Raw genomic sequence first — 62243 nt, 5'->3', positions numbered from 1 at the left:
TTCTTGTGATATCAACGTCAGTTCAAATTGTTTGGTATTATTAACTTTATTATTTAAACAATAATGTAATCTTATTCAACCGACTTGATACTCATTTTTGTAATCGACCAACACTTTTTAATTGCGTAATGGATGATCAAACAATTGCAAATAATCTTGTTCAACCGATTCGATTCGCATATATTTAGGGATTCTGATGACATACCTTATTTTTTGTGTTTATCACTTCTGATCATTTTTGAATTTTTCCCACTTCATGCAATTAGTTTTCTTAAAGGAATTTATCATAGATGGTTTTATGAATTTTCTCACACATATAGCATTTTTATAATTTGTTTTTTTAATAGAGTTTGAATCAATTGATTGATTCTATACGTGCATGAATATTGTTTTCGATTTGCAATTTAGTTTTTTTATATAAATTATAGATAACTATTGATACAAGCTAATTGAAAAAAAAATTAAGTTTAAAAAATTAGTGCATTTAAATTTCAGTTTATTTTAATGGTTTGTAGATTTTAAAAACAAACAATATTTTTTTTTTATAAATTACATACATTTTGTTTCATTTTTTTTACATATATATTCAGTTCGTAGAATGCAAAATTTTTATCTCCTAAAAAATACAGAGCAACTAAATCTCAAGTGATACTATATTGAAATCGGTTAGGCTACGGGCATGTTTGGCACGGAGTTTTTGGAAACGTTTAGGAGCTTCTAGCTTCTAGCTTTTAATAAAATGCTCTACTTTAAACAAAAAGCTTCATTTGACAGTAGGAGCGTTTAGCTTTTAGTTTTAACAAAACGTTCCAAATCTAAAAGCTACTTTATGTAGCGTTTAACAAAACGCTCCTGAGCTTTTGAAATCAATTTCCATAATTACCCTTAAAAATATATTTATATATTTATTTATTTTTAATCAATTGTCCTTTTATGTAATTTTATATATTTCAAAAGCTTTCAACTATTTTTGCCAAACATACATATAAAAAATAAAAGCTACAGCTTCCCACTACCAACTACCTGCTACACGCTACCAGCTAACTGCTACCCGCTTCTAGCTAACAGCTACTTTTACCAAACACACCCTACTTTATTTTGATATCGAACAGTTTTGTTAAGTTAAGATCAAATAATAAATTTAAAAGCAACTGCAAAATGGACCAATGTCCTTCTATTTTCGCGGGTAAACTTCCTTCAACCTTTCTTAAAATTTCAAATGGGATTCGCATTTTATAGACTATTCATCAACATTATAGACTAGTTGTTGGATCCTTAAATCAACTACACGTGACATTGATTAAAAAAGATGAACAGCTACCAAATTATTTGCTCTCTTAACTGAATACTTAATCAAAGCATTAAATTATTATCAACTTGGATTAATGTTGAAGTCACAAGTTAGCGATAATATTAAATAGATATGATCATTGTTCTAAAAGGCTCGTTACAGGCTTTTTTACTTTGCTGTCTTATGGTTATATTATTTGTACGAGCTAGCATAAGAGTTATGAGTACACATGTTCTCGTCAACACCTACACTACAAAAAAAAAATAACATGATGGGCCTTTTAAAACCAAAATTAACAGATAGTTGGATTATCGACTATTAAATGTTGGGGTCCATGTGATTGGATTGTTTATAAATATTGTTGTATAGTTTAAAATGCATTTTTTTAAATCTCAATTGAAGACGGCGACTAAATCGAAGATATGTATGTAGAAGAGAAGATTCGTCATGACATTCCAGCTCAAGAAGATGGTGATAATAATAGAGTCACAGAAATTGGAAGATTGTTGCACAAAGAACAGAAAAATCTTATGTCAAAAATCTTGAATTTTATACTTTACTTGATATGGGTGAAATATTTAAGTGATTTTGTTATAAAATAATACCTATACTTTTAAATTTTTAGAAAAACAAACGTTTAAAAATATATATATATATTTTAAACCTATCTTTTGTTGATTAAAAAATGTGAGTTTATATAAAAACTAAAAGGTGAAACTTTTATTGTTAAAATCAAGAGTGCTCTTTTGAGGGATTGTTTATTTTCTTATGATATATTAACATCAAACCATGTTTATATATATATATATATATATATATATATATATATATATATATATATATATATATATATATATAATGTTATTGACGAAGATCGATAATTGATTAACACTGGATGATGATTTAATTGAAGAAATCTGGATGATTGTTGAATGTTGGAGGAGAAATTTGAATGATGAACGATCGATTAGAAATGGGTTTGAACTGTTATATATTTCTATACAAACTGCTAATTATAGAAGTTGAGTTCACAAGTTATAAATCATATTAAAATATAGAGAAAATTTCACTATCACACAATAAAGTCTTAATATTTATTCGATTTAGCGATTAATGTTTTTTTTGTTGCAATAAGCCATTAAAGTATTATTTTACCTGTCAAATATAAGAAAATTCAAATTCATTTCAATTTCACCGGTTTTATTTAGTTTATATGGTTTTATTCTTATTATTTTTGATACGCGGGTTTCCCTTTTTTTAAAACCCTAAACTAAAGTTTAAAATAAAAAAAAAAACTCACCCCTTCAACAATATGAAGACTAAGAGTGTGTTTGGAAGTTTATTTAAAACCAATTTATTGATTTATTGGCTTTTTAAAAAGTCAATAAATCAAAAAATAAATCTTTGACAATATGAATATAATTTCTAAAATAATTTTTCATCAAACATTAAAAAGAAGATTTCAATACTTTTTAACTTTTTTGGCTGTAAAAGCTAAAATACTCCTCTCTCTCTCTCTCTCTCTCTCTATATATATATATATATATATATATATATATATATATATATATATATATATATATATAAGTTAAAGACAAACATTTTTTATGTAACGTCCTGATTTTCATAGCAATTTTTTTATTAAGTTAAATCAAAGTATATTTAAATTATGCGAAAAACATGATGTCAATGCGCATATGTACAGTCAAGCATTGTCCTTCTCACATGTAACGACCCAATTTTTCAAAGATATTTTTCGTTTTTAATCAATCAAACACATTTTCATAAATCATGAAATTCCACAACAATTATTTTCAAATTCATACTCATTACAACTTTATTTTCAAATATCAGAGTGTCCCATAAAAACGCATGGGAGAGAGTGCACGTCGTGCCATCAAGCTTTGCCCTTGCCCTTGAGCTCAGATGTACCTAAAACAAATCCACAAACTGTAAGCTAACGCTTAGTGAGTTTCCCATATCATACCCCACACACAAGCCACATAGGACACATCATAACAGCTATGAAGACTACCTCTACCACATATTTCATGACGTTTTAGCTATAAAGTTATCTCTACCATTAGCTATAAAGACTATCTCTACCGTTAGCTATAAGAGCTATCTCTACCATTAGCCACAAAGGCTATCTCTACAGTTAGCTATAAAGCTAACTCTACCATAGCCATAGAGGTTATCTCTACGGCATTTCTCAACAAAATTATGTCACACACTTCTACACAACGAGTATACCAACTATCATAAAATAGGTCGGCCCTGGTGCCTTAGACCCATCGATATGGTGAGAAGACTTACCTCTCGAATGCTGAACTGGTAAGCTGAAGTCATATATGTCCCACGCTACTTCTTCTCGACTGCCTATAACCATCATGTGATTTACTTAATCACAAACTCATAATACCCTCATAGTCAAACCTGGACAAGGTCAAAGCCCATAGCCAAGGTCAATAGTCCATGTTGACCTCAACTCATCGAGTATAACCAACCACTCGTCGAGTTCCTTGCATAACTCGTCGACTCGCCGAGTAACTAGAGTGACTCGTCGAGTCCCCTCCAAACTCTCAACCGTAAACACCTGGCCGAGAACCCTATGGTCGTAAACTCCTTGGTCGTACACACTTAGCCATAAACTCTTAGTCGTAAACCCGACTCGCCGAGCTCATAAAACGACTCGAAGAATTCCCTTAGTCCATTTCGTTTTCGGTCCTTTACAGTGGAATCCGAAGTCACAAACTTCATATCCAACCTTCCCTATCACGGATGTCACGTAAAGTTGTAAACTTTACGTGCATGCAAGACCTCACAATGCAAGAAGGTCAATAATATGCTTTCAACAAGGTTTGTGTGCATGGGAAGGGTTAAGCTTCATAAATTTTAACAATCCAAAAACAAATGCAAATAGCAACTACATCATTTGCATTTTTAGTAGGACTATAGAGAATATTTTTAGCACTTTGTGTTGGCAACTTCCAAATACACCAAAGAATATCATAAATATTGGCTAGGAATATTTATTATTATTATTATTATTATTATTATTATTATTATAATGTCCCCAGCAAACAACAAAGTTGATAATCTCCTCCATATTTGAGAAAACTTGTAGATGAATGTCACACCACTTGAAAATCCATTTCAGTAACTCTTGAGAAAACGGGCATTCAACGAAAAGATGGGCCGATGTTTCTAGCAAACTTGCACAAAGGGAACACTCCATAGAAGAAATATTTTCCACTATGCCGGAGAGCCGATTTAGTGGGGAGATGCTCTTGTCGGGCTCTTCACACAAAAAAGAGAGTTTTAATGGTATATAGTATATGCTAAAAAACCTAAAGAAATTTAATTTCAAAAAAATAACATAAAATTATCAATAAGGCTGAGGGGAGTGGTGTCGACTGCATCGAGCTCCACCTCAGCTCCAGCTAAGGAAAAAAAGGAAGGGAGAAGATAGGAGGGAGTGGGTGACGAGTAGAGAAAAAAAGATGGAGAAGAGAAGGTGGAGAGAGACTCAGTAAGCACTTGTTGAGTTGGGTCGTTGAACTCGACATGCCGAGTTTGTGGTGCAGTGTTTACCAAGTCCATCTTGAATTCGTCGAGCCTCACCGAGCTCCACTACACATAACCTAATCGTTGCATCTATTTATCCTAATTTATCTAGGTGGAATTAGGAATAAAAATTAAATATCCTTCTACTTTTCTTCCCAATTTTCTTCATATCCATTTGTAATGATGACAAGTATCCTGAAATATCATTAGTTTTATCTAAATATGACACTTGTCACAATTTCATGTGGGTGGGAAGATAAGTATGAAGAAAATGTATGAGTATATTTAATTTCTCAATTAGGAATAATGATTGTATTTGTTTTCTTTTAAAAATAGTTTATAAAAAATTCCATTTTTTGTCCTTATAGTATGTATTTTTCTCTGGATTTGGTCATATTTTTGAAAAATTGAAACCAAACATCCTCATGGTTTTCAGATCTATCATATATGATCCTTAAATCCTATTTCATAAATTCATGTAAAATAACAAGATTTTATATGACCCTTAACTCCTATTTCATAACTTCATGTAAAATAAAAGGATTTCCATGGTTTTGTTATTTTTTATTTTATTGTTCTTATAACCGAATAAATAATCCCCACCACCACCATCCCTAATCACCATTGTCCATAACCTAAAACTAAAACCAAATTGAAATCATAACTTACAAATCAAATCAAAATTAACAATAGAAATGACAAACCTAATCAAAATGGGAAGGAAATAAACCTAAGCAAAATGAAAACAAAAAATCGGAAGGTCAAACTAAATAAAAATCAAAATCATAAGTCTTAAGAACAAAATTTGATGTCGACGCTAGCCAAGGAAGGGAGGTGGCGTTTGAGTTGCTTATCACCAACAATAGAGGAGAGGGGGTTCTAGTGTTGGCTACCCACAACAGCAAGTTACAACAGGTGAGAAAGAGAAAGTGGTGATTTTAGTGTCGGCATCGACCACATATGACAGGTGGCGTTGGTGAAAGAGTTGTCGACGGCGGGTGTTTCCCCGTAGATCAAGGTGGCATTGTCGGCTGAATTGGAGGCAGGCAAGGAGAGAGGTGAGTGTTGTGAACATTGGGCTATAGACCTAGGAATTTATTTGAGTTTCCTTTTGTCAATTTTGGTGTGAGGGTAATCTTATCATTTATTGGAATGAGAGTAAGGGTAATTGTCTTAAGCACCATATATGATGGATTTGCCGATGTTAATTTTCCAAAAATAAAACCAAACCTGTAAAAAGATGTATACAATAGGGGCCAAAATTGTAATTTACTCATAAGAATATCCCAGTATAAGTGGGTGTTCTAAAAAAATCTTCAGGGCTGGGATCCCCGTGAACTTACCTGCAAAAATATAAAAAGTTGTGTGATTCAAAGATTCCAATCACCATCATCATTCACTGCACTCTCTTATAATCTTCTTCCTTCGTAAAAAGGTAAAAACAGAAGGAGATGGGAACAATTATTATTTATACAGTGAAGATTCCAACAAGGACAATGCCATCCAAAATACACCAGCAACTGTATATAGGGTAGACCCCTGCAATCTTATTAACTCACTTTCCTTTTTTCCATATTTTTTTTGTAAATTGTAATGCACCAAAATCAAATAAAGTATTCAATGAATGATTGAAGCCGTTCCACCAGACGCAAAGGAAGCCTAACATTTCAGCATTAGACGAGAGATAGGCGTAGGGACCGATGGCCAATGAGCACGACCTACACGATCTCGTTGGCCCATTAGGAATAGGATTGGACCTACCTACTTGTCAATGATTATTAATTTGACATGGAAAATCAACAACCAAATCAGAGATTTTATAGCAAAGGGTTTTTAGCCTAACGATATTTGGTGATGCCTTTTATTTTTAAGATTGAGGGTTCAAGTCCCGTTGTGGACATAGATAGATTTAAAAAGTCGTTTAGGAGTAGATTAGATTTTCCGTTTCAAAAAAAAAATCAATGACTTTAGAAATAAAAGCGCAGCGTTATATCAAAACTAATTAATTAAGGGGATGATCGTAATCTTACCAATCTCATTTAATGTTTAGTTTTTTATGTTATCGGAAATATTAATAGAAACATCTAGAAAACTACATAATAAATCAAATTTTCGGATTTTTAAAAAAATAATATTTTTCAACTTTTTTTAAAAAAGTACAGTTTTTTTAATTTTTTATAGAAAACATGAATTTTTGAAAAAAAATTTGATTTTTTTTATTTAAAAAACTACAATTTTTTTAAAACCATTTAAAAATCAATAAAAAATTAGAATATTTAAAAAAAATACTATAATTTTAAAAAAAAATGCATTTTTTTTCAAAAAAAACTGCAATTAAAAAAAACAGCATATTTTTCAAAAAAAAAAAAAACTGCAATTTTTTTTAAAGAAAACTATATTTTTTCAAAAAAAAACTGCAATTTTTTTAAAAACTACATTTAAAATAAAAACTACAATTTTTTTTTTAAATATACATTTGTTTTAAAAAAAATAAATTTTTAAAAATCAATAAAAATACTATAATACTCGTAAGTAAATTATAAAAATCTCATTTTTATTAATTAATCTATAAACATAATAGTACAAGTATTTTATTCGATACAAAATAAAATATAAAAAATAAAAAATGCTACAAATGCCAAAGCATTTTCATGTCTTCATTTCAATATTTCTTTATTTTCTTGAATTTATCATTTTTTATCTCTTCAATATTCACCACAGTTTATTCCAAATCTACAAGAAAATTAAAGAAGAAATGATTATTGCAAAAAACACTCACAAAAATACATATGTGATTTTCATGTGATTAACATATTAACGTGTGCATAAATACGTAATTCATATGTAATTCATTTATGATTTACATATGAATCACATATTATTCATATATAATTTACATGTGAATCACATTTGATTTACATGTGAATCACATTTGATTTACATGTGAATCACATGTAATTCACATGTAAATATACGAATCACATCCAAATTAATACAATGGATATTATATATGGCAAAAAAGATAATGATTAAGACTACACACCTAAAATCCAAATTAATATGAGGGGATCCAAAGACAATTCATAGAGCAATTGTAGGAGAACATAAAACGTGTTCATAAAAATCATTAAAAAAAAACTACGAAATTTGAAATTAATTGAGACTACACACCTGGAATCCAAATTAATGAAGCATTGCATTGACATCGGGCTTTTTTAGCATTTCCAGGATATCAAGAATAGCCTCCAAACGACTGATATGAATAAGGCTTCAAATAATTATCAACGAGAGAATCAATTATAATGAGCTGCTTTGTGTAAATATGGAGATATAAAAGAAATAAAGATTCAATGAATGATGTACAATTGTTTGTAGAATCATAAAACAAAATGAAGGCATAGAAGACAAAGATGAAGCTAAACTTTGCCTAATTATGACAAAGAAGTTGGCAGTGAAATTTCTTTTTTTTTCATGTTATAAAAATGCTACACCTCCCAGTAGAGAACAAAAGTTATTTATTTATTTTTTTAAAAAAAGTGGCAACTGAAATAATATGTATGTATCCATAAAGCAATCTTGCACATAAAAGATACTCAGTTAGAGCATATACATAGCAAAAGTTGAGCTTCTGAGAGTTTAATTACTAGCAATAAAAACTCTTTATACAAGAACAATTGCTTTGAAGAACACCTCAATAAAGACAAGTGATTAATTACTATGATAACCAAAAGATGATCAAGAGAAAACATTAAATTAAGCATATTGAAGTTAAGAGAGCATACCATTTCTATAACGTCCGTAGATCCGGGCTAGTCAATTTAGAGAGAATAGGGGTCGAAAACGAATTTTCGACAAAATATTATTTAGAATAAATAATCTTAACCAAGTTGTAGAATATGTCTCAAGGGTTCCGTAGAAATAAAGAACGCCGAAATCCGAGTTATAACGAAGAATTTATGACCCGTCGAAGTTTCGCGACGAAACCGACACGGCACCGGGAAGCGTAAATAGTGAATTTACGATAGAGCGACTTTTAGCCTTAGCGATCTAAACAAAATTCTTAGAAAATGTTAAAACGAGAGTGTCCATAAAAAAAACGCCCAAATATGACTTCGTATGATGAAGTTATGATTTTTCTAAGATTTGACATAGCAGTGCACGACCCGAAATCTGAATTTTAGATCGGTCGATTTTTAGCCAAAATAATCTAAACAAGAAATGAAGATATTGTTAATAGGAATTAAACAATAAAAAGATAGTCGAAAATGGAGCTCGTATGCGAAAGATATGGACGTAGCTTAGTCCCTACTCTTCGAGCGCGGCAAATTCGATACAGTTTTGTAAATCTGAGATAGAGTGAGAATTAGCCAACAGGATCTAAATGAAAGTTGTAGTACTCGTAAACACCAACGCGTGGATATAAATATCGACAAAAACGGAGATCGTATGCGAAAGTTATGGACGAAGCTTTGTCTCTACTTTTCGAGCGCGGCGAATTTGATACAATTTTTGTAAATATGAGATAGAAGGAGAATTAGCCGACGGGGTCTAAATGAAAGTTGTAGTACTCATAAATAGCAATGCGTGTATATAAAGAACGTAGAAAACAGAGCTCGTACGCGAAAGATACGGACGAAGCTTAGAGGCTACTTTATTATAAAATTCATATAAATAAGAGATGAACCTTTCATTATTTCTTCACGCCATAAGCATTTCTTTCTCTCTCTAACTTCTCTCTAACCTCCCTAAACCCCTCCCAAGTCTAGGGAACCTCCCTAGCACGAGAAGGAAGCCCCGGAGCGCCCGACAGCTCCGGGAAGAAAAGCTTTCGGCTCGGAAACGCTGCTCCAGCGAAGCCCGGTTTTTAATAAAAACCCGCTGTAAATGAGCTACGCCTATACTATATTTAATATAGCTTTTATTTAATTATATTAACATTGTTAGGACCTTAAAATAATTATTTGGGCTATTATTATGAGTTATATTGAGTGTTATTTAACGCTTATATAATAGTAATAATAGCTAGATTATTAATTAGTCTCGGCGAATAATAGACTAAACTCGACTTGTAATAATACTAGGTTTCGTCGAAGAAAAATATTTTTTAAGAAGCGAAGCGCTGTCTGAGTTCGGAATCACCACATTTTCAAGTGAGTGCATGGTCGCTTTCATCTTACACATAGATATGAAGTATTTTATATAAACTATGTGCTATGTGTGAATATTATCTGTATAATTGCTATCTATGCTGAATGAACGATTTTATACATGTTTTAAATGATTTAAACTATATATGTATTTTATATCTACGATAATGTTGGGGTAAAACATGGGTAGATGTAATAGATGGAGTATGAGTTGGATGATGAGTTGAGATGTGAAATAGACCATGAGGTAAGGGTGAGAGGTGTACGATGTGAGAAGCCTTTTTCCTAAATGATGGCCCCGTCATTCAGCAAAGTATGGATGACAACCACAGACTATTCTAGACAGTCCAGTGGAACACTAGCAAGCTCGCAGCCTGTAGGTGTTGTGAACGATGTGTTCACCGGTGTACTCTAAAAACCCATTGACATGTATTGCGAGTGGATACTATCGATAAACGAAATAGCGCTGGAAGCTATGGATTTAATGCCTTTTGAGAAAACCTTGGCAACTATGGATTTAGTGCCCGTTGAGTAAACCCTGACAACGATGGATATCGTGCCGATTCCTTAGGATGATCCTTAGGAATGAATTAACGAGGAGTAGCTGATTCTTAGGGTAGACCCTTAAGAGTAAAGAATATAATGGGGATGGGTAATTGGGTTAACTATTTGACGATTAAACATAATAATTATATTATTGTGGGTTGAAAACCCTATGTACTCACCAAGTTTCCCAACCTGACCCACTCAGTTTATTTATATCACAGGTGTTGATATGAAGTCACAATTACACTGAGAGATTAAGGAGATATAGATCACTAGTGATAATGAATGTAAGTTTTGTTTATGCTTATGTTTCTGTATTGACAATGATATCCCAAATGTTTTAAAATGAATAAAAATATTTTTCTTCGGAAATGCTTTGATAACTTATTTATCATGTTTTACTGGGAACAAATTCCGCAACGTTTTTATTGAAAGAGATACTCTGATTTTTTATAAAGCATAAACAAAAAAAAACCGGTCTTTTCTGGCTGTGAAAATGGGGACGTCACAATTTCTTAAAATTGACGTCATACTCAATCTGACCATCTTCATGATCATCATCAGAGTCTGAATCAGTTTATGTGTCAGTTTCAGTCGGAGGGCAAATATGTCTTCCTTTTGTTTGGATCACCTGATCACAATTGAAATAATCAAAATGTTGCCCATCCAACTGCACCAGTTTTACTTTTAGTTGATCCAGGAAGATTCTTCTGCAACGATCATAAGTATATCGTAACAGAACCTTTAAAAACCATTAATAGCATGCACTTTATATATAACTTAGATATGGTGAGAAAGCAATTTGTATGTATCTTCATGCCAACTTAAACAAATAACATCTCAATCGACTTAAAACTGTCACAAATAAAGGTTTGTTTGATCATTGCACCATTATAGAATAAAATTGAATTCCAAATTGTGATCAGATTCACGAAATGATTACCACCATTTTACAGATTATTGCATACACAGAATTGGTTACATGACAATCAATTTGTATATCCAGCTTACAAGATTAGAAAGGAAAGAAATCAGTCGACATTCAATCATACAACATCATTGACAATCCAATGAAAACAATAATTTCAAAAACTAATCAAATTTGAGAATAAATTTCAGATAAAAAGATTAACATCAAGGGTAAACAATTGATAAAAACATATAGAGATATTAACGAGAGAAATCACTCGAGAATCATACATCAAATTGAAGTGACATCATTGACAATCCGATGAAAATAAATAATTATTCTAATTAAAATGGATGAATTTATAGAAATATATATTTTAAACAACTGATTCAGGAATTTTTGATTCATCTTACTCTTTTGCAATTCATACCAGATTCTGTTTCAAATAAAAATTCATACCGGATTACCAATTTACAAATCATGATAAGCGAAGAGATTAAATATAATTAAATTAGAAGACCGGATTGATCGAATCAAAAGAATAAGAACATCAAAGAGTTCTAAAGAATACCAGGTTTGAAATCATCTAACACCATGAGGGAAGAAATCGATTGTAGAAACTGGTGGCCAGTAGAAATCGGCTTGAAAACGATTGTAGAAATTGATTGCGTGATGATCGAAAATTAGTAAATCGACTTGAAAATCAGTTCTATTCACTGTGTGTTCTCCGATGATGAAGCTTGAATATTGACAATTTCTTTCTTAATTGTCATCCATGATTAAAGAGGTGGTAGCCTTCAATCAACGACATCAATTAAAGGATTGCTCAGATGATGAAGCTTGATGACAGAGGAAAGCGATGCAGATTTGCTAGGTGTGATCGTATGAACCAAAGGCGGAATGAAAATCAAAGGGAGGCGGGATGAAGAGAGTGAGAGAGATAGGGTAGAGGCTGACGTGATTCGATCTGATTTATGAATTATGTTATTCTTTTTTCCATTCCTAAAATGCCCTGATTCCTTTTCAAAAAACATACCTCCGTACCTTTTCTTTCCCATGTATTTACAAAAATGCAACAAAGCATCCTAAGCATCGTTTATTTTGATCCATCGATCATCGTTTGATTCTCAAGTTCTCGGGAATATATGAGTTCTCAAATGATCCTTCCTCTTTCTCTCTCTCTCTCTCTCTATCTATCTATCTATCTATCTATCTATCTATCTATCTATCTATCTATCTATCTATCTATCTATCTATATATATATATATATATATATATATATATATATATATATATATATATAAGAAATAAAAACGGTTGAAAATGAAGGAATCATTCTCAGTCAATCATTTATTTTTGCCGTAAAAACCTCTAACGTACCAGTAGAAATGGAAATGAATACACATGTGTTCTCCAACAAAAACATGATTCCTTAAATTATATTAATCATTATTTTAATATATACACATAAACATAGTTTTTTTTGTTTTTTAACTTTTAAGAAGCTATTTTTATCGAAAAATTATTTAAAATACACCAAAGTTCATAATTTTTTTATTCTCTATAAATAGACATCCATATTGATATAGTTTTACAATAAAATAATTTTTTTTATAGTGTCAACTCTTCTTGTTCATAAGTGAATAAGAATGTATCAGATTTTTACAGCTACAGTACATTCGTTATTCAGTTATGAATAAAAATTATGATTAATTCTTTTTAGAGTTTAAATATCATTCATATATAAAATATAACATATATAAATTCTTTACAGTTTACATCAGCTCTTGTCACATTTTATAATCACATATGAATAAAACGTGTATTAATCTTCATCACAAGTTATATCCATATATGAAAAACACATTTATCATAATTTTCTTACAGTTCATTTTGTTATTCATATATGAATAAGTAGTTCATAATTTTAAAACATATCGTCTTTTATTAACAAACTCTTATTCATATTTGAATAACAAATTAACTATAACAAAAATCTGATAAATTATTTATATATGGATATAACATATGAGAATCATTAATACACATTCTATTCATATATAAATATAACGTGTAACGAAAGATGATTTAAAAAATATATTTTAGGTAAAAAAAAGTTTTATTACATGTTATATTTATATATGAATGATAATTAAACAATAAAAAGTTAAGCATACGTTTTATTCATAAATGAATAACGAATATACTGTAATAAAACTTTGATCGATTTTTATTCACTTATGAATAACGAGAGCTGAAACTCAAAAAAAAAAAATTATCTTAAAACTATATCAATATGGATGTCGATTTATAGAGAATAAAAAATTATGAATTTTGATATATTTAAAATAATTTTTTTTGATAAAATTAACTTTCTAAAAATAAAAAAAAAACATATATATATATATATATATATATATATATATATATATATATATATATATATATATATATGTATGTGTGTATGTATATGTATATTAGGATAATGATTAACATAGTTTAAATAACATGTTTGGTTGAAAAATACATGTGTATCCGTTATCCATTTCCGCCGGTACCCCTAAATGTTTTGCAGCAAAACAAATGTGTGGCTGAAAATAATTCCCTCATTCTCAATTTTTTTTTCTCAATTGAATCATCCTCATATATATATATATATATATATATATATATATATATATATATATATATATATATATATATATATATATATATATATATATATATATATATAAAAGTGAATATCTAAAACAATTTTAATAAGGTAATACATTTGTAAAATGGCAATATATTTTCATTAACCTGCTAATTTTAACATACTACTTTTATGGTTTGTTATTTAATGAACGTAATAAAATTTAATAACACATGAAAAATAAATACATGAATCAGTACTTTCATTTATTTATCTCTTAAAACATGGTAATTTACTTCATTTATTTAAAAAATTAAAGCTTGTATTGATGCTTTCTTACATTTTGTTATTCTCTTAGACATAAAAATATATTTTTAAAGTAGAATTCCTAAATGGAACCTTACCCAAGTGAGGGAAGAAAATGATGTATGAGCATCATATACCAACCAACGTTGCAAAACATTGAAAATGAATACATTCGTAAGAAAATAAAAAATGTAACTATCATCACTACTTATTATAACATCGTATTGACATCAATTTACTTTTTAAGGCATTGTACCTTCAACATCTGATTTATTAGTTGTAATGGCAAATCTAAATCCAAAGAAAATATGTTTTCCTCTCCACTTGTAAAATCCTCTAAATAGGTTGAGATAAAAACATGCGTTGTTTGAAGTACAAATCAAAATAAATATGATATGATCTTGGTCGGTATATATATATATATATATATATATATATATATATATATATATATATTAATAAAAGAAAAGTTTTTTTTGTTATGTGTCACCATGTTAGACATTGTAATTAATATCATGACACTTGTCAATCTAATAATTCTCCATTTCAAATTTCAAATTTCAAAATTTAAATCACATTTTAATTACATTAAATTAATAATATTAGAATAAAAATAAAATAAAATTTATACCAATTATAATAAAATATAATTTATACAAATTATAAGATAATATATTTTACGTATTTATTTGAATCAACGATTATAATTTTATATATAACTAAAAAAATATCTTTTAATTAATAAGTTATTTAAAATTATTAATTAATAGTATTGAGTTTTTACTTAGAAAGTTTAATTAATTTTTTAACCATGGTTTCCACGGGTTATATATATATATATATATATATATATATATATATATATATATATATATATATATATATATATATATATATATATATATAGAGAGAGAGAGAGAGAGAGAGAGTTAGGTTCAAATGTTTTCAACAAGTATTATGTGCCTAAATGCACCAATCACAATTTAGCAAATTATTAATTAATTTTTTTAATCCATGAGGGTAATTATGTAATCTTTCATTTTAATTCCTTATTTATTCTGAATCTTATCCCTTTATATTAGGCAATGTTTTATGATTGATTTAGTTATCTTTAATGTAATTTTCTCTATATAATCGATTTTAACGTCCGATCCACAAACACAGATCACAATTGTCGAATACATAAGTTGCCGATCAATTTGTGTTACTCATTCGATGGATGTTCATACTGGAAATCGAAACCAGGTATTGCTACATATTTACAAGCATCTGTCAACGATAATCCTGATATTGTTTCAAACGTCCCCCCCACACCCTTTTATTGTTTTTATATATACAGATGTATTAAATATGATAATCTTCCAGGAAAACGATGATCAAAATCCCGGGAAGGATTTGGGTAATGTCAATGATCCCAAGAATCCGATGAATCAAGTTGTGAAGAAAATAAGAAGATGTAAAACATGCTTTGGAGTTGGTCATGATAGCAAGAATTGTCCTTTTGGATTGAAGAAATCATAGAACTACAAGAACTTCATCAAATTGGTCGTTTTTAGATATTATTTAGTTTGATTTCAGTAAAATAAAAGTAATTTTTGATGAATTATATGGTATTATCAAGTTTCAGTTCAATGTAATAAAGTGGTCGTTTGATGAATTCTATGTGTCTTTCTTTAAGTATTATGGTTAAAATTAATAAGATGTTCGTGTTCTCTGCTATATTTATGTGTTATATGATCATACAGGTTATCATTCCAACAGAATATCAAAGCAGATTCGAGTTAACAAAAATTACTAATGTGTGCATTGATTCGAGTTAACAAAAATTGATATGTTTTATAAGTCATATTTGCTATAGTATTCTGATAGAATTATTTCATTCCGATAACATGCAGATTTTTTTAATGCATATTTATATAACATTCTAATAGAATAATTTCGTCAATAAAATATTCTGCAATTTTTCTTTAAAAAAATACATAATAATATTGTTAAGTAGTTAATATAATGTACTGTTGGAATTTTTTATATTTGGAATGTGAATATAGTACCGTATGAATGTTTTTTCCTTTATCATGTTTTAAAAAAAAATCAAATCGGAATCATTTATTTTTATCAATGATCCCTAATATCAAGGCTTTTAATTTGCATAGAATCTGTTTTCATCCCTATCTAGCTTGTATGACATTTTTAAATATTTTAATTTTTCAACTAACGAAGCATATACAAACACTCTCAGAATTTCTTAGCAATGGGCGATCAAGAACCGGATGTCAATAATCATATTTATGAGGAACATTATTTGGCTAGTGATGATGACAATGGAATTGAAGATTTCGATTTTCCTGATAATGATACACTATATAATGACGGATTTCAAACAGGAGAAAGCAGTAATCCTAATTTAGGTTAGTTTTTTGATATTTTGTTTAATTTTTCATTCTATTTTCAGATTCTATATTGTAACAAACATGTTTAATGTTAAATGTTAATATTTTAATTGCTGAACATATAGAGGACGCAAATAATGATGAAGACGAAAATCACTTCGTTGATGAAGATATAGAGGTTAATATTGATTACAGTGAAGGTACTAAAGTAAATTCAATTCAGGATACTGAAGTTGTTACAGAAAAAAGTTAATGCTTTCAGAATAATATTTATATAATTCTTTCAGAATGATTATGTATTTACTATTTTAAACAGGACAACCACATGTTACTCATGAAGATTCAGAGTTTAATATTGATTTCAGTAAATGTACTAAATTCAATTCAATATATTTTAATTTTTACAGAAAAAATAAAATTGTGTCAGAATAAAATTTATATAATTCTTTCAGAATAATTTTGTATTTGCTATGTTTAAGCAGGACAACCACATGTTACTCATGATTATGTTTCTCCTGGTGGCACCTTGTATTGGACTCCGATTGTTTTAGACGACATTAAACCAAAAGTTTCATCAAAATTTAATTCATATGGTGAAGCAGAAACAATGTATAGAAAATATGCATTAGAATCTGGTTTTGATGTCAGACTTGGAAGAGTCCAAAAAATGAAAAATGGGATTATTACAAATAGACATCTTGTGTGCATTCGGGAAGGTAATCCGAATACTAGTAAACTAGATACTCTAGATATTCAGCAAAAAAAGACTCAAAGAAGGAAAGATTTATTTAGGAGGAATTCTAAAGCGAAAGTTGTTTTAGAAATAATTCCCGGTACTCTTACATATGTCGTGAGTGATTTTGTAGAGCGACATAATCATGAGTTGTTTAGCAAAGGCAATATGCACTTATCTCGTTCAAAAAGAAAACTTGATTATTCCCAAGAAATTTTCATTCATAATTTGTCAAAACAAAACATTGGTCCTGTAAAAGCACATAGCCTGTATAGTGCTCTTCAGGTTGGTCCTTCGGTTCGAGGTGGATTGGTTACTGATTTCAAGAATGCGAGGAGGAATCTTAATTGTTACATAGGTGGGAGGGACGCGAAATTCCTTGTTGACAAGATGAATGACAGGAAGAAAAATGTCTCATCATTTACTTTTGAGTATAAAGTGTCGAACAAGAGATTGAATTCTATATTCTGGGCTGACCAAACAGCAAAGTATAATTACAATTCATTCGGAGACGTTGTATCACTCGATGCCACATTCAGCATGAATAAGTATTTATAACCTTTAATACTTTTCAATAAGAATTTCATTATTTTCAGTTATGTAAACTAATATTTTATTTTTTAAATAGGTATGATATGGTTTTTGTTCCGTTTACTGGCATCGATAATCACAAAAAAATGTGTAACATTTGGTGTTGGTCTTTTAAGTAAAGAAGATAGAGTTTCTTATGAATGGTTGCTTAGAGCTTTTTTGAAAGCTTTTAGAAAACAACCTCAATTGGTTTTATCTGATCAAGATCCAGCTTTAAAAAAAGCTATAGATAAGGTTTTCCCATTGGCACATCATAGGTTATGTATGTGGCATATAACGAAGAAGTTGCCAAATAAGGTATGCATAAAACGAATATTATTATTATTTTTTTGGTATGATTCTACAATTATTTTCTCATATTCTACCAGAATGTTTTGTTTTAAACATACTCAATTGCATTAACTCTTAATTTTTCTTATCATTCTTCAATGATTTTTTAAAATTCTGCATTCATTATCTCATATTCTACCATAATCAATTCATTCTAACAAAATCAGTGTCTTTAACTCTTACTTTTTGTTATGATTCTACAATTATCTCATATTCTGACAGAATCAATTAGTTTAACTCTTACTTTTGTATGGTTCTACAATTATTTTTTCATATTCTACCTTCATGATATCATATTCTAACGGAATGAATTTATACAAATTTTATCAATTGAAGATGCAACAACCAATCAAAAATTTCGAAAGCGTTTTCACTCTATAATTTGGAATTCTAAGCTGGAACCACATGAATTCGAGAATGTGAGGCGTCAGATGTTGGAGGAGTTTAAAATTACTGATAACACTTGGATGAATACAATGTATGGATTGCAAAAATCTTGGATCCCCGCATTTTTCAAGCACATTCCAATGTCTGGTCTTATGCGAACTACATCGCTGTCTGAAAGTCAGAATTGGTCATTTCAAACCACGACATTAACCGGATCTTATCTTGTCATGTTTATGATGACATTTGAATCAGTTATGGAACGACAACGACATAACCAAATTCTCAATGATTTTAATACTGTCACCACTTTTCCTAAATTCATTACCCGTACTCCGTATGAACCTCATGCTTCAAATGTATATACACGAAATATTTTTTATCAGGTTCAGAAGGAGATATCAAGATCCGAAGATAATTGTTTCCAAAAGAATATGATATCTTCCAACGGTGTTGACACGATTATTGTTATGGAGAAAACAAAGAACATAATTATTAGGCAAACAAATGATGTCGATGTTGATGACAAAGATGAGGAATACAATTATGATTGTCTTATAAGGGATACTGAATACACGGTATATTTTTTTTCACATTAATTGTCATTTTATCATTTGCATTTAAACACTAAAAATTTACAACTTAAACATTCTCACTAATCATCATATATTTTACAGGTCACACACTCAACCAAAGATGGTTCGTTGAAATGTACTTGTATGCATTTTGAACATGTAGGTATCTTATGCATACACATATTCTGTGTGTTTAATTTTTATGGCATCGAACAAATTCCTGAAAAGTACATTTTGAAACGTTGGCGTAGAGATGTTATTCCAACAGAATTACTGAAAAGACGCTTCAATAATTCTTTTGACGATTCTAATTCCGACATGACTGCTATTGATATTTTTTCAACTATTGACCGTTGTGTGTCTTTTTTGAGCCATGATGCAGCAAAGTTAAAGTTATACCTCGACGAACAGAATAAGTTGAAAAAAAAAATCGTGGACGATTGTCCAAATCATGATCTACCGACCAGAGCATATCATTTCAAGAAGCTTTTAGGCGTGGTTGGTCCAGATGTAGAATCTGATGTTAATGACATTCAGAATCCTACAGATATTCGTAACAAAGGCTGCGGTAGTCGTGGGAAAAGATTAAAATCTACAAAAGAGATGATTGAGAAGGAAATCTCGAAACCTAAGAGAAAATGTGCTACATGTGAACAGATGGTTCATCATGACAAAAGAAATTGTCCTCTAAAGAACACCCAGAAATAAGTTCCTTGTTTTTTTTTGGTTTTATTAGAATGACATTTCATTTAATTCTGTCGATTCACATTCATTGTTATCTTTTATGTCGTTCAATAAAGTATTCACTTTGATTACTATTGACGATGACATTGTCAATCAACATAACAATATTTATCTTTTCTTATTACTTAAAAATAATCATAAAACGTAATACAAAAATTCATTACATCGACTGTATAAATTCATTATTTTCAAAAATGTTAATACAAAATTTCCATCGATTGTATAATTTACAGCAACATATACAACTTCTTTCAATCATTCTAAGATTGATTTTAATGTTAACAAAAATGTTATATTGTTTAGTGTAGTATACAAACGATATCTGCAATTTGTATACAAGAATTCATTATATTTATATTCTATTTCAAAATGACTATATATTACATAAACATATTCATTCCAATAGAATTTTATATATACACATACATTTACACACACATACTAACTTTTAAACAGGGTACATTTTAATGAAAAAAGATACTTACTTTTAAACAAGGTACAATTTAATGAAAAAAGATCCAATCGTCATCCACATCCAATTAACATAAAATTAAATCAATATAACATATTCTACCAGAATCATAACAAATACTACTTTGCATCATCATCATATAATCTGTAAAAAAACATTCTAGTCACAATAGTCACAAAACATTATTAACCACAACATTGAATTATATTAACAAGATTATTAGAAACAAAAATACATCAACACATGCATTAGTAATGTTAATTTGCATTATATGAAAACTACATTACTAACAAGAACCTTTGATTTTCACAATGCACAACATCATCATCCCAGAATTTAAACAACGCATCAACACACCCTTTATACGAAAATTAACATTCCATTATAAGATATAAGCTTAAATACTGATAACATTACTTCATAACTTCTGATAGACAAACTACTTTTTCAAACATCTAACATCAGGCAGAGTCATGTTTCAACACCAAAAAAAACAAGTTCAGCTCATGACATATCAAAGTTTATCTTACAACTTATTAAATACCACTCCTACCTACGACCCTTTTGTTTTTCTCTTTTTCTTCCTGTTTTCAGCTGACTCTCTTAGAAGCATATCTTGTTCCAAAATATCAAGCTTACGAAGCGCTTCAAAATCTTTAACTATCATAGTCTTGAACTTATTGAAATCAGATGTCAACAATCTTGCCATGTATTTCGTCCTTAACTTAATTGTAGCACTCACATTAGCAGGCATTTTACCTGTAAGACCATACTCCCAACGCCCTTCATTTTCCCCCATGTAAGTTTCCATATGCCACATGAGGTATATTCCACATTCTGTTCCAGCTTTTTCGACTAGCCAAGATATGTTCATCACACGTCCCGCTTTAAAAGTTAACGTTTTTGCCATTGGATGATGTTGTGATGTCAAGTAGTTGCAAAACACTTTTTTCTGTCATTAATTACAACAGATACATCAAACATACTCTTATAATATTCCTTAGAATGGAAAACTATTGATCAGAAATTTATTGATTATCTTACCACCAGGTTTGGTATCATGCCATACTTTCTTTCCAAAGTTCATGTTCTCTTCACATGATCTACTATATAGTACAAACTTGATCTCAGATCAAAGATGAGTAAGTAATACTTTCCATCATCAACTATTGGGAAGAAAACCTTGTACACATTAAAAGAAGAGGTTAAGTTAATATTAATTGATGTCACAAATATTATATTGATAAAATAAACTTACAAGTGCAACATCTCTAAAACTTGGCTTCACATCAAATTTCTTAGTGTAGATTCGCAATAAAGTAGCAAAAAGCCTACATTTCATATCTTCCGACTTTAGCTCATTCAATATATGTTCTGTCTGAAAAACCCCACCTCAACATCAATATTAATTCTACAAAAATAAATTTGAATTAAAAATTATTTTACAAAATAAATTCATACCACAATAGTTGTATCGAAGAAAAATATCGAAAGCGATGATTCATCCTTGTAGTTCTCCATTTTATTTAAAAACGCAGCCCAACAATCAATTATTTTAGAATGCAAAAACATTCCATGATTGAATTGATATGCAAAACCCTGGTGCAGCAAATGGCCTGTTCCAATGTCCCAAATCTCATCCCTGTGACAAAAATTATGTATAAAATCAATCTGAATACATTCATTTTAAAATTATAGAAATATAATAGGTGACACATATATAAACATATATATAAATACGGACCCATCATCTCTTTTAGATGCAAAAACTGAATTGCATATCCATGTTTCATCCTTAGTCAGTTTTTCCCCAACCTTAACAATTCTTTCAATATAGGGCGAATGAAATACTTTTGCCTTATTAGGAATACGTTTTTCCCTTTTCTCATTATCATCATATCCTGCAGCATTATCAACAACTTCTCCTATATTTCTTCCTACCAGATTATCCCCACTGATTACTGACATTCGCTTTTTCTTTCTATACACCTGTAACTCAGTTTCATCCAACAAATTAATCATTTCCTCATTCACTCCTGGAAGTCGATGAAACTGAGTCATTGTTAAAGAAGTCGTATCAACAGTTGTGGTATAATTGACTTCTTTTTCTGTATTAACTTCAGTAAGTATCAATCCTCCAACAGGTGAACTATTTCCTTCACCGCCATCACCTATATCATTCATATTTACCTCATTAAAGCAAGCAGGCTCATGCACTTTTTTGTTACCTGCCCCTTCAAACACTCCCTTGAAAAGTTCATTCATTTTCTCCATCCACTCATTCAACACCACACTATGAGGGAATTTTTCCAAACCATCCTTCAATGCAACCTCCATAGTACTTTTCTCTGTTAGAATTACCCTATAACTATGCTCTATAACAGCAGCGTACGCCTGCAACACATATAATTAACAAATAATAACATTACAAGAATATGTACTATATATTCTATTAGAATATATCATTAACTATTAGTTTCAGAATATGTACTTCATATTCTACCATAATATTACCTCCTCATCTCCAAAATCCCTCTTAAAGCTTAGGATTTGCTGTTCTTCAGCTCCTGTTTCATCGCCCATATCGACATCATCATGCTCATCCCGAACCTGCCTCCCGAACCCTCCCAAACTGATTTCCAATCGTTGAACCTCTAACAATTTAGCACCGTTTATATGCCCAATAAAAGGAAGCCTTTTGTCTATCTTGATAGAATACTTCATGTTATACATGTACACCAACTGAAAAAAAAACATTAACTTAATCAATACATCAATAATAAATCGATACGAAATATATATTTTCATATAAAACTATTTCAAACTTACAATCAGAAGTGTAATAGGACCACTGTAGTAGCTTGATTTGTTATCCCTTTTCCATAGTTTTTTTCTAGATCCCAAACAATCAAGCATATATTTACACCAATTTAACTTTGAAAAGTCTTCTACCAACACCAACTTCCTTACCACTTTTATTTGATTTGTTCCCATCAACATTGACTCTATGAAGTTGTTAACAAATAGGGTCAAAAAATTCAGCCTAAACATCAAATTATCCTTTGTTGTAGCCTGAATCCTTCTTAAATACTCCTCACCATTGAACTTATCACCACTATATTGTCCCCTCCATTCTTCTAGAATTTGATTTCCCTTATCACACAATGGTAACTCATTGATGTCTTCTCCACCAAATGGCAACCCCATCATATCATGCACTGTTTGTTCTGTTATCTCAATAACAGAGTTTTGTAGGACAAGTCTTTTACTATCTGCATCATAAACATCTAAAAGATAGTAGCTTAGTTGTCCCGGATAACTTGTAATATTCACCTGCAGAATTAATCCAAAACCCATTCTCAAGATTGTTTGTTTCTGTTCTGGCGACATTCCCATAACAGTTGCAGTGATGTTATCACATTTCATTCTGGTTGGAAGGTATCTTAAACCAGGTGGGTATTCCTTATTTGTTTTTCTAACATTATCTTCTTTTTCCTCTTTGACAGATTCAACAATTCCCTTATTTTTTAAATGTTTTACAATTGGAACTCTATCAAATTGCATCTTCGACCTTATCTCTCTTTCCAAAAGTAGTGCATTTAAAGGTTTAGGAGTTGTCTTTTTTTCAATTGATTTATCAAGTTTTTTCTTTGACCTTCTTTCTCGGTTCACATGTTCTTCTTCCTGAATTTGTTCTGATACAACACACGATAGATAGCATAATGTTTAGTATTAGATAATTTGGGATTAATGTTTTATAATATAAGATATTCCTTATATTATAACAGATTAAAAATTTATTTTTATAACAAAACCATCATACACACAAAATACCGATTCAAACAGAATAAAACATTAACATCACACAAATATATTATAATATAATAAATTCTAACAGAATATAAAAATAAATTATTCTACAACAATCAAATACTGTTTATTCAGAATTATACCATAATCATATTCACACTCATATGCAACATTACATTCTTTTAGAATATTACACACGTAATCTTTTCCAATATATAAGATTTTGATTGTTTCAGTTTAATTCATTAATCATCTAAAAAATTTGATTCAGTTACAATTTAACATTTTTATGCTATGCTAATTAACTACTTACATGGATAAATTTTCATTACAGAGTTAACTAATAAAACAAGTAGGCTAATTCAACAAGAATCAAATACATTAAATTTAGAATTCTATCAGATTCATACAATCGAATTTCACACTCATATATAATATTACATTCTATTAGAAGTGTTAAATAGTGAAACAAGTAGACTTATGCTAGCAGAATATCAACCATTTTCAGGTTCATATACACAGAACATTCTATTAGAATATGAAACATGTAAACTTATTCCACATACAATAACTATGATTTTTTTCAGTTGAAGTCATTAATCATCTACAAACTGTGATTCCATTACAATTAAAAATCTATATAAAATGCTAATTAACTACTTCAATATAGAAATTTAGCGTACAATGTTAACTAGTAAAACAACTAGACTTATGCTAGCAGAATATCAGCCATGTTCATGTTCGTATACACATAAAATTCTATTAGAATATGAAACATGTAACCTTATTCCACATACAGGAACTATCAATTTTTCAGTTTCAGTTAGGACTGTTCATTATTTGGATAAAACCGAATTGTCCAATTGGACAAATTGGATTGGACTATTTGGTTCGGATATTTGGATATTTGGATTGGTTTTCAACAAAACCGAATTACTATTTTGGATTTCAGATTGGTTTTGGTTTATAAAATATGAACCGAATAATCCAAAAAAACCGAATAACAATTTATTATTTATTTATTTTTAATATAACTATAACTATTTATTAATTTTATAATTTATTTTTTCAAATAAGTTCAAAAAGTTTCATCTAATAAAAAACATTAATATGCATTTTCTCTTAAAAGTTCTTTAGCTATTAAATATTAAACTATAATATACATTCTAAGTAGTTTATAAAATTTAAATTACAATTAAATAATTTTTTGCTTCTTCTATAAAAATTAGATAATATTATAATTATATGTCATTTTAAAATGTTTTACTTTCTGAAAACCGAATCATAAAAACCGATCCAACCGAATTGTAATTGGATCGGATCGGATCGGATTTGAATTTAGTTTGGATTATTCGGATTCATATTTTGAAAACCGAAATCAATTTGGATTTATTTAATTGGATCGGATCGAACCGATCCATCCAAACGAACACCCCTAGTTTCAGTCATTAATCATCTACAAACTGTGATTCCATTAGAATTAAAATTTTGTATAAAATGCTAATTAACTACTTCAGTATAGAAATTTAGCTTACAATGTTAACTAGTAAAACAAGTACACTTATGCTATCAGAATATCAACCATGTTCAGGTTCTTATACACATTACATTCTAATAGAATATGAAACATGTATACTTATTCCACATACAAGAACTATGAATTTTTCAGTTTAAAATGCTAATTAACTACTTAAAAATAGAAATTTAGATTACAATTCTACCAGAATATGAAACATGTAACCTTATTCCACATACAGGAACTATCAATTTTTCAGTTTTAGTCATTAATCATCTACAAACTGTGATTCCATTAGAATTAAAATTATATATAAAATGCTAATTAACTACTTCAGTATAGAAATTTAGCTTACAATGTTAACTAGTAAAACAAGTACACTTATGCTATCAGAATATCAACCATGTTCAGGTTCTTATACACATTACATTCTAATAGAATATGAAACATGTATACTTATTCCACATACAAGAACTATGAATTTTTCAGTTTAAAATGTTAATTAACTACTTAAATATAGAAATTTAGATTACAATTCTACCAGAATATCAACAATGTTTAGGTTCATATACACAGAACATTCTATTAGAATATGAAACATATAACCTTATTCAACATACAATCACTACGATTTTTTCACTTTTAGGTAATAAATCATATACAAACTGTGATTCCATTAGAATTTAAAACCTATAAAAAAAGCTAACTAACAACTTAAATATAGTAATTTAGTTTACAATTTTAACCAATAAAACAAGTATACTTATTCTAGCAGAATAACAACCATGGTCACGTTCATATAAACATAACATTCTGGCGGAATAACATACACAGTAACGATTCTTAATAAAATACGAAAAAATGACACATTTTTCTTCCAGACCACAAATCATACATGCATATAAAAGATTTCAAAAACACTTCCTAAATTCTACTACATTTTTTGAACTAAATAAACATTAAATACCACAAAAAAATTGTTACCTTCAGGTTCAGCAACGAAATCATCATTGTCGTCTTCAAGATTCAACGTCGTTTCTACTGTGTTCTTGAACTTTGACTTAAATGAACTGGATCATGTACTCCTCATGGTTGCAGAATACCGTTAATATAAGCCCCCAAATGTCGATTCCGTCTTCTAGGGATAAATGTCGATATTTATAAGAAAAACCTTCAAATGATCTTCCGATTTTTGAAGACTGATTACAATAAATCAGAATGTTTTTCAACCTCCTAAGGATTTGGGTTCTTGATTATGAGAGTAAGCGAGATATTTGGGATTATCGGTTGATCATTCCATATTATCCACCGTTTCCTAATTAAATGACGGGGCAAAATACCATTCTACCCTTGTTTGACCGGTCAACTGATTAAAGCCCATTTATTTGATTTTTTTCTATTTAATTTAAAAAGAAAATCACTTTCTTAAATTACCACAAATGATTGGCCTACAATCATTTACATGGGCACACAATACTTAACAAAAACAAAATAACCTAACCTATATATATATATATATATATATATATATATATATATATATATATATATATATGGGGATATGAAATATACATTGCAACCCCACCTAAGCTTAGATACTAAACCTCTAAATTATGGAGTTTCATCTTTGTAAATATAACAGGTTCAGTTTTCGCTTAGTAAATATACAATTCTCTATTGCATTTCTTTCCTCTGTTATCGTTTGGCCATTCATGTTTTTTTTCCTCCATGATCGTTTATTACTTTACGTTAGTGAAAATTAATGTTTCCCACCACCACGAAGGTCAATGATAATTAACATATTTGCTTCACTATCAAAATTATTGCTTCAATATTGAATCTACCACATCAAGTGTTAATTATGAATCCTTAATTGTAATCTTTAGCTAATAAAACAACGTAGTTTAATGAGGTTTTGTACCTAAACTTAGGTAGGGCTGTAATATATATTTATTTTTCCCATATATATATATATATATATATATATATATATATATATATATATATATATATATATATATCAATTATTTTCAAAGTTCACACAAGTGGTTTGATAAGTTTAGTTACGAATGACTTATTATAATTTAGTAAATATTATTATAAAATACTCATAATCTTATATTTAATATAAAGATATCTAAAAGAATTAAAAGCATTTAAATACAATTAGAAGAAGTTCCCTAGTTTATTCATGCATTTGTTTATATTGATATGATACCACAAGGGCAAATATTAAAAGTTAGAAGCACTTAAAGAAGATTTGTAGTTGCCATTAAACTTAAAAGCACTTGTTAGTTTACCACCATTAAAAGGGATGGAGGAACTCGTAGGAAAGCTCTGAATTCTGGATGTATTGTTGCATAAGTGGTGGGGATATGTTTGGAGCATTTAGAACAATAGGCAAAATGACTGAACTTTGTCTTCCATGAAGGATCTTTCTACTACATACTATTTTATTATGAGTATTTTTCTTTTGAAAAGTATTTATGGAAATTCCTTAACCGAAATAAACAAATAATGAGAGGATGTTGGTCCCTTGAGCTTCATTAACTTTTGTAACCGGTAGTGTGGTGTTGATTAGTTTTAAATGTAGATCAACTAACCTACAATTGCAAAACAACCTCAAAAGTTAACACTTATTTTAATCATAATAGCTACATATTTATAATTTTTTACCGATAATATCAATATATAACTTCAAACTTGTAAAATGGCATACAAGTATCATTTTGCATATATTGCTATAACAGGGGAAAAGAATGCAAGTATGTTTTACTACGTTTAAGTAATTGGAAGTAGGTTGTTATTAGGTGTAAAGATATTTAATTAGGTTGCTAATATAAGTTTGTTTATACATTGTTATTATTAATAAATAATACAAGTATGTTGTGATTACATAACTCATAACCCATGTGCACTTCACCTGGATAGAAATTACATGAAATGATCTTTTGGGTGTTGTTTGTTTTTCCTGAGACAAAATGTCTGCAGTTTACGGACCATATCTGCAAACCTTTGCAGTAGAAGAGGTGAACCAAACGTTTGCAGTCTAAAAGAAAAAGATTGTTTGTTTTTTAACATTTGCAGGGTGTTAGAATAAATTAAAATCTTAAACTGATTTTTTTTTTTAAACTTAAAAGATTTTTTTTTTTACAATTTTATGACTTTATTATAGATAATTAAAAATCTAGATTAACTTTTATGTATTATTGTATAAAAAGTGAAAATAAAATGGTAAGAATTATTTTATAAATTTGATAGAAACCAACAAACTTTGGTCGTAAAGTTATATCTAAACATTGTAATTAGGGATAAAAGAATTTAACATATAACATGAATGAAAATAAACTTTGATTTAAAATGAAAATTTTCAAAGTTTTTATTTTACCTTTTCAATTAAATCAATTAAAAACTGACCATATATATTTTTTCCAAGAAATAAACGATGTTGCATTAAATAATGTTTTATAAAATTTGGCACAAAAAATATAAGACAATATTATGATTTTCTTTTTCATATCTATATAAACAGCTCCACAAATTATTATTGTAATTAAATATTTATTTATAAATTTGTCACAAAGGCCATGATTATGTTATCAAACCTTTTTTTTCTTTAAGTATTGTATCTTTTTTCCAATTTATTTATCATAGATAAAGTCTGAATAAATCTAAGTTTAAAAAAAACAAAAAAAAAAAAAAAAACAGAATTATGTGTTTTTTTATTTAGAAGATGTTTGAAGAGGTTTGAAAACTCTGGTCCACATCTGCGCCAAGAAAAGGATGCTCTGACCTTTTTAGGTCAGCAGTCTTCAAAAAGACAAACAATTTGCGAAGCCTCATGTCTATGCGTGGTCTGTGCGGCGCGGATAGAAGAGGCCAAAAAGATCTGCAGACAAAAAACAAACAACACCTTAATTATAAAAAAGCAATGACTAACCTCTAGTTCTTCAAGATTCATATAAGACCCTGGCCAAGTTTGCTCCTCATAATGCCAAAACCCATAGGTAATTCTATAATTTCATGGTAATCAACCAGCTATATGTAAAATTCCCCATATCAGTGGGTAATTCTAAATAAAAAACCATATATTTTCTAAACAAAGTACCGTATCAAGATCAAGTGGCTCATGGAATACTGTGAGAGTGTCTTGCATGTAGATAAATTAGACATACACAAAGAGATATATTAAGGGGGTGTTTGGCTTAGCTTCTGAGGGGGCAAAAGTCATTTTAGGAAAAGTTGCAAAAAGTCAGGTTTACCTGACTTTTCCAAAAAAATAATTTTCCTTATATCCAAAAGTAGCTTTAACAAGAGTTGTTGCTTTTACCAAACATCTTTTAACTTTTTATCTTTTCCTAAAAGCTAAAAGATGTTTTAAAAGATAAAACAAACACCCCCTAATTGATAAACGGTATGATAATAAAAGTCATGTAGTATTAGCAAGCAATATAAGGGCTAGATGCCAACTACCTGTGAAATGAAATAATAACAAATAATGGTAACCATTAAATTTGATCATGGGTTATACAAAGAGGTAGGAATAAAAAAGATACCGACAGTAGGTCCACATTCCAACACTAATGATAGAAGTCGTTCGAATTTGAGTCCCTTGTCAAATGCCAAGGGACAATTGGTGCTCCCCAGGGTGAACTGCTCGGTCTGATAAACCACTAGCCCAATTGCTCCTGAAGCTAAGAGGAGAATTCATGCATATCTGGTGGTGCTAATCGGTATGGCTCCTTAGCAATCGGCGTTGCACTAGGGGATTAGATTGATCCTGAACTCCACTTGCCTCGCGGGATAAGGATCAAATCGTTTAGGTAAGACACCTAGAAAATCTCCAAAGTACAATCCTGAAAAATGCTTAATGTGGAAACATTGTGTTCTTTGGTGATGGAAATCCACAACGGACACTCCAACTCTCTAAGAGACATATCAAAACTCCTACTGAAGGACCGAGACACAAAGGACCGACTTGCACCTAAGTCAAAAAGCACAAGAGCAGGAAAGGAATTCAATAAGAAGGTACCTAGCATAATTATTATAATAAGCATACAATAAAATAACTTGACAAAATCATAAATGAAAAGATACCAGTAATGACGTCCAGCGCCGCCCTAGCCTCCTCAATCGTAGGCTTAAAGGAATGAACCATGGCCTTTGGGGCTGTAACATCCCAAAAATTTCAACAAATTTAAACTTTTCAAAACAACCCCCTTTAATAATAAAAGTGTTTACAAAACCATTGTTTCCAAAACATGATTGAAAATTAGAGTCTCTCAAGATCTAATCAGTAGTAAAACCAATAATGTGTACGGTCACGTCTTCACCTCGCCCCGGTCCTATAAAGAACCTGAACCCATAACCTAAAACTAAAAGAACGAAGCTTAGTGAGTTCCCCCAAACTACCAACACAAACAGATAACATATACAAATAACATGTCGGGTCCAATCAACCATCGGGTTGGAATACCCCAGGCCCAGTCACCCTCCGGGTCGAGTCATCCTCGGGATGGAATGCCTTAGGTGGAATGCCAATATATTATGGGTCCAATCAACCAACGGTTAAAATACCCCAAGGCCCAATCAACCATCGGGTTGGAATCTCAATATACTGTGGGTCTAATCAACCATTAGGTTGAAATACCCTAAGCCCACTCAACCTCCGAGTCCAATCATCATCGGGATGGAATACCCCAGGTTGGAATGCCAATATACAATGGGGCCTGTCATCTTCGGGATGGAATACCCTCGGGCCCAATCAACCATCGGGTTGAAATGCCCCCAGTCTGTTGGCTCACGTACATAGTAGTAAAGCCTCAACCACCAACCAAACATATGCACATATAACATATAAACATATAATCAGTCAACAGAAAATCATGCAGATCTACAGACCACTAAACATAACATCATCCTATATACCATGATACAGGTCTAACAAATCACTACAACACGATAACATACTATCACATAACATGACATCTAATCCAATAGGCCGACCTTGGTGCCATCGACCCGCAAGTACAGTGAGGAAAAATCATCTCTCAATCTGATCAATAGTTGATGAGATCTTATTCCGAATCTCAGCTCTGACCGACACCTATCCATCTGTCTAAAATACCAAATTCTCAAACACCATCCAAAAGACCAATTTTCAAAAACTAACCAAAATACCCCATTAGTCAAACTTGGCCAAAACCAAAGTTAAACCGGTCAAAATCCATAAGTCAACTAAGTCAACCCAGCCGAGTCGACACAGTGCACGTAAGCGGGGCGTACTCCAGCGTTGACCGCCATTGATGGGCTTGACCACGTACGCACTGCATACTCAAATTACACAGGGCGTACACCCAAGTTTCCAAAAATCTCTTTAAGAGCTTATTGCATTAAGCTCTTTCGTCCAATCTTCAGATCCACGGTCAAAATACCCCTTAGAGTCATAAAGTTTCAAACTTTATGAATTTTCATGTCAATTAAGTGCTTAATCCATAAAAACCCAACATCTTAATGCCTTAAGACATTCCACACCATGCATGGAGCAAAACCAACCCATAATACTACATTTTTATAGCTTAAGACCCCTCCTAAGGTCTGAAAGGATGACTTAATGGGTCAAGAACATGCCATGCTCAAGACTAATCAACTTGGGACCAAAAGGACATTAAATCAACACATATACAAGATCTAACAAACTAGCCATCAAGGTATGAACTTTATACCTTCTAATGATGGGGAATAATGCAGAACTTCTAGTCCAAGCTTGGTTCTAGCTTCCAAGCTTCACCACCACATTCTTCTTCCTTTGAAACACACAAAAATCTCACACTCAAACTTCCAAATGCTTAATGGGTATTCAATCCTCTAGTTCATGACACACCCACTCCTTCAAAGAGTTCCTTGACTCCTCATGTTCTTGAGTTTGTCCCTTTGACTACTGAGATTGAAGACCCACCTTCACCACCCCTTAAGAGGTCTACTTGTCCTATCAAGTCCACCAAACTTCCAGATTTTTCTTACTCTACATACTCATGATCATTTACTTCATTTATAGCCAACATTCATCAGTTGTCTGAACATGAATCGTATAAAGAGGTTATATTAGGTCCTCTTTGGCAAAATGTTATGGCTGAGGAACTTATTGCTCTTTATCAGACTCATACATGGGATTTGGTTTCACTTCCTCCTGGTAAACATAGGATTAGTTATCATTAGGTGTACAAGATAAAAACAAAGTATGATGGGTATGTTGAGAGATACAAGGCCAGGATTGTGGCAAAAGGGTATTTATAACAATACAATTTTGACTATGAGGAGACCTTTGCCCTAGTGGCAAAGATGACGACCTTTGCCCTAGTGGCAAAGCAGGGTCGAATCCACGGGGACACATCCTATATTCTATGCCTCTCTTGCATAAGGCACACATTAATTTAACATAAATTAAAATGGGGGGATTTTATGATTATTAAAACTAATTTAAACAAAAAATTATAAAAGAAAACACAACTTAAATACTTGATAAAAATTCAGAAGGTAAAAGCAATTTCAGTTTCGTGGTGACTCTCCTAATCATGCGAATAACTTTCGACATGATTAATGAATTGTGTACTATTTAAACGGGTATTGAAAATCATTAATAAGCTCTAACAATTTTCTTCTACTAAAATGGTTAACCAAAACAATCACTTTGAATTAAACCTTACTTTTTACTGAATTAACTAAAATAAGCTCTTAATTAATTAAGAAAAATAACATTAGACACAGTGTAAAATTCTCAGTAAAGTCTAATACTTCTCATGAGCTCGGAAGCATAAAGACTTGTCTGATCGGTTTATATTAGAGTTAATTATAACATCGAACAAATATAATATTTGTTATTTTTACTAATTAGTAAAGACAATTCCAGATCTAGATAATTAGATAACTGGAATGACTCATTAACAATTAAAGTGGCCAACAAAAACGAATTTCAAATCAGACGTTCAATTAAGCATAAAACTAATCAAACTAAACAATAAACACAATAAAAAATCGTGCCTAATGATTTCTCGCACGAAGAGTCGAGTCTTTTGTGAAACTAAAATCTAGGGTTTTTTTAGCCTGACGTGGCTAAAAACGAATTACAAAAGATGAAATTAAGTTCTAACTGATAAATTTTACTAAATTGATAATACATATTGTATCGGGTTCTTCCAATCTTTGTTTGGCACTTGGAATCTTCAAAAGTTTATCTCTCTGCCATTTGGAATCGCTATTAGCCTTGACTGAAGAGTTATGGGGCTTTATTTATAGGCATAGTAGAAATTCAAAACATTTTACGATCGCATATATAGGAAATGCGATCGCATTTTTCACGAAAACGCATCCTGAACCTTTTTAATGAAGTACAATGCCATTTATGAATTTTTTAAAACTTCGAGATAAATATGTGATCGCATTTTTTTCTTCAGATTGATTTTTCGAGCCAATTGGAACTTCAATCAATATATGCGATTACATTTATGGAACTCTGCGATTACATTTCTTCTTTTTCACTGTGGTTTGGTTGTGACCTTCCTTTTAAGCAGTCCAAGTTGTTCCTAAACATCCTTCTTCAGCTCCAACTCCCATTTGGCTCCAATGCTCCATCCACCGCATCCTTAAAGTGTCGAATTCCTGTTGTGCTCCAATTTGTCCTGAAAAATCATAACAAAAGTGAGTAGTATAGGTATTCTATAAATAAAATTAGAAATACGCAAATTATATCAATGCAAAGAAGATAATAGCTTTTTGTAGGAAAATATCGAGAAAAACATGTTAAAAGATGCATATAAAATGCATCTAGCATGGACTATCGTGGAAAGTTTCGTTTATCTCATAGTTACTTGTCCAAATATAGCTCATTCTATTCATGTTGTCAGTCAGTTTGTTACTGCTCCTATCCCTGTTCATTGGGGAGTTGCATTCCATATTCTGAGAAATCTTCGTGGCACTCAATGTCAAACCCTCTTGTTTCCCTTGACGTCATCTCTTGAGTTACGTGTCTATAGTGATGCTGATTGGGATGGCACCTTCTCTCTTTCAATATGAATATGTTCTATTATTAGTTTTATGTATGTAATAGGATTGTTTTTAATTAATGGTGTATTTAACGTATTTCAAAATTTTGATTCGTGAAATAATCTATTATTTTCTAATTTTGGAGATTCAAAGGGATAATAATGGTTCAAATAATTTATCAATATGAATTTTATCTTTTGTTTTAAAAATAATACTACGATGAGAGTTTGTTAGAACATAATTTATTTGGTATGTTATACTGAAATGGTGATTGCGTTTTATCTTAAAACTTTATCTTAATAATCTATATCTTACTATAATACTATTACTTACATTTTTATCTTTTAAACTTAGTCATAACTGAATATTTATATTAAACTTTATTTTTCCTTTTATAAGGTTTCATTTTCCTTTGACAATAATACTTTTTTGATCATTAACTATTCGATCATCTCTAATTTCTAATTTTATGGGTGAATTTAAGTCGCTAAAATTGTTTTTTAAAATTACTTGATTTGTAGGTATATGAATATATGTTATTTTTAACCGGTCTAATTCTTTAATATGTTATATTCTATTTCTTAGTAGTTGTTTGTTTATTATAGGAATAATAATATTTGATTGAGTTGATTCTATAAGGAACGACTCTTCACCTGCTATCTTTCCTTAATAAATGACATTTTTCTAAAAAATAAATTACTAAACATATTATATTTAAAATTATGTTTTTTATAGTGTAAAATTTGTTTTTCTTATAGCATTTTTATTTATTTTACTATCTTTACCAACTAGTGCATCTAGTATATATCTTGATTCATTTTCTTCATTACTAATGATTATAGATTCATTTATATTTTCATTAGATATAGACATCATAATCTAGCTTTGATATCCAAATATAAACTTTCAAAATAATAATATAACAATATTTAAAAATAAAAATTATAAAGTCTTAAAAATGATAAATAAGAGGGTACCTGATCGTGATCTTATGACATTCTTCTCCTTATCAAATTCTTGTATGATATTTTTATGGTATCTTTAGGGTAGGTGATCTTGAGAAGTTAGAAACTTCAACCAATAAATTTAATAGTAAATTCATTTCATAAATTTTCGTTCTGTCTATTTCATATGATCAATGATCATTATATAGTCAGTATTTTACAAACAACAACCAACGAAATAACTTTTGTTAGTCAATTACCTATACTAGACATATACCTAATTTTATATTATTTTATATAGGACATGTATTTGATATTACTATACATTAAATTAAAGTAGATGTCATACATAATACACAAATACTATTACACTACATATTACATATAAAAACAACAATATCTTATGATTATTATATTTTTGGGAGACAATACTAATTATATTGTATTTGAAATAGTAGTTTTGTGTTAGTTCTTATCTCAACTATACTATTACATATTTTTACACTACATATTACATATAAAAACAACAATATCTTATGATTATTATATTTTTGGGAGACAATACTAATTATATTGTATTTGAAATAGTAGTTTTGTGTTTGTTCTTATCTCAACTAGGTGAAAAAAGTTTTTTGAAATGTTGTGATGGGTAGTACCCAAAGCATAAAGGATATAAAATTATCAAATATATTTAGAAATAGTGATAATTTTTAAAATAGTAGTATTAAAGAATTAGTAGAAATACATGAGGAAAACTCTGTCCATCTCTCTATTTCACACAAACGCACTGGATTACCGGGTACGGTCAAAGTTGTTGTTTTCCCACACGCCACAACCTTATTATCAATCGCATACAAACACAACAACTCTTCTTATTATATATATTTACACCCTTGTGACCCTCCACCCGCTCTTTCTCACTGACACACACATTCACACACACCTGTTCCTCCTTGTACCCCATTTACATCGGCCTTCAATCCATTGTACTACTGGCTTCTAAGTAGAATGCCGACCTCAGAATCATCGTTTCTAAGGCAACTCAGTGAAAAAGAAGGCTGGAAATCAACATCCAAGCGATGGGGTGGATACAGTACTTACAATAAAAAAGCTAGCAGCAGCTACAGGGAGTCGCATTTGATGCAGATGGAAGGTGTTGGGATGTACGGAAGTAACGCTGGACGCTCGGGATCTGGTACTACTGGGATGATGGAGAAGAGGAAGAGAGTCATGGTTGTAGTGGATCAATCGTTGCATTCCAAGCATGCTATGTTGTGGGCGCTTACACATGTCGCTAATAAAGGGGATATGCTTACTCTTCTTCAGATTAGCCCTAATTTGAACAAGGAAAGTCAAGGTGGTTCTTCTTCTTCGGCTCCTACAAATCTTTTGGTTACCTCGCTTGGTACCCTCTGCAAGGCCTGTAAACCTGAGGTAAAAATGCTTACGGATCTGCATTATTCTAGATCTTAAACATTTCTGTCACATTGATTTTGGGGATAGTTTTATCTGCGTTACACCAGTTTGGTTGACGGCGACAGATCCTCATTTTTATTTCCCCATTTTGTTTGTGAGCAATATGAGATCTGGACTGAAATCTATGGCGTTTCTGAACATGGTGACTGAATTTGTCCACAGGTGGAAGTGGAAGCATTAGTGATTGAAGGTCCAAAGCTGGCAACAGTTGTGAGCCAAGTGAAGAAGCTAGAGGTGTCGGTGCTTGTTTTGGGTCAAAAGAGTTCTTCATTCCTTCAATGGTTTGTCTCTTCATCTCTCTTTCATCTTCCTCCTACTACATAGTTTTTGTGAGGGTGAATCTATTCCATCCCATCACTGATTTTTGGTGGAAATTATTTATAAAAACAATAATTCATTTGAAATATATTGCACTATATTTTACATCAAAACAAAATATTCTAAAGTATATTCCCTGTTAATGTTTGATTATATACATTTACTTCACAGTATCCCCACATATTAGTATTTTTCAAGTGATTTGATAAATTATATTACTATATCATTTTAACAAAACTAAAATTTCTTATTATCCAAAAGAAATATATCATTAAATAACAAAAAAAAGTTACATTTTCAGCACATTTACTAAAATATCAAAACTAATTTTAATGTAGTAATTAATACAACCAGTATACATTTAAATAAAGTTAAAGTAAATAAGTTATCAAAATTGAGGGACCATTTTGTAGATATGAATGCTTTACACTAGAAAAAGGTTAAATTTGTGAACGATGATGCTCTATTGGTCTATTATTTGATTTATTTCTAACACTTAAATGACGGTGCATTTATTGGAAAGACTTTAATGCAAAAAAAAAAAGTGTAAAATAGTGAAACTGGTAAATTAAAATAATGCATTGATTGAAGTTAATTGAAAAAGAATCGATTTCAATGCAAACTATGATTGTATTTTATTGTTGGAAAGAAATTGGTAAACTATTTATTTAAAAAATAAACCGGGTCAAATCCAATACTTTACAACCTTTTATCTTTATTTTATTAAAAAAAAAAATAGCATCACTTTTTTTAATAAGACTGTCGATATCAAGGAACATCGGTATGTACCTGGTTAATGAGTTTGATTAAAAGTCGAGTTGTATAAATCAACATAAAGAAAAGAAGACATAACTATTTATGAAAAAGCTGACTGAATCTTTTGTCTTGTTAATAATTTCAAAAAAGCGGGAATATACACAGAAGAACATCATTTTGGCGTGTCCTTTATATTGAAAATTTGAATAATAAGTATGCTACTATTTCAAGTAAAAGTAAAGTATATTAGGTATATTGATTGATTATAAAAAAGGTAAAGTTTAAAAGATAATGAAAGTATTTTGGTATTTGTTGTAGCTTGGGAGGGATGAGTAGCACAGAGAGGTTTGTGGAGCAATGTATCAACACGGTGGAATGTTTGACAATAGGAGTCAGGAAGCAGAGCAAAGGGATCGGTGGGTACCTGATTAGCACAAGATGGCGTAAGGATTTTTGGTTATTGGCTTAATTACTTGATTAATTAAGGTCTAATTAATTAAAAGTGTCATAGGTGTAATATGAATGTATGTGTATGTGTATGATGCAGATGTTGATGAACTAATGTAGTGTTAGTACCCAACAAATAAAACTCATGTCATTCCATAAACCGCTAACTATTCTAATTCTATTGTATAATAATTTCAGCCCACAACTGTAATTGTTTTTTTTTTTTTTTTTCTGCTTTTTCAATGCATTTTTTTTCCTAATAACAATGATATGAAACCTGTGGTGTGATTGGCGAGATTTTGTTTTTCTTGTGTTCAAAAATGATTTTCTTTTACTTTTTGGCAACGCCTTTAGGATCAACACTTATTGCTTTTTTTAAAATAAAAAATGAAAACCCACCTCATGCTCCATAGATACCTAACATTGGTTCAAATAAGAGTTTTTACGAGTTATATTTGTACGAAACTATTATGTCTTACAGTGCACGTACACGATTGTTCTAATAAGCGCTTGCTTTAAAAAATAATTCATTAAAAATAATTTTCTCCCTCAACTTATTGAAAACCAATTTTATATTTTTGGAAATAAAGTTTGATAAAAGAAATTACGTACAAAAATATCGTAGTTTCTTAATATTAAGATGACAATGATCTATGCTATTACATGTTTCTTACCATATAAATCATAACCCCTTCAATTCAAATAAATATGTCAAAGACCCGTATCTTGAACAAACCATCAAATATTTAAAGCATGAATTATAACAGATATACCAAAAAACACACATAAAAAACCAATTAAATTAAAAACTCATAAAATATTAGGTCAAATCCATTAACGATGTCAATCCATTTGTTTAATAAAACCACGTACCACAAATGATCCTAATACAAAACAAACAACTCACTAAACTATATATAAACACAGCACCCAAAACCAATATAAATCACGCTCCAACACCAATACTGTTTTTTCGAGCACAAACTCACCTCATACACTACATAACTTGTCGTTAGTATATTTAGAAACAATTCCTCATATATTTCTTTCATGCATGCTTATGTACAATGTACATGTGTGTTTAAGTGTATGTGTATAGGCTACATGTATTTATAAGGGTATATTTGTTTGCTTGTGTATCAGTATATGTTTGTATATACAGTGCTATGTATGTGGGTGGGTATATCATATATGCATATGTTTAGTAGTATGTTTATATGTACACATTTTAAAATCTTTAAAATAGTTATATCCTCATACAATACAATATTGCCACTCACCTTATAACCTCATAAGTCATAACCATACCATGAAGAAGCTTTTAACTATTCTCCTTCATAGATTCCAAATCATCCTCCAAAACTGTATACCTACAAAATTTTATACAACACATGAGTATTACAAACAAAATATGCTATAAAAAACCACCCACTTGATTTTTTTTTCTCATAAACTACATGTGCTCAAAACTACACTATGTCATTTTGATTGGTTTTACAATTCAAGAAAAACCATCAAGAGGGTGATTTTTTACTCAAAACTACGTCGTTTTGAATGATAATGATGTTTGAAACCTTGATTATTCTATCAGCCTGGCCAACAAAAAGCTTTCCCTGCCAATAAAGCAATGCAGTGACAACCGAATCACCAGAAATACTTCCAATTTCTGTCACATCATCATCATCACCAGATAGTTTCTGTACAACAACAGTTTTGTTCCAACCACCACTGAACAACCATTCTCCTTCCATACAAACTGAGAAAATGGAGCTCATGTGTGCTGAAATGGGCTTCAAAGCCACGTCTTTCTTCCATACCTGATCATGCCACACAAAGAATAAAATCAAATTCTTACTTCAATAAGTAAAACATAAATGTGAGTTTGAGAAACAACCTTTATGTATCCGTTTTCATGAGCTGCAACAAGAGTCTGGTTATCAAGAGCAAGAGACGAAATAGAGCCAAAAGGTGATGCTGCTGCTTCTTCCTCCCCCAACACTGCTAAAGGACTGTGATCACTTAAACACCATAACCGAATGCTTCCATCCCAGCTTCCACTGTACAGAACCTCATTACAAACTGCCAATGTGGACACCACTGATTTGTGACCCCTCATACTACATGTCAAACTGTAATCCTGACATTTAATTACAAGAATAATTAATGTAAAAAAAAATAAAAATAGTTCCATATGTGCAAAAGACGTAAATGCCCTTACATGCATTGACCAGGCTTTTATTGTCTTATCCCCGCTGCCTGTATAAAAATATCCAGCTTCAGAAACAGCCAAGGCATGAATACCACTGTAGCGCCAATCTTTTTCCTCATTCAGTCTTTTGAAAGCATTCTCCTCAAATGGAACTTTAATGGCCCACATGAAAATCTCACCTCCATTATCAGCACTTATGCATATTGGAGCTTCTCTGTTTACATAAACTATAGCCATAACCTTATGTTCATGACCCTTGAATGTATGTACATGATTAAGACCCTGTGTTATGTATTTCATTAATCCATCATTTCCATGTATGTATATGTAAATGGTATCATGATGCATACCTGGAGAGACCATACGTTCACTGTTTTATCAAATGAACAGCTGAAAAGAAACCCCCCTACAAAATTATTAAACCAAATCATCTCCACTAAATACTAAACCACATTTTCATGATATTTAAAAATGCCAAAAACATACCTCCAACAGCTAATCCAGATATGCAATCGAGATGACCTTTCAAATCAGTGCATTTTATGGAATTCTCACGAATACCCTCAATGACACCACTCTCCACCACCAAGTCTCCATCTTTAAAACCATTTTTATCAACTTTATCAGGTTTCTTTAATGGCCATGACAAGTCTCCTAGAAGCAAACAGTGACAGGTGCTTTTATTTATCACTTTCTCTTCCAAACTTCTCATTACCTCAAACTTTGGTTTGATAATCAATTCCCTGATGGATTTCCAAAGGTCAGTCACAACTGGTCTAGTCCCAGGGTCCAAACATAGACATTTGTGCAACAGATCCTTCATTAAGACATAGTCTGAACCCAATTTAGTATCTAACAAACCAGAAACTTTATCCAACCATGCCATGTGTAACTCTTCACAATCATCACCATTTTCATTGACTAATGTGAATATATAACTGCACAAGAAGTTTTGTGTCTCCTCACCAAAAGACTTCCCGATTAGAAACAAAAGTAATATGCAAGCTATCGACCATACATCTGAACTATAGCTAATGGTTGACTTGCCAAACTCCAAGTCAATGTCTCTTTTCTTTACAAACTCTGCTAACAACTCTGGGCTAGGAAATGTGTACATTTCCAATCTTTTACTATCTTTATTTTCTGCAAACGATAAGGTCTCTGAGATCATGTTTTGAATTCTATGTCCAACCATGAACACATCGTTTAGGTCGATAAATAGGTGCCCAAAATCATCGATACCAAAGCATGATAATGAAGTACATCCAGTTACTAACTCGGCTTCATGCAATCGACTTATGGTTTCACATAACTCCATACCAATCATGGCGAAACTAGATATGTCATCTTGGATGTCTGATTCAATAACATTCAACAAAGTCGTATGTTTCCTTTCACAGACCAGATATAAATCCCCATTCTCCTCGTTATACCACAACCCATAAGCAGTACAAATTCGATATTCCTTCAAACTTGCGGTTAGAATCAACATCAATTCAGCTAATGCGCCATCCCTCATTTTAAACAAAACCCAGATAGCTTTCGCAAAGTAACTGTAGTTGAATCTGTTCTCGTTACTATGAGTAGAAGAACCTACTTTAAACAGGCTCACCTTTTGATGACTTTTCATCAGACACCTGGAAGACATCGCAGAAGAAGCCTCCGAATTTGTAGCCGTTCCAAGCAAAAACGACTCGTCAAGAGCTACACTCGCGTCTACCGAAATTGTGTCTCGTGGAATGACCCATTCCTTCCAATTATAGTGAAATTCATTAGACCAAAAATTGGGTATGAAGTCTGGCGATGATGATACGGTGGGGGGTTTAGGTTTGGAGTTGAGGCTATCGGGGTTAGATTGGAGAAGAGAGGAGGAGATGCGGAGTAGGTCAATGTTTTTGGGGAGGGCAGAAGGACCTTGTGTTGGGTAGCTGACAAGCTGGGTACAAGCTGGACAGCGTATGGTACGAGGGAAGGGTGGTTTTGGAAGGTCGATCAGGCATGTCTCGCATGTAGAGTGGCCACAGGCGAGGACGCGTGGGATTGTTGATTCGCCGTCGAAGGGCTGGAGGCAGACCGGGCACTCAGGTAACTCCGGCGGGTCCATGGCTTCTTTCAGAGTTCCAGAAGCTCATAAAAAAGTGGTCAAGTTGCGACGATAACCAGAAATCGTTTCAAATAGACAAATACCAACTTTGGTAAAGAGAAGGAGAAAAAATGAAAAATGGAATTACTCCATTTCTTTTTTTCTTTTCTCTTTTATGTTTTTTTTTACGGGCAAATCTCAATTTTTGATTTGATTAGAGTTATTGAAAAATATATTTATCAATTTTAGTTTTATTATCAAAATAATATTTATTATTATTTTCTATTATTTTTCAGTTTTTCTTAATGTTTTTTATTTTTTCTGAAACTACCACCTAGTTTCATCTATAAATATCACGAGACTTGAACTTTCAACCATTAAAAAAAAAAAAAAAAAAAAAAAAAAAATGATACTGCTGGCTAAAAAGCTTTTAGTATTTCTCTTTTTGTTTCAATAGCCAATGTAAAAATGGTAAAACAAAAAAAAACTAACTATATTATTTTATTGATTTTATTTTGGTTTAATACCAGAATTTTAATTGAAATTTCCAATCTTGTTAGTCTTTTTTTTCATCGATTTTTAGATTTCTTCAAATAGAATTAAGGGATTTCTTGGATAATGCCATTGATGGTGGTATTGAGCTGCTGCTTGTTGACTAGTTAGCTACCATAGATTTTAGATCATTTTTAGGCCTATTACCACATTTGTTTTTAACTTGTTTCTTGTCAGAACATTTGTATTTAAAAAGTTTTCTCTAATTGTTCTATTTGGTTGATATCAGTAGATGTAAAATATAGAATGAATTATTTTTAATAAAATTGTTATTGTACGACTAAAATTATTATTGTAAGACTAATTTAGTTGTATGAATTTTATTTCAATGTTATAAGACTAGAATTATTAAAATTTCGATGTTGAAAAAATATTTTAAGTTTGTAAAATCAGTTTATTTTAATTTCGGTTTATTGCAGCAGCCTACAAAAGTTAAAATACAAACAAACTTCTTATTACATGCTGCAGCCGTTTGGTCCATATCTTTTGTTGCAGAGGGTTGTAGATGTGGTCCGTACACTTCATGCGTTTTCACTTAGGGAAAAAAAAACTAATACTATATCTATTTATTTTGTTATTTTGTATCAATTTTCAAGATATAATTCTAAGCTTGCTATTTTGAAGCCAATCATCGTCATTTTGATCAAAACCAAAATTGAACCATTAATATTCGATGAATAATTAAATCATGTGTGTGTATATATATAGTAATTGAATAATTAAATCGTGTGTGTATATATATATATATATATATATATATATATATATATATATATATATATATATACTATTTTGAAGCCTATCATCGTCATTGCAAGTTTTTATGTTTTTTTGTTGTGTATAAGGAAAGTATATGATGGAAAATAGTATTATATATATACTATGAGAACGGGGGATAGACATGAAAGTTTAGAAAATGAAAGTGTGAAAGTGACATTTTACAAAGTTAAAGGTGGAGAGGTGAAAGTAATATTTAAAAAAAGTAAAGGGATGGAATATATCATAAAGGGGTTGTAAGTGACATATTATACAAAGTTGATGAATGAAACATGAAGGGGTGAAAGTGACATTTTACAAAGTTGAATGTGGAGGGGTGAAAGTGATATTTTAAAAAGTAAAGGGATGAAAATCATTATTTTACATAATAGAGGAGTCGCAAGTAACAGATTATACAAAGTTTAGGGATTATATTTGCACTTTATGCATTGACATTCTGCATTAACAATTATAGTATTAGCTACAATGATTTTCTCTATTGAGAGGGTGAAAGTAACACTTTAAAAAAAGGTGAAAATGCATTTTACAAAGTAGAGGGTGGAAAATCGTATTTATATATATTACGGGATAAGCACGGAAGTTTAGAAAACGAAATGGTGAAAGTGATATTTTACAAAGTTAAAAGTGGAGGGATGAAAGTGATATTTTAAAAGTAATGGGATGAAAAATATCATTTTACAAAATAAAGGGGTTGAAAGTGATAGATTACATAAATTTAAGGAATTAAAGTTGCATTTTACGCATTGACATGCTTGTACATTGTGCATTACCACTTACACTACTAACTACAATGAATTTATTTTATAGAGGATAAACACAAAAGTTTAGAAAATGAAGCAGGTGAAAAGTGACATTTTACAAATTTGAAGATGAAGTGGGTAAAAATGATATTTTAAAAAGTAAAGGGATGGAAAATATCATTTTACAAAATAAATGATTTATCCACTTGTACTATTAGCCATAGTGAATTTTACGGGAACGAGGGATAAACACAAAAACTTTTGAAAATAAATGGATGAAAGTGACATTTTACAATGTTGAAAGTAGAGAATGTAAAAGTAATATTTTAAAAAGTAAAGGGATGAAAAATATAATTTACATAATAGAGGTGTTGCAAGTACAAGTGACGGATTATACAAAGTATGATGGGTTTTGAGCACTACAACATCCATATGGTGTACATGCAAACCTAATGCTTCATATTTATGTTTTTCTCAAGTTATACATGCAAATCAAGTTATCCAAAGCATACCCTAACTAGCATGAAATTTTCGGAAATCAAAACATAATACATGTTTAGAAGACTACCTTTTGATTGTAACTTGTAGATCTTGACCTTCAAGAGCCTAGTGTCTCAATTGTTGCACCTCAAATGGACCACAAACACCAAGTAGCAAGTTAGAAGAATATGAGAGAGGTTTTGGAGGCTCGAAATTGGTTGGTATTCCTTCTAGGGTTCAAGTGGCAGATTTTTGGGATCCATGGGGTTTCTTATATAGCTGAGCTACTAGAGTTTCAGATAAAACCATAATCCAATTGCTTAGTCCTCAAGCAGCCAGCATGTGACATCCCCATTTTCACGGCCAGAAAAGACCGGTTTTTCTGTTTATGCTTTATAAAAATCAAAGTACTTCTTTTCATAAAAATGTTGCGGAATTCATTCCCAGAAAAATACAATAAATACGTTATCAAAACATTTTCGAAGAAACGTATTTTATTCATTTTGAAACGTTTGGGATGTCATTGTCAATACAGGAACATAAGCATAAACGGAACTTACATTTATTTACACTAGTGATCTACATCTCTTTAATCTCTCAGTGTAATGTGACTTCGTATCAACACCTGTGATATAAATAAACTGAGTGGGTCAGGTTGGAAAACCTGGTGAGTACATAGGGTTTTCAACCCACAATAATATAATTATTATGTTTAAACAATTAAACAATCAACCCAATTACCCATCCCCATTATCTTCTTTATTCTTAAGGATCTACCCTAAGAATCAGCTATTCCTCGTTCATTTATTCCTAAGGAGTATCCTAAGGAATAGGTACGAATTCCATCGTTGTAAATGACGCATCTGTCAAGCACAACTGCTAGTTCTGTCACTAGGGCGCAACTACCAACATTGTGACATTCTCTATGGGGCGTATCTGCCGAAATAGTCATTTAGGCGCATCTGCCGGGGTTATGAGGTTCTCTATTAGGTTCTTCTACCGGTAGAGTCCTTTAGGCGCATCTGTCGAGTTTTATTGACAATATCGTTTTCGAGAGTCCACTCACAATACATATCAATGGGTTTTTAGAGTACATCGGTGAACACGTCGTTCACAACACCTACAGGTTGCAAGCCTGCTAGTGTTCCACTAGACTGTCTAGAATAGTCCGTAGTTGTCATCCATACTCTGCTGAATGACGGGGCCATCATTTGGGAAAAAGGCTTGTCACATCGTCCACCTCTCACCCTCACCTCACGGTCTATTTCACCTCTCAACTCATCATCCAACTCATATTTCATCTATTACATCTACCCATGTCTTACCCCAAAATTTTCATAGATATAAAATACATATACAGTTTAAATCGTTTAAAACGTGTATAAAATCGTTCACCCAGCATAGATAGCAAGTATTCTGATAATATGCATACATAGCACGTAATTTATAAAATACTTCATATTTATGCGTAAGCTGAAAGGGACCATGCACTCACCTGAAAGGTGGTGACTCAGCACTCGTACAACGCTTCGATACTCTCAAAACAATTTCCTTCGATAAAACCTAGTACCAATACCACTAGGGTTTAGTCTAACGATAATCGCGACAAATTAATAGTATGACTATTATTATTATTATATAAGCGTTAAATAACACTCAATATAACTCATAATAATAGCCCAAATAATTATTTTAAGGACCTAATAACATTCCTATAATTATTTGAAAGCTATATTAAAAGTTGCGTAAGCGTAGCTCACTTACAGCGGATTTTAAAGAAAACCGGAATTTTATTTGGAGCAGCGTTTCGAAACCGAAAGACACTTTTTCTCGGGACTCTGGGAGCCTCGGGGCTTCCTTAGGGTGCTAGGGGTTCACCTAGACTTTAGGGGACTCAAAAGGGGCTAGAGAGAGAAAGTAATTTAGAGAGAGAAGGAGATTTGTGTGAAAAAGTTGGAGACCCTCGCCCCCTTTAATACCCAGCGAGGCCTCGGATTATGCTGGGCATAGTCCTTGGCTACGCTGGGCGTTCCTCGGATAAGGATGCCAGCTTCGCACCAGCTGGCTCGCACCCACTCTCGGACCCGGACAAGATCAAGTACGCCGGGCGTACCCAGCATCGGACGCGGGGCGTAATGCGAGACTTCGTGGCGATCATCAGATGTGAGGCGTGATCAGCAAGCAACGGTCCAGATCATGCCACGTCATCAGGCTTCGCAAATTGCACATTTAACTTTAAAATATTGTAATTTTTGCGTACGATCTCCGTTTTCGACGTTCTTTATATCCACGCGAAGGCGGGAACGTACTCTACAAATTTCGTTTAGACTCCGTCGGCTAATTTTGACTTTATTTTAAAAGTTACATTATTAACAGGCCGGGGCAGGATTGGTCCGTTAAATTCTCATAACTTCTTCACCCGACATCCGTTTTCGCCCATCTTTTTCTCGTTATGCTACTCTTAACGAGATCTTCGATTCTCGTTTAGGTCGTGTCGTCTAAAAACCGCTCGATCTAATATTCGAATTTCGGGCTGTACACTGTTAATGTGAAACTTCGAAAAATCATAACTTCTTCATACGAAGTCAGATTTGGGCGTTCTTTTTATCGATGTTCTTAGTTTAACATACTCTACGATTTTCATTTATATTGCTAAGGCTAAAACTCGCTCTATCGTAAATTCACTATTTACGCTTCCCGGTGTCGTGCCGGTTCCGTCGCGAAACTTCGACGGGTCATAACTTCTTCGTTATAACTCGGATTTCAACGTTCTTTATATGTACGAACACCTTGAGACATATTCTACAACTTGGTTAAGATTATTTATTCTAAATAATCTTTTGTCAAAAATTTGTTTTCGACCCCTATTATCTCTAAGTTAACTAGCCCGGATCTGCGAGCGTTACAATTATCTCCCCTTTAGGATGATTACGTCCCGGAATCATCAACGAAACAGGGCTCGTATAATGACTCCATGCGTCATCTCTTCATCCTAGGTAATAATTATAACTTTTATATTCCTTCAAGTCTATCTCTCAGACTTATTGATTGTAAGCAGTACTCGATCGTGCACCTGCTCTCTACCTCAGGTTAGACTCCAAATTATGACCTACTTTCATGTGATGCACGTTTAGACTCAGGTCTCTTAGAGTCAAATTCCGGAATGGATTATGCCTTCCTTCATGGTCTAATGTGATATAATCACATTTTATCATGTAGCATTTCTAGCTACCAACTTCTTTAACAATCAAGCACGATACTTCTATTGATCGCTTTGATTTCAATCGTTTGGTTTAAGTCGGACGCTACATCAAACTTGGTTCTCTGAACCATGTAACCTACTCACCGTAGTCGGACTCAATGTGATATGACCACTAGGGTCGGAATAACAATCTTCTTAGTTATTACTGAAACAATGGTAACGACATAATTGAATGAAACGAAATCAATTACTAGCTTCTTGGTAACCTTGTGACTTTCCCTGATCCAAGTGTGAGTCTTGTGCTTCCGGTAGTATAGGCCTCTACTACCATTCACATGTACTCATACTCGTCCCAAGTATTGTCCCGCAGTTTTTCCAAGTCCCCATACAAGAAATCACATAAACAGCTTAACACATCAAATATCAAAACGAAGGTTTTTATTATTCCTTAAAACTATTACATAGGTGTTCAATTTCACCCTAGACTATGCCTCTAATAGGCTACATCATATGAATTTATGGCTACCTCATAACTCGACCTTCGGATGTCAAGCCTTCACTCCTGAATCCTTGCATTGTCATTTGCTTCGTCAAGGATCATTTGAAATGCTCTCGCCTTTGGATTTGGCGGCACATTTGGCTTTGTAGCCCCCTCTCTCGTTGGGCAGTCTTGCTTGAAGTGCCCTTCCTCGTTACATCCGTAACACACCCTTTTGTTGAATGTACACTCGTTGGCATAATGCCCATGCTTCCCACACTTGAAACAAGTCACCTCCTCCCCGCATTTTCCAGAGTGTTTCTTTTTGCACTTATCTCACCACCTTGCTTCACCTCTTTCTCCTCCTCCAAGCTTTGATAATTTTCTCTCCTTGTTGGACCTTGAAGATCCTTCAAACTTCCGCTTCTCTCCTGCCTTATCTTTTTCTAGACCCTTTTCTCTTATCTGGGTCTCTACGTTCTTAGCTGCCCTAACAGCTGTTTTCAAGCTAATTGCCATTTTGACCATTGGGCCAAAGTCAGTGGGCAATTCGTTAGCAAATCTATGAATCTTGGAGAGTTCAGTAGGAACCAAGTATGGAAATAGCTTCATCCTCTTGGTAAATGTGGTGGCGTACTCATCAACACTCATCTTCCTTTTCTTCAGGTTCTGAAACTCGTTGTTTAGGTCTATCAGATAGTCTAACCTCATAGCCTACTTCCAAAGTATGATTGATTGTGGATAATTCGAATAATCTTATTATTCTGGAAGTCAAAACATGCAAAATGAAACAATAGTAAATAATTGACACAAGATAGTAACTTTACTCATAAATAAAACTCCTTTATTCAATCATCAAATGTCAATTACATTTTATCTATTACAAGAATCTAAATAGCTATCTAATCACTAAAACCAATATCGTCCTTCAGACCAATGCTCCTTGCATGCTGTAAGTGCTTAACCCTGCTCAGACCCTTTATACGGTGATCTGTTGGGTTCTCTTCTAAGGATACCCTCTTTACTACGAGGAGTCCCTCTTCTACCCGATGTTTGATGAAGTGGTATTTTCTATTGATGTGTCTGGATCTCCCATGATCCCTTGGTTCCTTGGTCAAGGCAACCACTCCTTCGTTATCGCATAAAATCTCCATAGGCTCATTTATGGTTGGTATAACTCCAAGGTCTCCGATGAAGTTCTTCAATCATATCGCCTCCTTCGATGCTTCGCTTGCTGCTATGTACTCTGATTCTCACGTTAAATCAGCTACAATCTTCTGCTTGGAACTTTTCCAAGTTATTGCTCCTCCATTAAGGGTAAATACCCATCCCGACTGAAAGCGGAAGTTATCTATGTCGGTCTGAAAACTGGCGTCATTGTACCCTGTCACTATCAGGTCTCCATTTCTACCAAGTACAAGGACCCAGTCCTTCGTCCTTCGTAGATACTTAAGAATGTTCTTTATTGCTATCCAGTGAGCTCTACCAGGGTTCCCTTGATATTGGTTGACCATGCTCAAAGCAAAATCCACATCACAACGAGTACATGTCATAACATACATGATCGAGCCAACGGCGGAAGCATATGGTACTCGACTCATTTCTGCTATCTCAGCATCGATACTCGGGCTTTAAGTCTTGCTCAACTTGGTATTGCTTTGGATTGGTAACTCCCCATTCTTGGAATTCTCCATGCTAAAACGTTTCAACACTTTACAGGTAATTACTTTGACTAAGTGCTATTAGTCTCTTGCTCCTATTTCTCAATATCTTTATCCCAAGAATATAAGCAGCCTCTGCGAGGTCCTTCATAGCAAAACACTTCCCAAGCCAAGACTTAACCTCCTGCAAGGTTGGGACGTCATTTCCTATGAGTAGTATGTCATCCATATACAATACCAAGAAGCTAAATATACTCCCACTAGCTTTGACATATACGCAAGACTCATCTTCGCTTCTCAAAAAACCAAACTCTTTGTCTTTCTCATCGAAACAAATATTCCATCTGCGAGATGCTTGTTTCAATCCGTAGATGGATTTCTCAAGCTTACATACTCTATTCGGGTACTTTGCATCCAAAAAACCCTGTGACTAATTCATGTAAACATCCTCAGCCAACTTTCCATTAAGGAAAGCGATTTTGACGTCTATCGGCCATACTTCATAATCATGAAACGCAGCCATGGCTAGCATAACCCTTATAGACTTGATCTTGGCCACTGGTGAGAAGGTCTCATCATAGTCAACCCCATGATTTTGAGCAAAGCCCTTCGCAACCAATCGTTCCTTGAACGTATGCACTTTCCCATCCATGTCGGTCTTCTTCTTGAAGATCCACTTGCACCCGACCGTCTTAAGACCTGGTACATTGTCAACCAAGTTCCGAACTTAATTGTCATACATTGACTGAATCTCGTTGTCCATCGCCTCTTTCCACTTTGCAGACTCCGAGCCTGCCATGGCTTCCTTGTAGTTGTTAGGTTCATCCATATTTATTAGTGTACTATCACTAATAAACGTATCACCCTTAGCAGTTATATGGAATCCATATAATACGGGCGAAACACTAAATCTACTGGAACGTCTAAGATGTAAGTACCCGTCAATCGGTTCAATAGGAGTTTCCTCCTCGGGTTGATCGCTAGTGTTTGAGATTCCTTCGTCACTTGATTCTTGAAGCTCTTCAAGGTCAATTTCCCTCCCACTGTCCTCTTGGCATATGAGTTCTCTCTCTCTCTCGGAAAACCCCTCCCCTCGCAACGAAGACAACATTGTCACTCGGTCTATAGAAGAGATATCCAAAGGACTTATGCGGGTAGCCGATGAAAATACATCGCTCACTACGAGGTTCAAGTTTTTCGTGAGTCTCGTCTTACGAAAGCCTCACAACCCTAAACCTTGATATGTGCCAATGAGGGAAATTTCTATATTCACATCTCGTGAGGTGTTTTGGCAACCTTCTTAGTTGGGACTAGATTAAGGATATGGGTGGCAGTCTCTAAGGAATACCCCCAAAATGATATATGCAACGAAGCTTGACTCATCATGGAACAAACCATGTCCAACAAGTTTCGATTGCGCCTCTCAGCCACACCATTCAACTGTGATGTCCTAGGCGGCGTCAGTTGTGAAATAATTCCACATTCCTTAAGATAGTCATGGAACTCGATACTAAGATACTCACCACCTCGATCAGATCGGAGCATCTTTATCTTCGTGCTCAATAGATTCTCCACTTCTTGCTTAAACTCTTTGAACTTTTCAAAAGTTTCTGACTTATGCTTTATTAAGTAGATATACCCATATCCACTATAATCATCGGTAAAAGTCACATAGAATCGGTTTGCATCCCTTGTGGTGGATCTAAAGGGCACACACACATCGGTGTGTATGAGATCAAATAATCTCTCACCCCTTTCACAAGTGCTAGTGAAGGGTGACTTAGTCATCTTCCCAAGCAAACAAGACTCGCACGTGTCATCGGACCTAAGGTCAAATGACTCCAATACTCCATCCTTTTGGAGTTGGGCTATGCGCTTCTTATTAACATGTCCAAGACGACCATGCCACAAGCATGCTTTGTCCAAACCACTGGATGAATCAATATTCAATACATTATTTCCTAAGTTGTCTACAACCATCACCGTTTCATATATAACAATACAAGGTAATGCTTCAAAATAGAAAGTACCATTAAAGAAAGCATTAATAGAACGAATTTCATTATTAAACGAAAATCACATCATGTGTCAAGGACCCAAGAACTAGCATGTGATGAGTTATTGGATTGAATAATATATATACCTACGAAGGTGGGCTTTATCTTCTCATCCTTGATGTCTTGCAGATACTTCGGGCAGCTTCGTTTCCAATGCTCCTTTTCATGGAAGTGAAAGCACTCTGCATCCTTTGGATTAGAAGAAGGCGCAGCAGAACCACCTTTGCTTCCACTAGAAGAGGATCCATCATGGGACTTTCCCTTGTGGCTCTTAGAAGGAGACTTAATATTCTTCCCTTTCCCTTGTCCAATAGACAAGATAGGGGCAGCAGCGGTAGAAGTAGTGCGACAACTTTGCCTTTCAACCCGGTTTCAACAACTCTTAACAACCCTTGAAGCTTGTTCAAGGTCACTTCATCCTTGTTCATATGACAAGTCATCTTGAACTGCTCATAACAAAGAGTTAAATAGTGGAGGGTAATATCAATGGCCAGCTCTTCATCGATGTTGGCATTCAACTTGAGCAAACGATTCACGTATCTTCGCATCCTTTGCAAGTGGGTTGTGATGGACTCTCCATCCTTCATTTTGGTTGTGATTAACGAGGCAACTATCTCGTACCTTTCTTGACGTGCACTTTGATGGTACTTTTCCATCAAATCTTGGTGCATGTCATAAGGCCAATAGTCCTCATATAACTTTTGAAGCTCAGGAGTCATAGTGGCTACCATAATGCATCTTTGCATCGAGCCCTATACTCGGTCATTTATTCGGGAGCAACAGTGTTTTCATTTATCTCGACGAGTTCCTTGTCGAGAATGTCTTCCTTGTCCTCGTACCTTAGGGTCATGCGAATGTTGCGAATCCAATCGTTGAAATTGGATCCATCAAATGTGACCCTCCCACAAATGCCCGAAAGAGAAAGTGGGTTCGAGGAGTTGGTTTTAGAGGAGTTTGAGCCTGACATCTGAAAAAGAAAAAAGACAAAGTTTAGATTAGATAAGAATCCTTAATATAACACCCAAATGAAATATTAAGGCTAGGACCCAACACAATATTCTACAATTCGGAAAAGGGATGTCGTAATCCAATTGCAAAATATTTGAAGGTAGGTAAATGACGATTTACTAATTTCCACCATGAAAAACAAAAAAGAACATCAAGTTATAAATGAATTGAAATTCCTAGACCCTTTGAGATTCATTAGAGTTTTCAATGGCATGATTCAATCTTGATTATGCCCTTCAAGTTTGTGACTGGGATACCGAGGATCACAAACAAGGTGTGAATAACCATGCAAATGTGCTCGGTACTCTCGATGTCATTTATCACCTAATCAATGTGTCGGCTAACCACACACGCTCCATTGATCTATGATAAACATCGAGCTACCCTTTGCCACCCTTGTTAGTCCAAGTTAGTGTCGGTTAACCACACACGCTCCACTAACGACTTGGCAAGGTGCAAAGTGCAATTTCATGGAATAACATGATTTCACATTTTACCTAAAGTAACTAAGATTGAGAATTTCTGAAAAAACGTTTAGTTACTTTATAATAATCATTATACTTATTAATGTGGAATTATTTGTCATATCCTACCCGTTCGGCTAACGACCCTCAATCAATCAAGGAAGTGGTGGGTGAGAGTGGACACCCATTCAACCGTCATTTTATAGGCAATTTCCTTATACCCCCCTTATAGATCGGCTTCGTGAATGAAGCCTACTAACGGTAAGACCGACTTATCTTACACACACACACACACACACACATATATATATATATATATATATATATATATATATATATATATATATATATATATAAGTAAGCTTGTAATATTATAATAGTATAAGGGTTGTATTTTAACTTTTAAAACACTAGGGTTTAGAATTTAATATTTCAAAATTAAAAACTTTTTAATCAAATTTTAAATTCCAAAACTTGATGGCAAGTTTTGAAACTTTTCAAAACTTTCTAGATCAAATTTTAAAAACAAATAAAATAATCATATAATTTTATATTTTACCAATTTGACCTAATCTAACTTTATTTGGCAAGATAATTACAATTCAAAATTTACAAATAATTGGTTTATCATATAATCTAGTAATTATCTTAAATTTTGACCATTATCTTCCAATTAGATTAGGATATCAATTACCATAATGTAAAAATCGGATTTTGATAGAAAAAGTGGTTTATGGTAATTATCCAAATCTAATTTAAGCTCAAATTCCAAAAATCCTACAGTCAGACGAGTAAACTCGTCGAGTTAGGCTTTGGACTCGTCGAGTTCATCAGTCAGGGGCCAAAAGTCGATTTCATTTAGCTTTGAACAATTGAACATATCATCAAATACAACAAAAAAACAACCTAAGCTCTGATACCACTAATGAGTTTTGAGCACTACAACATCCCTATGGTGTATATGCAACCCTAATGCTTCAGATCTATGTTTTTCTCAAGTTATACATGAAAATCAAATTATCCAAAGCATAAACCCTAACTAGCATGCAATTTTCGGAAATCAAAACATAATACATGTTTATAAGACTACCTTTTGATTGTAACTTGTAGATCTTGACCTTCAAGAGCCTAGTGTCTCAATTGTTGCACCTCAAACGGATCACAAACACCAAGTAGCAAGTTGGAAGAATATTATAGAGGTTTTGGAGGCTCAAAATCGGTTGGTATTCCTTCTAGGGTTCAAGTGGCCGATTTTAGGGATCCATGGGGTTCCTTATATAGCTAACCTACTACGGTTTCAGGTAAAACCCTAATCTAGTTGCTCAGTCCTCAAACAACCCACATGATCCTTCCAGAAGGCCCTATGGACGAAATCTATGTGGACTCCCTCATAGAATTCGTCCGCCCCTTCCTTAGGGATCCATAAGCCTAACTTTTCAATTATCTTATAATTACAATATCAGTCCCCTTAATTCAATTAGTCTCTTTTGATTACCAAATTAATTCCAAATTAATTTCTAATCAACATTAATTAAATAATATGATTTCTCAATTAATAAATTATTCTTATAATATATTAATAAATCACAATTAACCTCTTTCTCCATTATTCATCCAACCAAGTTGCTACGGTGAATGTAACCCAAAAGGACCATGCTATTATCGAGTCAAGTACATACCAATTATAGTTATAAGCTTAGACACCTAATCCAACAAAGTAAGGGTTGCAAGTGACGAATTATACAAAGTTAACAGATTAAACATGAACTTCCTACATTAAACACTTGTACATTATGCGTAAAATCATGAACTTTTAGCTATATATTTATTACTCAAATGACACAATTTGATTTTTGTATATATTTATAATTAAAAGAATAGTTAAAAGTTAAAACTTCTGTCCTAATTTCACCAAAATTTTCATTATATAGACTTTCAAAATAAATCCTTACTATTTGGGACTTGTTATATTCAACACCTCGTCTATTCAAATCTTCATAAGTTACCTTACTAGCCATCATTTTCTACCATTTTTTTCCATATTAGTCCACTTTTAAGTTTCAATATTGTAACGTTTACAAATACAAAAAAACCTACATGAGATTATCTCCTAACCATTTATGTTCCTATTGATATGTTTGTTGGATTAATGTCTAAGTCCATAACTATTTTGGTATGTACTTGACCCGATGGTGCATGGTCCTTTTGGGTTGCCTTCACACTGGTGACTATACAGGATGATTGTTAAGGAGAGAGGCTGGTTTATTGTTAAGAATAATAAATTAGGGTATAAATATGATTTGTTAATATATTATATGAATAATATATTAATTTGGAATCATATTATTAATTAGTATTTAATCATAAATTAATTTAGAATTAATTTTGGGATTAAAGGAACTGACTGAAAGTGTAGGGGCTATTTTGTAATTATTCAATAGTTGAGGCTTTGGGACATTGGATCACCTTTATTAAGCCTTGAATGAAAATCCTAGAAGGATCTAAAAGTTTTCGTCCAAGGGCTTAAGGAAAGGAGTCCATGGACTTGCTTAGGCCCTAAGCTAAGGGATTAGGGTTTACACCTTGAAACCCTAGTTAGCCTTAAGTATAAATAGCACCCTAAGGCACTAAGATTTCGTCCAAGCTTTGGGGAACCCTAAAAGGGACGAAATCTAGGGTAAGATACCCTTCTCTCCTCTCTCCCATATTCATCCTTTCACCTAGTGTGTTTGTGAGCCATTAGAGGTACTACACGTGTGGTACTTGCTTTCAAGGGCTAAGGAAATTCAAGGAACTAGTTGTTATTGCTATATAACAACAAAAGGTATGTATTCTATTTTATATATGAATTTCGAAAATAATAGTAGCATGCCAGGTTTCTTTTTGTGCTCATAAAGTTGTATAACTAATAGTGAAAACATAGATCCAACTCTAGGGTTGCATGCACACATAGGATTGTTTGTATAAATCCCATTAGTGGTATCAGAGCCATTGGTTTTTGTTTTCAATTAGCTTTATTCAAATGTATGAACTTTGACATATTAAGGTTTATGGCTAATAAACCCTGGAGGCTTGATTTTCGAAATTAGGGTTTCTAAACCCTAGATTTCGAAATTTTTTGGTAAGATTTCCTAAACCTTTTTCTTTGGCCCCAAGATTTCGATTTTAGGGTTGTCTAACCCTAGAATTTCGAAATTGCCTCTTTCCCCATGATTAGATCCTAAATTTTAGGGATTTGGATATTGCCATATCTTGTAATTATCCTTTAAATGTTTAAATTTGGTACTTAAAGATTTTGAATATCCCATCCCATAATTTCGAATTCTAGGGGATTTAAGGGATTAGGTTAAATTAATTGTTTAATTTAAAAGATATCCTTACCAAAGTAAAAGATAATTGTCTAATTAGATAATCATTTCCTTATGTGATAAACTTGATTTATTTGAATTATTTGATAGATTATCTTGCAAGAAATTGAATTAGGTCATATTTAGATAATTACTAATTAATTGGTTAATTATCATTATTTGTAATTTGATCTAGAATGTTCTTGCTTATGTTTTGAAAAGTTTCAAAACTTGCCCTCAAGTTTTGGAATTTAAATTGTTTGATTAAAAGGTTTAATTTTGAAAAAGTCTAAATTCTAAAACCCTAATTTTGAAAAGTTCAAATTACACCCTTATGGTTTTATTAAATTAATTAAGTGTATGATTAAAAGAAAGTTAATAAATCCATAATGATATGGTTTATATTTAATTAAATTAAAAGTGTAATTTATAAAATTAAACCACCTAGTATTTTAAAAGTGTAAAATACACACTTATACTATGTATAACATTAAAAGTCTAATATTATATATGTATAACTTAAATGCTAGTCTTACCGTTAGTAGGCCTCATTCACGAAGCCGATCTATGAGGGGGGCATAAGGTTATGGCCTATAAAATGGCCATTTAATGGGTGTCCACTCTCACCCACCGTTTCCTTGATTGGTGGAGGGTCGTTAGCCGAACGGGTAGGATAGGGCAAACTCTTTCCATTAAAAGTATAATGAAGTAAAAAAGTAACTAAATGCTTTTACAAAATTCCCAATCTTAGTTACTTTAGGCAAAAGTGAATTGATGCAATTCCGTGAAATTACACTTTGTGCCCTTGCAAAGACGTTAGTGGAGCGCGTGTGGTTAACCGGCACACTAAATGGTTCTAAGCAAAGGTTGACTCAATGTTTGTCATAGTTCGGTGGAGCGTGTGTGGTTAACCGGCACATCGAATAGGTGACTGTAACATTGGGGGCACCATGTAAGTTTGCATGGTTATTCACACCCTGTTTTGTGATCCTCGGCATCCCAGTCACAAATCGAGGGGCATATCGAGATTTAAACATGCCATTGAAATGTTCAATGAATCTCAAAAGATCTAGGAATTTTCAATAGATTTAAAACTTAAATTTCTTTTTCGTTTTTCATGGTGGAAATTGGTAAATCGTCATTTACCTACCTTCAAATATTCTGCAACTAGATTACAGCATCCATCTTCTAGGTTGTAGAGTATTGTGTTGGATCCTAGCCTTGATGTTTCATTTGGGTGTCACATCAAGGATTCTAATCAACTTAACTTGAATTTTCTCCCGTTTTTTAGATGTCTAGTTATGACAATCATGGTCTTCCTAAATCCCATGGAACAAGCTTTCCACATGAAGATGATATTCCATGATTCGATCGGGGAACAAGATATCATGCTTCACTTCCTCCACCTCCTCCAATTATTCTCCCTAACACACAAGTTTGAAGACTTGAAAAGTTCAAGCTCACTCAAGCCATTTTGGCAAGTAAACATAAAGAAGGAAAGTCAGTATGTGCACACGTCCTAGAGATGAAGTCGCACATTGGTAGGTTAAGAATGTTGGGATCCTTCAGTCACTTCCTAACTAATATAGTAGTTCGTAAGAGAGTACTATATGATGAACCACGACGTGACCCTTATAGATCTCACCTACATGCTTATTGCTGTTGAATCAACAATGGTTTGGCGCACTGGAAAAGCAAAGTTGATTGGTGAATCTGCCTTCCATACCTCTATGGATATAGGCAATGGCAACGAAAGGCATCCCATGATCGAAAAGTTTGATCATAAGAGAAAGGAAAAGTCTGAAGTAGTTCCATGTGCTATTCCAAAAGAGTCAATTTTCTTTTATTGCCAAGAGAATGGGCATTGGAGACGAAGCTGCCCTATTTACCTAAGAGATCTAAGAGATGGGAGAGTCAAAACGTATGGCTCTGCTTTAGGTAAAATCCATTAACTGACTCTTTTAAGTTCCTATTCTAGATTCTTAATACATGATGTGATAAGATTACATTTTGATGTTTTGTAGGATCAAAGAAAAGAGAGGAAGCTTAAGGGAAGAAGTGAGCTGAATCTAATCGTGAATAAATGAATTTCGATCGCATTGCTTGAAGATTAGATTCTTAAGCTACTACTTGGAGTCAGAATAGATTGCTTAGGAATATGTAACAACATAGTTTTTCAGTTTAATTGCATTGTAAGGACAAATTTTTCCGCAATAAAATAAAATTTGATTTTATATTATTTATTTATCCTTGCAATGGCGTGTATGAAAAATTAATGTTTGTAAGTTTCTATTATTAGCAATAATGGATTTGATTCTTAATTATATTATTTGTGGAAAGGTCAAGAATTTACCAGATAGGAAAAGTTTCTCATCGCCCAAGTTTCAATTGGACAGAAACTTGGAATCATACAACTTGCTTGCGTGATGAATGGGAGACTTCATATTTGGAAATTAGACTAATTTTTTGACAAAGTGTCAATTGAAGGACTAGGAGATCGAGTACACTAGGTCATACGTTGATCAAGTCTACCACAAGAGTGACAAAGATATTTGTCATGATTTACTAAAGTTTAGTGAATATGGTTATACTTATAAGATTGAGTATAATTCTGAGTTGATAGAAAGAGTTTCGCTCAATAGCAGAACGGATAAGAAGAATCAAGTAGGCAGAAAGATAAAAGTTTCTCTATTCTAAGAAGAAGGGAGAGTACCTTTTATTATGTTTTATGATAAGTCTTAATGATTAAGAACCAATCTCAATTGATCCTCTAAATGAGTCTTAGTGCAATTGTATGTCTGAGAAGAGGAATCAAGAATTGAAGAAATGGTTAAATCAAGAAGTCAATCATACTTCGTTCCAATATCAAGTCTTCAAGTTAAGATTGTGAATTGAGTGACAAGTCTCAAGAAGGTTTATAACATTCATCAAATGTGGAGTTTGGAAAAGGTTTTCTTATTCTTGCACATTTGAAATTGGAAAGTTGTGATGTCTTGGATAAGAGACCAACTAGGACCAATTTTGTGAAGTGTTTTGTCTTGATAAAAGCTACACTAACTCTTGAATATTTGTTTGTCAAGAAATGTTTATTGACAAGAGAATCTTATATGTAAAGGAGTCAGTGGGAGTATAAATGTCTTGAAAGGTTTCAAGAACAAATCAAGAATAAACCTTATCGATCATCACAAGCACACGAATTGAGGTTTACAACATATCGTGTTGACATTATTTTGTTTCTGTGTCATTCCAATTGAGTTAATTATGCATGTGAGTTCTATGAGTTCTCATTTGAACGCATAAAAGGCAAGCACCTTGATTAATGAAAAGTACATTGATATGAAATGGTGACTTGCTTAACTACTTGGAAGACATGGTGGGCACTCGTGTTACCATAATGCAAGAAATCAAGATTGAGAAAGTTCGGTCCATATGAGTTTGGATTTGTCGCAAACTTTGGTTTTGGCAAATTCGCATGGACAGGAACTCATACACCATAAAATCTAAGTGTCATAAGATTAACTCCATCATGAAAATGACTGTGAGGAAATGTTTTCACTAAGAGAGATTTTAAGAAGATAGTGACTGTGAAATTGTATTCTCGAATTCGATTATGGTTACGGTATCCCTTTCCATAATTCGAATTGTGAGATTTGGCAATTAGTCTGAATTGTTTAGACACACATATGAGCTATCTAAGGCAAATGTGTATAAGTTTGAGAAGCTTAGATAAAGGATTATCAAAGCATTAGGTATTAGAAATATGAACTTAAGAAATTCAATAGGTATTGTTTTCTGGAAGTTAAGCTGTTTTCTGAATACATGTCAAAGCTAGTGGGAGCATAAGTGTTATGCTTATATGATAATAATCATCATGATATTGGGAGCATAAATGTTATGCTTGTATGATTATTAAGGCAAGTATTGCAGGTTAGCAATATTAATTATAGAAAACAAAAGTTATACTTTGCAAAGTTGTAAAGGTTTGAAAAGTTGTTTTGCTATAATTAAGGGAGAGAATATTGTACTTCGTTTCAAAATCTAAAGCTTAGATTGGGAAATTTTAATAAATTTCGTCAAAGGATACATAGTGTGTTCTTAAATTTCGGTTATGATTACGCGCGGTATCCCTCTTCATAGTTCGAATTGTAAGAATGAGACACATAAAATATTATGGCAAAAGATTGATAAAGTATCGTATCTTTATGTAAGACATTATGCATCGTGTCCTATACGCTTCGGGTATAAGATTGATTG

The 62243-nt window shown here is 32.3% G+C and overlaps 3 protein-coding genes across 3 annotated transcripts; 2 read left to right on the top strand and 1 right to left on the bottom strand.

The window, feature by feature from the left end:
- Positions 1–16654: 16654 nt before the first annotated feature.
- Positions 16655–20114, top strand: LOC145051651 (protein FAR1-RELATED SEQUENCE 12-like). Its single transcript, XM_078999521.1, has 7 exons — positions 16655–16811; positions 16919–16993; positions 17110–17157; positions 17276–18064; positions 18155–18414; positions 19218–19409; positions 19509–20114. The coding sequence occupies exons 1-7, from the start codon at positions 16655–16657 to the stop codon at positions 20112–20114; spliced, it is 2127 nt and encodes a 708-aa protein (XP_078855647.1).
- A 16699-nt stretch (positions 20115–36813) lies between these two features.
- LOC145102046 (Adenine nucleotide alpha hydrolases-like superfamily protein) lies at positions 36814–39136 on the top strand. The gene is made up of 3 exons (XM_079039409.1): positions 36814–37368; positions 37573–37691; positions 38803–39136. The coding sequence occupies exons 1-3, from the start codon at positions 36943–36945 to the stop codon at positions 38951–38953; spliced, it is 696 nt and encodes a 231-aa protein (XP_078895535.1). The 5' UTR covers positions 36814–36942; the 3' UTR covers positions 38954–39136.
- Positions 39137–39715: 579 nt separating this feature from the next.
- LOC145101966 (zinc ion binding protein) lies at positions 39716–43333 on the bottom strand. The gene is made up of 6 exons (XM_079039309.1): positions 41627–43333; positions 41491–41546; positions 41150–41422; positions 40826–41068; positions 40506–40748; positions 39716–40301 (listed from the first exon to the last, which is right to left on the bottom strand). Exons 1-6 carry the CDS (start codon positions 43242–43244, stop codon positions 40281–40283), a joined length of 2454 nt encoding a protein of 817 aa, XP_078895435.1. The 5' UTR covers positions 43245–43333; the 3' UTR covers positions 39716–40280.
- Positions 43334–62243: the final 18910 nt, after the last annotated feature.

The sequence above is a fragment of the Lactuca serriola genome, chromosome 1 (assembly GCF_051521515.1).
Source record: "Lactuca serriola cultivar US96UC23 chromosome 1, Lser_US96UC23_V15, whole genome shotgun sequence".
NCBI classification, from domain to species: Eukaryota; Viridiplantae; Streptophyta; class Magnoliopsida; order Asterales; family Asteraceae; genus Lactuca; species Lactuca serriola.
This window is presented reverse-complemented; position numbering and strand designations above follow the sequence as displayed.

Bases quoted from the DNA above. Each gene is read 5' to 3' on its own strand.
- LOC145101966 (XM_079039309.1), bottom strand. From the start codon at position 43,244: ATGGACCCGCCGGAGTTACCTGAGTGCCCGGTCTGCCTCCAGCCCTTC. The intron at 41,547-41,626 runs GTATGTTTTTGG...ATAATTTTGTAG, and splicing joins ATCTGGATTAGCTGTTGGAG to GGGGGTTTCTTTTCAGCTGT. The intron at 40,749-40,825 runs GTTGTTTCTCAA...TGGCATGATCAG, and splicing joins ATGAAAACGGATACATAAAG to GTATGGAAGAAAGACGTGGC.
- LOC145102046 (XM_079039409.1), top strand. From the start codon at position 36,943: ATGCCGACCTCAGAATCATCGTTTCTAAGGCAACTCAGTGAAAAAGAA. The intron at 37,369-37,572 runs GTAAAAATGCTT...ATTTGTCCACAG, and splicing joins GCAAGGCCTGTAAACCTGAG to GTGGAAGTGGAAGCATTAGT. The intron at 37,692-38,802 runs GTTTGTCTCTTC...TATTTGTTGTAG, and splicing joins AGTTCTTCATTCCTTCAATG to CTTGGGAGGGATGAGTAGCA.
- LOC145051651 (XM_078999521.1), top strand. From the start codon at position 16,655: ATGGGCGATCAAGAACCGGATGTCAATAATCATATTTATGAGGAACAT. The intron at 16,994-17,109 runs GTACTAAAGTAA...TATTTTAAACAG, and splicing joins TAATATTGATTACAGTGAAG to GACAACCACATGTTACTCAT. The intron at 18,065-18,154 runs GCATGAATAAGT...TTTTTTAAATAG, and splicing joins ATCACTCGATGCCACATTCA to GTATGATATGGTTTTTGTTC.